Source organism: Tachysurus vachellii, chromosome 2 (assembly GCF_030014155.1).
Source record: "Tachysurus vachellii isolate PV-2020 chromosome 2, HZAU_Pvac_v1, whole genome shotgun sequence".
In the NCBI taxonomy this organism is placed as follows: domain Eukaryota; kingdom Metazoa; phylum Chordata; class Actinopteri; order Siluriformes; family Bagridae; genus Tachysurus; species Tachysurus vachellii.
In genome coordinates this window covers 15,322,673-15,394,761 of record NC_083461.1, presented here as the reverse complement: position 1 = coordinate 15,394,761, position 72,089 = coordinate 15,322,673, and the positions used below count along the sequence as shown (strand labels likewise).

At 36.6% G+C, this 72,089-nt stretch overlaps 2 protein-coding genes across 12 annotated transcripts in view; both read left to right on the top strand.

Moving 5' to 3' along the window:
* The window catches only part of cacna1g (calcium channel, voltage-dependent, T type, alpha 1G subunit), a 179,507-nt gene extending 172,738 nt beyond the window's left edge, over positions 1–6,769 (top strand). For 7 of the 8 annotated variants that reach the window (XM_060858841.1, XM_060858827.1, XM_060858813.1 and 4 more), the window contains 3 exons: positions 2,458–2,650; positions 3,003–3,172; positions 5,258–6,769. In XM_060858841.1, the coding sequence (XP_060714824.1) occupies positions 2,458–2,650; positions 3,003–3,172; positions 5,258–6,145 (1,251 nt within the window). In that variant the 3' untranslated portion in view covers positions 6,146–6,769. Of the gene's footprint in view, positions 1–2,457; positions 2,651–3,002; positions 3,173–3,501; positions 3,581–5,257 lie in introns of all 8 variants that reach the window. The other variant, XM_060858851.1, reaches the window with a different exon arrangement.
* A 27,447-nt stretch (positions 6,770–34,216) lies between these two features.
* Positions 34,217–56,688, top strand: LOC132838454 (urotensin-2 receptor). Of its 4 annotated transcripts, none has more exons than XM_060858797.1 (3): positions 34,217–34,729; positions 35,135–36,226; positions 55,325–56,688. In XM_060858797.1, exons 1-2 carry the CDS (start codon positions 34,678–34,680, stop codon positions 36,223–36,225), a joined length of 1,143 nt encoding a protein of 380 aa, XP_060714780.1. In that variant the 5' UTR covers positions 34,217–34,677; the 3' UTR covers position 36,226; positions 55,325–56,688. The 4 variants fall into 4 exon arrangements, with proteins under 4 accessions (XP_060714780.1, XP_060714760.1, XP_060714774.1 ...); XM_060858777.1 differs by having other exon boundaries at positions 35,124–36,226; positions 55,325–56,687; XM_060858791.1 differs by lacking the exon at positions 55,325–56,688 and adding an exon at positions 36,745–36,808 and having other exon boundaries at positions 35,124–36,226.
* The last annotated feature ends 15,401 nt before the right edge of the window (positions 56,689–72,089 follow it).

Here is a 72,089-nt window from a genome sequence, read left to right as displayed (position 1 = left end):
ACCCATTCCACTTGGCATATTGTCTACATTCCTAAATGTTACAAGGTTTATTTTGGCTGTAGGTTCGGGGACATTGTCTTGCTGAAATGCCAGTCTTCTCCTTTGATTGTTTCTTAGCCGAAAAGATAAAATTCTCCTTTAAGATTGTAAAATTCTCCTTTATTCTCCAGCAAGATTGGATTCTTCCAATCATGTTTCTTTCAGTTTTAAGAGAAGCAGCCCTACAGTATATCCTGATGCTCCCACATCTGTACTTCACTATGGTGTTCTTGTGAACATATGCACAATTGTTTTTTCTCTGAACATGAGAAGCTAAATGCTTTGAGATGTCCATTGAGTGTATGAGGTGTAAGAACAGAGATATCTATGTAAGACATCTGTCTACTTTATTATCAAACCAAGAGATATTTAAGGTGTTTGCTCTGGTTCTGTAGCTTTTGGTTTAATAAACTATAAGAAGTTCCTTCACCTTCACAATAATTGCTACCTGTCATATAAAATCTTTCCAAGCAATAGCATCATTTTTATACTGTGTAATATAGTGACCGAGCCCCCTTTTCCTTGTCAGTATGTTTATTTAAACCTATATTTGCTTATACTTATGAATACATACTTTTTAGTTTGAAAATTTAAGCACAAACCCAAAAGACATTATAGATATACACATGCTGTGTAAACTCTAGAGAAAATCCCAGGAGATCTGCAGTTGAAATACTCAAACCAACTCATCTGACACCACCAATCATACAACGGTTTAAGTCACAGAGATCACACTTTTTCTTTATTCTGATGTTTGATGTGAATCTGCAGGATTATTTACATTTTGCTGTTCACACGTGTTCGGCACGTGTACAGGTGTTCCTGTTAAAGTGGACAGTTTGTGTATGCACTGGAAGGATATAAAATAACAAAAATAATAGTGTCTAAATACGTATTTCTCTTCTCTGTGTGTAATTACTATCAAACATTTTCAGATTCAATAAGATAAGTCTATGCAGGTGTTTAATTTGTATTCAGATCATTAAAACTATGTAATTGTACATCCCTCGAGATTTAGGTATCTAGACTGCTACCATTAAAGACAAGCATAATCCTGGAAATAAATGGAGGACAGAAAATCTGAACTTTAGACCCTTTAATAATGTCAAATTCAATATGATTTATGATCAACAGAGAGGGAGTTTAGACAAATAGGATAATAAATAATAAAAAGAAATAAAAATAAAAGAATAATAAAAAGAAGGCAAAATTAGAAATAGTAATCTGGCTAGTAAGTGGTTCTTAATGTGGGCTCTATGGGATGCCTAGAGATCTGAGGTCTGACATTCAGATATTGTTATTATATTTATAATATTGCACAAATCAGTGTGCTGAATAAAATTAGGTCTTTTAGATAAGTAAAATCATCTCTGATTAAAATGTCAGATCTTGGGACACGGAACAGTTCTTGTTATTTAATAATGAACATATTGTAATCTCTACTGAATTTAATATGACTTGTGAATGCTGTTTAACTTTATGGACATATTTACAGCCCAAAACATGTTGCAGGGTAAAATATTGTGGTAACATATAAGGATATTAGTAATCGTGGCTACAAGTTAAGTTAATCTTCTTTTAAAGAAGAAATGGTACTTCTATTAGTGTAGAATATCAGTTGAATTAGTCTTGAATGGAATTGATTAATTTTGCCCTGGTTGGGTCTAAAGGACAAGTTTGACTGGAAGTTCTTGGGTTTCCTAAACACCCGCATCTCTCTCTCTCTCTCTCTCTCTCTCTCTCTCTCTCTCTCTTTCTCTCATGTCCCACATGTCCCATGACTGGCTGTGTCCAATCCAGTAGAGTAGTCCTGTTCCCTGCTACTTTCCCGTCTGGTTTTTTCACCTCTGTCTCTGTCCTTTATCACTTGTGGACTTCTCTACCCTGTCTTTCTCTGAGTGGTTCTGCCTTATCATCTTTATGTGTCAGTATATGTGTATGGTTATGTTCAAGCTCCATGATATTTATCAGCTTTGTCACTGTCTTGACTGGTATTTTGTAATCATGTTTCCTCATAATACCATGTCCAAAATGTCTTTTTAAAAACATTCGGGTTGGCTTCTCATGTCTGCTAGCTGCAGTAGTGAAGGTTCTAGATATGGCTTTGGAAGGGAGGAGCCTGGTAGGAGTTACTTTCCAATAATAAATGTCTGATATTTTGGAGAGGAAAAAACAAAGCTATGGCTCTTTGCCATTGTCAGAGAGGACAGTTACTAAAGAGCATAAAGCTAATGTTGACCACAACAGGTCACGAAGCTCAGTCTCCTCCCTGTAGCCAGTGTGCCTTTCATTTCAGTGTGCTAACCCGTCCTGTAGGTACTGTGTATATGTTTTGTAAGGGAGGTGCACCGGTTCTCATACCCCCTGGCTCAAGCTCACTTTACAGCTCTGCTCACGATGCTTTCCTTTGCCCTTCAGAATACAGATCCTCCTGAACCAACAACTGAGTCTGTGCAACCACAGGAACGTCTGGAAGAGCACCTGCTGTGTGTGAAGAAGACTTCAGTGGGGCGTGCACACTCCTTACCCAACGACAGCTACATGTTCCTGCCCCACCAGCCCATCCCATCCTCAACAACCCTCATGACCTCAGCTCAGCAGACTCAGTCAGGTGCAGCACAAACACACCTATCCCTGTAGCTATTAGCATAGAGCACTAGCGCATGATAGCAAGAATATAAAAGCTAAATACTGTATCCTGAATGTGTGAGCACTACATATAAATATATATATATATATATATATATATATATATATATATATATATATATATATATATATATATATATATAAAATAAAAATTAGACTTTAGTCAGGACTTTGAGGCTGTCTGTTGCTATATCAGTACTGTATATATTCAATATGCTCTAATAAAAACCATGTACCTTAAATGATTTCTTGCTAAACATCATGAGAGTTCCTGAATATTTGTCACATTAAATAAGCTTAATCTCCATTTATAGGCTCCATTAGCTCTGTACAGTCTCAGACAGAGGAGACCACACAGCAGCTCACTGTACCTACAGAGCTCTTCCGGCCCATCAGTCCCCACAGCCTGTCTGACTCAGAGTGTATCCCCAGAATTCCTCCCCCTCGACGTGGACACACACTCTCCCGTACCCTGCGCAGACAGGTGAGCTCTACCCACACGCTTGGCACATTTACAGCTTTCTCTCCAACACTCAACACTGACTGTGATTCATCAACATCTTTGTGAGTTTCTTCTCCGCACCTGCTACTTAGTCGTTGCTTAGTCATTGTCTCTCTTTGTATTCAATGTACTGTATCTTCTGTCTGTTTTATGTAGTATATTTGGAGACCTCTGCATGACAGACCTGTCCTCTGGTCTAGTCCATTGCCCATTGCTCATAATTCTTCCTGAATTCTCTTCTTCCTCTTCTTTTTTCTTCTCCTTTTCTTCTTGTGCCCTGTGTATCCACTAATGTGACTAATCCTGATCAGATCAGCATGGTACAGCACACACCGGACCCCAGCCTGCTCCTGAGACACAGATACTCCTGCTGCTGAGAGAGCTGGAGTGGTAGCCTCCAGCATCTTTCACATTTGTTCCCACACCCCTCGATCCTGACTCCTTTCATAACACCTTTTCTCCTTTTTTAAAATCTTACCATAATCTCCATGCTCCACTGCATTTCACCAGTGCTACTCTAAGGGACAAACTTTAGAAGAAGGGTTAAGATCAGGTACAGTGTTTATTGTCCTGAGCAGAGGACAGAGCGATGTCACCAACATTTCTCTGTCCAACAAGAAAGAGATGTCCAATGGTCTAGTGTCCAATTTCATCATTTCACACTTTCAGAGTCTCCAGTTCGATCCTGAGTTTTGGTTACTGTCTTTCTAGAGTTTCACATGTTCTCCTAAAGATTCTCCAGTTTTCTTCCATGTCCTAGAAACAGAAATATCAGCTGTAGGTTGATCGTCTGTGGTAAATTGCCCAGAGATAAACGTGTGTGGGAATGGGGGTGTGCATGGTTCTCTATGATGGACTGGCACCCCATCCAGAGTGTTTACCTGCCACACACTAAGTGTTACAGGAATAGGCTCCATATTCTCTGTAACAGTAGCCAGGATAAAGCACTTCTTTAAGATAAATGCATGAGTAAGCTTTAGTAAGTTCATGTTGTATTATATATTGCTGCAGTTTAAATTACTAATTTTAATTGTCATTTAACATCATTAGACATTTTTATTCATTTGCCATTTCAGTCAGGAAGTGTACTTAAGTACTGTAAGTGTATTTAGCCTTCACCAAGTGCCTACAGAAATGAATATGTTAATTCATTGTTCAGTAATATCTAGTGACCACTAGGTGGCAGTGATGTCTTTATTATGCACACCTGCTTAGGTAAACAGGAAGGTGGTAGTACACACACACACACACACACACACACACACACACACACCATTTAGTTCATTTCTGCCCTTCAGCTGTCCAAATTCATACATGAATCTGCTTGATCTTTAGCCCTTCTTTGAAGTACACTACCACCACATTTCTCCTACTGGACATATGAGCAGAAGGTAACTTTATAGTCGACTGATTCAAAGTGTTACTTCTGGCATGTATCCTACCTGGAGAAAAGAGGTTGTTTGCGGTCTCTTACAGTATAGCCCAGTGGCTCAGAGTGCAGTCTGCTAAACAGGATAAATAGGATCATGGCAAAAGGTCCTCGGCCCTAGTTCAGAAGTGCTATTCATATCATTACATTTTTTTTTTTTTTTGCCTTTAATGATGGCTAAATCCTATGTATTTCAATTTACTTAAATTAAAGGAACAAATCACCAGAAATGTAATGAATTGAGAGAAAAGGGTGAAATAAGAGGAAAGGGTAGATACTGATGTTGCAACCTCTGCCTTGCCCTGAACAACATTTTGATGTAGTTGAAAGTGCACATACCAGTTCATGGCATTATTTACAAGGCATTATTTTGTGAACAGAAAGGAGAATCAAAACCAACAACAACAATTAATATTATTATTATTATTATTAACTTCAGTACTTGGCAGAGCACAGCATGCTGACTTACAGTACAAATGGTGAACTCTACTCTAAACCCACTGCTCATCATTCCCAGCTCTTGTAATCCCTTTCAGCCTCATTTTAACAACCTCACTTTTTCATCTTATCATGCCTTAAACACTCTCCCCCGTACCCTTCCTTCTCACTTCCACCTCTCCCACCCCTGCTTTCCTCAGGTGGCAGTGAGCACTGACTCTCAGGAGGCCTTGTACATTAAAGGAGAGGAGAATGAGAGCCCCATGGGGCTTGGTGAACTCTCTACTCCTCACACTACATTCCCAGCACTGCAGCAGTTTCCCCAACCATCACTTTTCCTCGTTCCTGCAACACCAGGTGCTTCTCCCAAACCAATGCGTGGCAGTGTGCACACACAGCACAACCCCCATGATCAATACAACATCTGCTCCAGGCACCATTGCTCTCCCTCTGCCAATGACAAATCTTCTGAGGAGGACCCGGTGGATCAGGAGGTGTCTCAAATAATCCGATCAGGCTTTGAAGATAATAGGGGTCAGGACTGCATTAGAGGAGGTGGATTTGGGGGAGGGCTGTGTGAAGGCCGCGTCCCATCTCTGAGGCAATTCAAGAAGTATCACAGTGCGGACGTGCAGAGTAGGCGGGCACCACTACTACTGCCACGGCCATCTTCCTGGCTTGATGACCCACGACGCCACTCCATTGAGGTTTGTCCATCGACGGAAAGCAGCCCCCAGAGGAGCTCAGTTTCCTCTGGCTTTGTGTCACGCGCAGACAGCTTACAACAGCCCTCGCCCCGAACACGCAAGAAGAAGAAAATGAGCCCTCCTTGCATCTCTGTGGATCCTCCTGAGGGACTGGTGCTTCCGAGGGACTTCCAGATAGTGTTGGACACTGGGATGGGTACAATGCCACCCTCTCTGCCCAGCAGGGACACCTGCCTGAGAAGGAGAGCCCCCTCCAGTGAATCCAAGGACTCATTTGATCTGGGTGGAGGAGGAGATGGGTTGCCCCAAGAAGGGGTTTCTAACCCCAAGCTATTAACTCTGCCCAACTTCTCCTTTGAGAAATCAAGCTCTGAGCACTGAACATGTACACACAAATGCACAAAAGTGCATACGAATGCATATATGCACATGAGTTAACAAGACAATGCACTTTGTGTGTCCATGACAGTGATAATAGTAATAATAGCATAGAGAGTAATAGTGTTAAACACAACAATGGTGAATAACCAGTGATCATGATGAGTAGTGACCATTTCTTGTCTTGTTCTGTACTGCCAAAAAAGAAAAACAAAACGACACTGTAATGAGGACAAACCAAGCTAATAACAGAACAGTTTCTCTTCCATCATGCCAGCAGGCGTATGCTGGCAATCCTATGACCTCCTATTAAATGTTGTTATTGGGGCCCCCACAGGGCTCCTTCTGGCTGTTTTGGAGACTTTTTAGCACAGCTCTTCTTCCACAAGAGCAGTGGTGAAGGTACAAAGCAATATGAACGTTTTAGAGACACTATTTTCTTAAATTATTGGGCCATAGTATTTGTACAGGATGTAGATTTTTTTAATTTCAATATATTTTTATTTGTGTCCCTTTGTGACTTTTCAATGTTGAAATTATTTGTTGTTTTGCTTTATTTTTTCACCATAGGATATTTTTAGCTTTAGGGAGGATTAAAAAAAAAGGAAATGTTCTTTTTTGTTTAAGATCCATGTATTTGTAGTAATTATATATATATATTTATATATATATATATATATATATATATATATATATATATATATATATATATATATATATACTCACACAGTATATATAACTCATTAAACTGCTCTTTGATTTTTAAACACAAGCAAATGATCTTAGTGAGTTGAATAATTAGCATTATTTGTGTTTGCTGCTCTGAGATATGCCCTGTGATCAACAACGCACAGTCTCATTACTGGCCTATTCATCAAAAAGCAAACACTACGTGCGGCCATTCGTTTCTTTTATGTTTATGAACCCTGTGACATTGACCTGTGATATTGGCATAACATGCATTGAGTTCTGTAGACTCTTTTTTAAGGAATTAATGTAAAATTCACATTTATTAGGCAAAATACATTTCAGTATCAAAATAATATCCAAACCAGCTGTCTTATTTTTCCATTTCTTTAGCAATTTCAGCTGATTTTCAATGTAACATGATCAAAATACATGTGTGTGTTAAACCTGTTTCCAGCACATCCTTCCAACTTACAGGCTGATATTAATCTTCTGATTTCTTTTTTTCTCAGTTCTCCTCAGAATGTTTGGCTTTCTTATATAATGCTTTGCTTTATGTATTTATCTCCTTTAAGCCCTGGGGACGTTTTGCAGTTTGATACCTACTGAACACTGATTAGTGGTTAGCACTATATCAGTAAGTTTAGTTTATAGCATCGGTGTAGACAGTGCAGGATTGTGTTGTTACTAAACATGCCAAGAATCAGACTTTACCCTGATTTGTGTGTGTGTGTGTGTGTGTGTGTGTGTGTGTGTGTTGGGAGGCATTTGCAATAAGCTAATTGTTCCCTCAGTTGTGTTTTTATTTCATGTGAAAAACATTTTTCATTGTTGTTTTAAGTGCCTTGGCCAAGTGGCTGACATCAGAGACACTTCAGTAGCTCATTGTGATTCAGTAGCTCATCCCAGCTCCACGTTTCCCACCTTTCAGAAATAGATAAATAGAAATTTATCTCTTGAACCTATAGCTATTGAAAAAAAATTTGATTTTGATTTAGGATGCTGAAAAAAGCATCTGTTTCCGAATACTGTATGTACTGTAGGTAGATTTGGTTTGAATTTGGTAGAAATTTAAATTTATCTTCTGTTTGTTTAACAAGCTGGATTTCATGTAGCACAGCAGAATCTGTATAATATATTAGTGTGTGGTGGACTGGGAAAACGTCATTGTTCCTCGATTCTATCAAACAACCAAAATCTTTTTTTCTTTTGTATGGGAAGCCATAACTATACACTATATGGCCAAATGTTTGTGGATTGCCCATATGTGCTTGCTGAATATCCAAGCACAGCTTTCATCCCCATTTGCTTCTGTGATAACCTCCACTCTTCTGAGAAGGCTTCTGCTCAAATTTGTAGTACTGTAGGACTGACGGGATTTGCTCATTCAACCACAAGAGAATCATTGAGTCTGATCTAGTGCGAGTAGGACTGGGGTGATGTTGGGGTTCCAATTGAAACCAAAGGTGTTCAGTGGGGCTGAAGCCAGGGCTCGGTGCAGGCCACTCAAATTTACCAATGCAAACGTGATAAAACTAGTTTTTGGAGCTTGCTTTTTTATTGAATTTTTTTTTGTGTGTGTTCTTGTCATGCTTTTGTCATGTTGGTTCAGGTTTGGGCCTCTTAGTTCCAGTGAAGGGAAATCTTAATACTACAGCATACAAAGATGTTGCAGACAAGTGTGGCAACAGTTTGGGGAAGATCCACATATGCCAGTGAGGGTCAGGTGTCCATATAATTTTGGCCATATATATTGTATTTCACCAAAACAACATGGAAATATTTTTATTTAATCTTTATTCTTGCCTGAGATATTTTCCTGCACATGTTGGGTAAGGAATCAGTTTAACTAAAACTGCTAAACAGCTGAAGCTGATCAAATACCACATAAAAAAAATGTCCCTGATGCTCCTGTACCACAGACTGTGCAATTTTCTCCTTTAAAAATTTTGGGATTAACCAGACTAATATATTTAATAGAAATATTTAATTTAGTTCAGGAAACCAATAGTTTTTAGTTTATAGAAGAACGTGTCAGCATGTGAAGGGCTTTGATGCACCCCTATGCATATATCTGCGTTTTCTTTAGCTCTATATGATAGTTTAGCTCTCAGTATTTTAGGGCTTAGAGCACAGATCAGCTTTTTTCCCCAAAACACTTATATTTTATTTATATAGTTTTTCTAATACTCTGTAGTTGAATGTAAGATAGAATTTGGTGATAGTAGTCATTTCATGGAAATCTCCCTGCTTATAATATCATTTGCTTAAAAATATTTGCATATTTCTTGCAGTGCATCCAAATTTTAATGAGTAAACAATCAAAGTGGATTTCCTTCATTTATTTAACCAGGGACATGCCATATTGACTTCATATTCCATGTTTATTTTACAATTATTTAATACATTAGAAAGGAATGAAAGGAAATACATTCTATGTTTAAGAAAATGTTCTTCTATCAGATCTTTAGCATGCATAAGGAAAATCTTATTAAATAAGAATAAGAATCTAATATCTGCCAATATTTAGAGACATAGTCTCACTTCACTGATGGTCTTTTCTTTTACTAAGTAGAGTAGCACAACATTTCTACAATATGCTACACATCCTAAGCTTTTTTGGACTTTTTCAATTTTCCAGTATGAAATAAAACCACAGAATAAGGTGTATTCAATTCAGTATAATTTTATTTATATATGTCACACACACATTGGGCTGGAGGATAAGGAGAAAATGGCAGACTTTGGACAGCTTAAAAGAGCTATTTATTTTCCATGAGTGCTTTTCTGTGCTTTGTGACTGAAGGTCTCACACAGACACAACACAAGCACACACCACTCAGCTCTCATAGCTCACTTCCTTGTGACTCCCTCCATTTATCTGCTTGCCATCTTTCACTGAAATACACAACCGTTATTTGTAAACTACACACAGACATGCATTCATCCCTAACACATATTCCAAGACTTGGCCCCCATCTCTACCCCATCCACTGACACCCCACCACCACCCTCCCCCCTGCTGCTTGGCCATGCCGTTCAATACAAGACATTGTCACAAAGTGGTTTTACACAAATCTGGATGCGGATTTAAATCTGCGACAAACAGGGATGACTGCGGCATGGCATGGGAAATCTCATGAAAAAGAAACTCCAAAGGAATCCTATCCTCTTCTGGGTGACACCAGATTATTATTATTATATTATGTCTCATTACTGTACTCCCAAACAGCTGTACACTGGAAAGTCACACAGTACTAAGTGTGTTGAAAAAATCCTTCAGTACATGCATGACAGTGTTTAATGATTACAGTACTTTGAGCTTCAAGTATTGATGTTGTATGATTACAAAAGTGTTCAGCTGTAAATACTAAACTTCTGGGATCACAGGAGAATTTTATACTTTCTCTGTTTTCCAAAGAAAGCTTGTCTTACAAAAGCAGACACTATCGAAAAGCTCGACATAGTCTCATCATAATCACCATTCTATCCTCAGAATTGTGTTTTTGTGATTTATATCATAGAGAATGACGCTAGTCTTGATTCATATTAAACCTATTCAAGTCTTTCTTTTAAAAGAAAATACTACGTCAGTAGAACATCAATAGGACATTGTTTTTAGAGCATTTAACATCAACGATGAGTGAGTTTATTGACTAAGCATGGAAGTTGGTTTAGAAGAATAAAGTTGTGTAATTATCTTCAAAAAACATGACTATTAAATGCCATAAACCCATTCAACCCGAGAGAGTCGTGAGGAAATCTATAAAGACAGTTTTGTGTGCACTTTTTTCACTTAATAAAGGTACACTCAGGTTTTTCCTCCAATTTCAGAAAATAGCAGGAGTAAAACTACCTAAATGTCTATTTTATTGACTTATTAAACATCCACAAAGTAAATGGTCTTTGGCCTCCTAGGACTAGCTTTGTTTCAGTGACAGTACTGTAGGTAACATTACGTGCTCAGACTTTCCACTTTTCACAGCTTTCTACTTCAGGTTGCAGAATCTTAACAAGCTTCAGTTGTTGCCTCACGATAACCTTTTGGAGGATGGAGACAGCACTTTTGGATACAGCACTGTTGTCTGTAAGGTTTGTGAAGAGACAACAACAAAATAGAGGTGAAAAAAGGTGCAAAGATGAAAAAAAAAGCTTCCAAAGGTGAAAACTAAAATCCCCTGTTTACCTTCTTTCCAGGGAGTTATTTACCTGGAACCGGACTCTTTAGGAGGTCTGTGCCTTTTGTCCAGCTCACAGAAGACACAGCATTTTCATCAGAAATGTAGTGTTAGCACACCACAAGACACTGTGACAGTTGATCTCTGCATACTAGACTGATAAGTAGAACTGCACGCTCCAAAGCATCATATAATTAAAGTACTGAAAAGCAGAGCCACAGAGGTTAAAAACATGTTACAAGCACTCAGCATTCTGCAGGCTGAATAATAAACTGTTTGGCACAAATCAATGCAGTCAACAAGAAATAATTTTCCTTCAATCAGTCTTGATTTTGTTCAACAATGAACATGAAAACTACTTGGCAACAAGCGGATTCCACTTACAACAACTAAGTAATAATAATAATATAATTTACTTCAAAATTTATTATGATATAATAAAATTTTCAATGTCACAAATAAATAAATGAATGAAAAATCTCGTCATAAGTGAGAGACTGGATAAATAAGAAACTTCCCCTCATCTCATTCATCACAATTCATAAGAGGATTCATTAAGACATAAATAAACTTCAGATCTGATCTGAGTAAATACAGTAACATTAGCAAACTTCGCAAACTTTCAATTACACTGAATTATATTGGGGGAAAAAACATGCTTTAACTATACTGTGTTTTATTAGGCTAATAATAATATCGACTATGTTTGCTAGAACGATAACTGATGACAAACTGCCAGGCATTACGCTCGAGACAAATCCCAATAAATCCTGAATTTCCGATGAGTCAAAGCACAGAAAGGCTTCAGTAAGCTTGTGATGGTAAAGTGCATTTCTGAAATGAGCTGGCATTACAATGGAACGGGGAATAAAAGCTTGGGAAATGATTGCATTTGTATTTTTGTTTTGGAAACTTTCATTAATATCACACTGAGCAAATAGGAATAATTGGGAATTCAACATCTTTAGTTTTTTTTTATGGAGGATCATTAAATGTAATATTAACAGACCTAACTTAGACCTAAAACTAATAAAATGACAAAAATATGACTAAAGCTGTCTGAATCTACATCCAAAACCAGAGTAGGAATGTTATTCTGGATCTATTGAGATTGTTTTTACTACAGTTATCACATCAGAAAGAAAAATAATCTATAATGTTTTTCATATGCACCTGAGGTGATAAAAGGAAAATCACCAGTAAAAGTGATATTGTGCAAGTGTATTAATACAAGCATTTTCTAGAAATTTAATAACTCAGTTTGTCTTGTCTAATAAGTGTAAATGTAAAAAATAAATAAATTAGTAATTAAAGGGATGCTGCTTATATGGGTTGTAATTTGCATGCTTGTAATTTAACACACAAATTAAAATTAAAAATTTAATTAAAAAAAGGATTAATATCAAAACATATTTAAAAACAAAACAAAATGATCATTTCAGGAATCGTGCATCTCGTCATCTTCTACAGACAACAGAAGAAAGTTCTGGAAGGATAATTTCTGCTTCCTGAGCTATTAGATGCCACTTGGATCCTCTGCCTACTCCTATGTTTAAAACATGGCTTTTCGCTCTCTTTACCCACATAAAACCAAATTTCTATGCATGTCTTTCGTTCAACATGAAACTGAAGTCAATTACTTTTGCCTACAGTCAGTAAGAAAAAGACGTGATTTCTAGCCTCCCTTTTCTGCGCAAACTACTGAGCATAGAAGCTCAGATCAGAGACCATCTGATAGTCTAGTGATCCATCAGATGTTTCAGGTTATAGTTTTTACACTGTATTGTTAGTGTTACAAATTACATTTTTGGATGATGGTGTGACAATAAACACAGACGTCAAACACACACACACACACACATAAACACAAGTCCTGCTCGACTTAAATCCAGCTTTATCCCATGGCACCAAATAAATACATAAATTAATAAGTCAATCTACTGCAATTATCTTTTTTCGATCTCATCTCACAGAGTTTAGGATCTCTTACTATACTGTTCTCTGAGGTTCAGCTGTCAGCATGTTGCTATTCATCAAAGCCATGTTTTCCCTAGGCAATGTGATGAGACAGCATGATTTGCACTACCACAACTATGCTGTTAATACAGAAAGGTTTATACACACTGACCTCTCTCTCTAATGTTTCCTCCCACTCGGGTTGATTGTATTACTGCAGGTGAGAGGTTCTAAACTGACCACTGACTGCATTCCTATCCCCGCTGAAGAAAATCAAACATCTCTGACTGATTATTCCTGACTTTTTTTTTCACATTCTTCTCCAGATTTGAAAGCTTGCCATCCTTTTAGACTCATTACTGCCATTTATTATTGTTCTGTAGCTGAAACACTTGTTTTTCTTACCCACATACTATCACGTTCTTCAGTGTAAATACAGAACCTGCAGTAGCTGCTAGATTTCTTTTAAACTCACAAAACTGACACACAACAATCACACAATTTAACAACTCCTGTACACTGGCTCTAATGTGTGTGTGTGTGTGTGTGTGTGTGTGTGTGTGTGTGTAGACAACATGCTGTTAATTAGCCAGAGAACAAGCAGCTAACAATTCGAGGGTGATACATAATCATAAACAATCAAAAACATGGCTCTAAACCAGGAGGTCCGATTAGAAAGACAAAGCTGAGGAACAAAAGAAAGCAGAAAAACGAGGTGACGGAATGAACAATAACTTCAGTCAGACCTTACCAAAACTCTTAGACACAAAACTGTGTAAATGGGCAAACTGATAAAGAGCTAAAAACAAAACATCTGGACACAATCATGTAAAAAAAAAAAAAGCATGCAGGAAAAGGGGTGGAGACACGACTAAAAGACAAACAAAAACAAAAATAAACATTAGCATATGGTGCTTGTTGCCATGGGAATTGTGAAACAAAGTAGGATCTTCGCATACAGTTTCAAATATGTTTTTGTTTGTTTGTTTGATTAAAGTTTGACCCATTACAATATTGTAATTTTCTTCCATATTCTTAGCATTCTCTTTGTTCTTCCGTCATCCATATTCGTACTTCCTCTCCAATTTCTCTCCTTCTCTGTGTTTCTTCCTCTCTTTCTTCATTTAAAACAAAATTTTTTCCCACTGTTTTTTCCACTGACCTAAAAATGTAATGTACAAATATACCCATGTGATGTGCAATATTCATGTTTTTATTTATTTTATTTTTTTTGTGTGTATTATCTACAATTTACGTGTTATCTCTATATACTGATAGAGGGCTGTATTCATGTGTAGTGCACTTATTCTGTCCCTTATTACACTTGACTTGCCATTGCTTTCTCACCTGAAGTGAAGTGTGTGGTTAATAAATTCTAGCGCCCAGAAACACCTGGGAAATGATCAGTTATATTTGACTGCAGTTATCAATAATTAAAAAAGCCAAAAAGTGTCTCATGCTTTTCTAGTTTAAAGTAGTCCTGTGCTGTCTGTTGTCGCTTTAAGTTTGTTTATTTTCTCCAGTCTCGGCCGTTTTAGCACTTCTACAAACTAGCATTAATATGTAGTCCTTAAGGTTATAAATTCGAGTTTGTTGTTTTGTACTTATTTAATTTTGGTCATGCTCTCTAAACTCAGTCTGTAATAAATAACTTAATCTACAGTAATTTGTCCATTACAAACATGGTTACAGGATTACATGGTTACACAATATTCAGCATGGTCAGTCCTTCGATCTTAGACGTGTCTCTGGTCCGCAGTCAGTTTCTTTAGCTTTGGGAGAAAATGTTACACTGAAGCCAATAAAAATATTGCATGCAAGATGTACTGTATTTGTCTAAGGCCGGATGTCATGTAGTGGATTAAATGAGCAACTTTGATTGCCTCCAGCTGTCTGTTGCAATAAACGGACAGAGTTTTAAGATATGGGATCTGAAGGATCTGAGGCTTCAAAGGCAAACGAGCCTGATGGTGGAGAATAATTGCATGCTTTACAGCTCAGGCAAAAAAAACAATCCATAGCAATTAGAAACCTTTAGCCTGTTGTTGGTATAATCAATAGGACCAAGTGAAGGACAAAAAGATGAAGGAGGTTCTTGTAGCTCTGCTCATCTTCTGCCTGTCTCTTTCATGACACTTGACCCGGTCATAAACAGGAAATTGGTAGATTATTTTGTTTTTGTAATAGATATTATGAAAGGAACACAACTAAGGTTGAACTGTTTAGACTTTTACACCATCCAGAGCAACTTACATTTATACAGCTGAGCATTTTGAGGATTAAGAGCATTGCTCCAGCAGTGGCAGCTTGGTGGACCTGGGATTCAAACTCAGAACCTTCTTATTGGTAGTCCAACCTTAACCACTAGGTTACCACATCCCCACAACCTTATATGTTCTTTCAGCTCCGGCCACCCCTGCAAGGTAGAACATTTTTGTTCATAATTATAAAACATGTTTATTAGAAAAATAAAACAGCATCATAAGAACACCGACACGAAGCATGAGATATAAGCATGAGTGCAATAAGGCTGCTTCTTTTAGCTCCACAAAGCCACAAAGCACATAGTTCTCTGTTAGAGAGCTGAGGATGAAGATACATTTCACCATCCAACAAAATAATGATCCAAAGCACAAATCCAGGTCAGTATAGGAATGGATTCAGAAGATGATTAATGACATGAATGGGCCAGTAAGAGTCCAGACCTGAATCCAATCAAAAACCCTTTGAAATGACTTGAGAGGTCTGTACACAGTGGAATTGCTTTGCCAAATCATGATGCATTAAGATGATGCATTAAGTTAGTAGACTCTTACCCAAAGACTGAGTGCTGGATTACAGGCAAAAAAGGATTTAATTATTATATAAAGGGTGTGTACACTTGTGCAGGTTATGGCAGGATTTTTTTTTTTCTTTTAAAATATTCCCTAATAAATCTCTTCTATTTGATTTTCACTTGAATTTTTTTGCAAAATCTGTTGCAAAAAAACAACAACAAAAAAACATTTTTTATTTTAACAACAGTGTGTGGACTATATAAACAATGGATTACTAAATTAAATATTTTTAATGTAAATACATTAATACAAATGATTATTGCTTCCTTATGTCATGGGAATCATTTAAAACAATAATTCGGCAATGTCTCAAAACAAATTTTGTTTTGACAATTTGTGAAAATGACACTCACACTCGTTTTCTACCCACATTTTACAGTATCTCCTAAATTACATAAAATCTGTTTTATAGTGTTCACTGTAATGGCCTTTTATACACAGTGTTAGGTAGTTAGTTCACATCTAGTATAATCAATATTTTCCTCATTATTTTATAATGTACTTATTTGTAATTCCCCTTTAGTTGTATGAAATTTTGGTTAGTTTATAATGACATTATAGTGGTTAAGCCCTGCTCGGGGAAATAAGAGCTCAATAACGTCACCTTCTTTCCACTGAATCAATTCAGACTCGCAGGAAAGCTGGAGGACACATTAACACTGTCAGCCTGAGCATTTATGCAGAGAGCTACTCTGGAGTTATCAAATCAATAAAAACTTTATTAAATGTCATGTCAAACACTTCTCAATTTCAGAAAATTGTTTCTATAAAGATCTCAAGATGCACTGTTACTTGTGCCATATGAACAGTTAATGTGAGAGCTACATTTAATATAACATCTTCACCAAATGTCTATTTTTAGCATAATATTCAGCTTACAGCTATTTAAACAGCCACACTTGCAGTTATGTTGCATGAACGCCAACTCATTAACAGTTCGATTGTCAGGAAATCAGTGACACCTCACTATTACAGGTGCACCTGTGTTTGACTTTCCCAATGAAATGTACTGTACAGACAATAAAGCTGCTTTTCATATAATCACCACCTGTGTCAGGATTCTCTCAGCGGGAGATTTACACTGTCACGATTACACATGTTCCCTAAAGTGCATTTTAAGAATAATGCACAAAGGACAGGGACTAGCAGAACTGAGTCATTTAAATATGTCCTGACAGAGAACCTAGACCTTCAAGCATTGAGGTTAATCTCTGCTGACATTAAAGATTTTAACTCCACTCCTTTTTACCACTGCAGTAAAAACTCATTAAAATCTCTCGTCTGTTCATATCGTGTCTCTGCCTTACTTTGTGTATTTTGTTCAAAAGTACATCCTTCCAGCAACACAGGACTGAATCACGAAGGAGCTGAATCATAAAGGAGCTCGAGATCTAAGCATACTTGTAAGATGAGTTCTTGTTGGTTATATGAGCTGATGTTTTGGTGCTGGAATAAACCCCCTACAGGCTCAGTTTTTCCATTGCTTTTACTTAAGGCTGAAGAAATAAATCTCCACACAGTAACTAGGATAGAACATCTGCCTTTCCTGTCTGAGGCTTTGGAGTTCACAATCAGTTCCCATTTAGCTCCTGTTAAATGGAAAAATGTTCATTTAAATGCAAGTGTGTAGACAGCAAACAGCTGTACAGTAGAAATCATAGAACGATGCATATAAATGACAAACCTGTTTTAAACAATTCAAGAGAAATAAAGCTGATGTGAGGTTTTGTGGTACCGAGCGAAGCACAGGATTTTCTACTAGTAGTGGAGTAGCCCAATAAGAATATATAAGTTCTGTGCTCTGAATCATCATTTCTAAACGTAGTTATAAATTCACAGCTCCTGGTGTAAGCATCACTAGCTTTTTTCAGAGCTTTGGACATTCCAGTTGTGAAAGCTTTTGGCATTCAGATTTTCCTTCTTGGAAGTGCAAAACTGGCATTCAACAACTTCACAATAAATCTTATTACACTTTGAACTGTGGTTCTAACTAAAGATGGTTCTGCCATTTAGAACAGATCAAAGTGACTGACTTGGCAAGACAAATCAATTCTTCACCTTTAAGGTGTCTTCTGCAGCAAGAGTAAAAGCAGAGAGGGAAGAAGACTCCAGTGCCCTCATTGTGCTAATAAGTGAAATATCCCATGATAAATTATTGAACATATTTATGTAAAAGTTTAGGTAAAACATTGACTTAAAGCTGATTGGCGTGACTTTACTAAGCAAAATAGAAATAAGTTGTAAAGTTTTATAGAACACTGTACTGTATATGGGACTTATTAACATAAACTGTAAGCGTAAACTCAGTAATAAGGTTGAGTAGTATAATAGCAGTTGAAATAATTTAAACATATATGTAGACAATGTTCAAAAACAAATTAATATCCACAAATGTAAAAATTCACGTTTCATGGGAAAACATCTGGAAAACCCCTAAATTTTAAATTAAACAAAAATAAAACAGGGATGTGGTAGCCTAGTGGTTAAGGTGCTGGATTAACAATCGGAAGGTTGTGAGTTTGATTCCCATGTCTACCAGGCTGCCACCCCTGAGAAAGGCCCTTAACACTCAGTTGTATAAATTGTACCAGCTCCGATCGATTGTACCAGCTCTGATCGTCTTCCGTGCGATGAAGATCGCGGACCTCCAGAGATGAGGCAGACTCTGTGAGAATCCTGAGACATCTACAGATCTACCAGCTCCAGTTGGACTCTGTGATACTAAGAGGAGATCTGAACTCCATGTGATCCTTACACCAATACAGCATTTGTTTGACTGTATATTTGTAATCACACCCTCTAGTGTCACCCATATGAGGATGGGCTCCCCTTTGAGTCTGGTTCCTCTCAAGGTTTCTTCCTTACCAATTTAAGGGAGTTTTTCCTTGCCACTGCTGCCTGAGTCACCTCAGACTTGCTCATTGGGGATAAACACATATACATACATACATACTGTGAACTATATATATATATATATATATATATATATATATATATATATATATATATATATATATATATATATATATATATATATATATATATATATCTTTAATTTTTATTATATTCATTCTTTATACTTCTCCTTATGTTTACCTTCTGCTCTATGTTTATGTTCATGTTTAGCTGCTTTGAGACAATGTCCATTGTAAAAAGCACTATAACAAATAAACTTGAATTGAATTGAATTGAATATAAAATGAGGTAAAAATGTAAGTCACTCTGGATAGGGGCGTCTGCTTAATGCTGTAAAAGTAAACTTACTTCATTATCATGGTGATAAACACTACATGGCAACCTGAAATGGGGCAACAAACTTGCAAAACAAAACCTATATGTGAAAATAACTCTCAATGAAGAATAAATGCCAATTAAAAGAAGCAAAACATTTAAACTTCATACCGTATGTTTGACTACAGTCCAGTATTTCCAGTCGCACTGATGCGTTCCGTCTGCTCTAGCTGGGAGTTTGAACACATCTGAACCCTTGATCCCATCTGAAATTCAATGAGTCTGTGCTCCAGTGTGACTCTCGATTAAACATGAATGACTTTCTGACCCAAAGTTTACTGTTAGAAAGAATACATGCCATGCACAGAAATAATAGCACTGTAATATCACTGCGCAAAAAAAGGTATTGAATCTAGAAACAAAAAATTTATCCAGTTACTGATTCTGGAAGCAGACAAGGCGTATTAAATCATCCTGTAATTTTCATCACAGGAAATCACAGCGAGTAATTCATTGACAAGAACAGGTCATGTTGCAAAACAATGTACAGACCAAATATGAAGGTTTTCTTTTTTCTGAGCTCAAAGCAAGAGTGTTACCCATCACACAAAAATAATGAAATACTGAGACATGCTTAAGAAGGTTTTGGGAAGACACTCATGCTTTATAGGACAGGTCAGTGCTTGAAGAGCACAGTGATAAATCACAAGCAGTTAAATGTACAGAAAATGTTTCATGAGATGTAAATGTGTGAATTTTCATGAGAAGAAAGTCTGGAAGGGTGAAGTGGATGTGCAGAGTGCAATAAGTTTCTTTTTCTTCCTATCAGATACAAGCCTTATAATGACGGTCTGATTTATACCACTTCCTGGGGTAATAATACACAGCTGAGGACTAAAAGGCCCTTTACTTTTCTAAATAAGTAGATGACAAATACACTCAGTGTGAACCTGAAACCTGAACCTGAACTATGGAATCCTTGAACATATTTTAGTGAGATCTTTCCAAGATATCAAGTCACCCTAAAAGACATAGTACTAAAAATTCCCTTCACAGACACCACACACTCAGCAGGAAAAAGTAGATTGCTTCCACTGTTACATTAACAGAGTGCTGTCTGAAGTGATCATACTCTCCTGAACCTCCTGTGTGATGAGGTGTTCAATCCAATGACATATAATGACAACTTAAACAGGAGAAAACAGCACCACTAACCTTTAAACGAAATGCTTTGTGGCAAAAAAGCAGCAAAGTACAACCTGTAACAAATTATGGTGTCTGCCTGAAAAGTGGGGTTCGATCTGCTATAATGTGGTACTTGAAAGGTGCACACCTCTGTGCCATGTCCACACCAAAAGAAGGAAAGGAAATGTTAACACTTCTGACATCACATTTGCAGCACATACAGTAGCACATTATTTGTTGTATTTTTTCACCATGCTATTGCCTTTAACTGGTCATGAGCTTGAGCAGTTGAATTTTTTTTTTTAACGTGAATTTTTGCTTTTGTATACCAGTGCATAAATGGTTTAATATACAAAAAAAAAAACCTGTAAATAATTTGTCTTGTGTCTCCTCAGCCACCTTAAAAAGTACCAGTGTGACTCTCCAGTTAATAATAATATATCAGTCTCTGTTTCCACATTGTTCAGTGTTACAACCTGTAACTGAAATGGACTTCATTCTGATGAACTGTAATACAAAATGATTTGCCAAGATCATAAAACCTACCATTAAATTAGTTCTGGCGTTCTCAAAATTCACATAATTATATAAATAGAGTGAGGGGCACGGTGGCTTAGTCGTTAGCACGTTCGCCTCACACCTCCAGGGTTGGGGGTTCGATTCCCGCCTTCCCGCCTTGTGTGTGTGGAGTTTGCATGTTCTCCCCGTGCCTCCGGGGTTTCCTCCGGGTACTCCGGTTTCCTCCCCCGGTCCAAAGACATGCATGGTAGGTTGATTGGCATCTCTGGAAAAATTGTCCGTAGTGTGTGATTGAGTGAGTGAATGAGAGTGTGTGTGCCCTGTGATGGGTTGGCACTCCGTCCAGTGTGTATCCTGCCTTGATACCCGATGACGCCTGAAATAGGCACAGGCTCCCCGTGACCCGAGGTAGTTCGGATAAGCGGTAGAAAATGAATGAGTGAATGAATACAAATAGAGTTCCTCTGCATGCATTTACAGTGTCTCCTGATCTTAATATTAATACACCTGTTCCTGTAAAGCCTCAGAGTTTGTTAAAGAACATCGCTAAAAAATCAGGATCCTAATAACTAAGAAGTCCTGGGATAATATCCACCATGTGTTGGTTACAAAAATATCCTCAAACGATGAATTAGTCAGACTTAATTACTGTTACTGAAAGAAGTGGACTGATGATGGTGATATTTCTCTCTTCTCAGATTTTTGTGGGCTGTGTTCTCTTTCAGGCAGAACACATCATCAAAGACAGAGCTCACAGATTTACATGCAGGGCAGCGTACAATAAAAAAAACCTGACATTTATTTTCATCCACACTGTTTTGTTTGGAAGGTCTGGCATGTCCATGATTTAAAGAGATATACGAGACTTTCTCACTCAGAAATAAATGGTTCTATATTTTCGAATACATACATTTCATTTCAATTCCCTGTTTTTTTCTCTTATTAAGTTTCTTTTTTAAGTTATTTTATTATTCTGGGAGATAAAAATAGAACAGAGTTCTGGTGGATATTTTATTAAATGGCATTATCTGCATCTGCTCTCTGTACGATGTCGCTATAAAATGAATTTCTTGTCCCATCTTATAAAGGTTGCATCCTCTTTGAGTTTTGATTCACAGTGATGAAACAGCTGTCTGCGAGTCTGTCTACAGGAAAACAATTTGCCTGTCTATTGAACGGTAAGACTGTTATTCTTCTCTTTTGATCATGGTTACATATATTAATGCATATATGTGATTTTTCTCTGTAAAAGACAACAAAATCTAGTTAATTTGTGATCTGTAGATATAACGTGATGATGGAGACCTTAGTAGCAACATTGGTGCATTGACTATGCTTAATTTTCCCTAGGTGCAGGTGTTTTTGTATGGACTGGCAACCCATCTTGAGTGAATTGCACCCAGTGATACTGGGACTAACTCTGACCAGGATAAAGCAGCTACTGTAGATTAACCTCTAAACTACATTATTCTATACATCTCATAGATCCATAGAATATTTTATTTAGAATATTCACTCGTATTTGTTTTGAACAACAAATTTCTCCATAATTTCCATTTCTTATCACCAAGCATAATCACATATGTGCATAACACTCACAGAACTCAGCAACCAATTTTAGATACTTGAACAGGTTGATTTAATATGAATGAACACCATAATCATTGCATTTTAACACTATGATCACAGAATGTTTCACTTCAGACCCAGTATGATGGAGTGCACATCAAACTGGAAAGGTTCTCACTGTTGTTATTTGAAGACTGTTACACTGTGTTAGAAGCAAAGAAACAATTGTCTTCTTATGATCCTTGAAACTCCTAGACCGTCTGAGAATCGATGTCTGACAGCCTCTAAAGATCTAAGAAAAGCTGATGAAGTTCAGTTCAAATCTTCCATGACTGAAAAAAATCTGGTGTGTATTAAGGGAAGAATATTGCTCTTGGACACAATGTGTGCCGCATTCACTGCTGCATGAAACCTGAGTGCTTTGTGGACTTACTGGATTTGAGAATGAGACCTGACTTCTGATATTGGGCTGTTTGTTTGTACAAAATGTTTTGACAATAATATATGCACAAGATTTAAGGAATATAAATGTATGACTATATGTCATAAGTGTGTTGTATTATCTACTGATTAAACTAAGAAGGAATCTGAACAAGCATTAAAATCTGACTCTTCTTCTTCTTCTTATATTATGACGGTTCCAATTCCCTCTTCAAGAGAGTTGAACGTATTTCTCTTATTTTTTTTCTTTTCTATTATACTTTTATTTTTCAGTAAACTAGAACAGCAAACTAGAACACTGAGTAAAATGCAAGCAGCCTGTCAACAGTAATGAATAACAGTAGGAATGGCCACAATCCTTTTAAGCTATGGGTAGATGTTCTGAGGGCAACAAACAAACAAACTCATTCTACCACTACTATCAGTACTACTATATACTACTACTACTACTACTACTACTACTACTAATAATAATAATAATAATAATAATAATAATAATAATAATAATAATAATAATAATAATAATAATAATGAAAGCAATGCAGGAAATGATATAAAATATTGAGTATCGGTGGCTTAGTGGTTAGCACGTTCGCCTCGCACCTCCAGGGTTGGGGGTTCGATTCCCGCCTCCGCCTTGTGTGTGTGGAGTTTGCATGTTCTCCCCGTGCCTCGGGGGTTTCCTCCGGGTACTCCGGTTTCCTCCCCCGGTCCAAAGACATGCATGGTAGGTTGATTGGCATCTCTGGAAAATTGTCCGTGGTGTGTGATTGTGTGAGTGAATGAGACTGTGTGTGTGCCCTGCGATGGGTTGGCACTCCGTCTAGGGTGTATCCTGCCTTGATGCCCGATGACGCCTGAGATAGGCACAGGCTCCCCGTGACCCGAGGTAGTTCGGATAAGCGGTTGAAAATGAGTGAGTGAGTGAGAGGGAGTGAGGGAGTGAGTATTACACTGAATTATATTTTGAATATTTAGCCTTGAGGAATCGCTCAAACATTCATTCATGTTTTCATGAATGATTTACAAGATATATGAGTCTGAATTCATACAGATTTCAGATATATATTCACTCGGTTTATATATGTCTATTTATTAAAGTACAAGTACACTGCTGTTACCTCCATTCAAAACTGTTTCTATATTGCACTTACTGCTGATAGTCTTAAACAAAGATTCTATATTGGATTGACAACATGAACCCTTGGTAAGAGAGAAGAGAAAAAGTACTTCGATTCCACCGTATGTCTGCACATATGGTGGCATTGACAATAAAAAACCTTGATCTATCGATCTATCTATCAGTGAGAAATGGAAGTATTGTCCTGTCATTGGACAATAAGGTGCACACTGTAGGAGGACTTTAGCCTCTTTGTTTTGTGGTCTCAGGTTCTTTATTCATTTCATTCCAACTGAGATCTTTGTTCTGCTATGTCATTAATTTGTGTAGAAAGTGATTCAGTTGTTTATCATTTGTTATTAGAAATGATCAGTTATGATTAGCAATGTGTGTAGGCTGCCATGTTTGGGTAGGATTTAGATTTAACTCTGAATCATAGTTTCCATCTGTCAGGTGAGTGGACACTGTGTACACTGGCAGTGCAGGGGATACCCAGACCAGACACTGCTTCCTTATGATCGAGGCAGTCAATGTCAAGGCAGTAAGTGTCGAGGGTCCTGACTTTGGGTTCCTACGGATTTGGATCCTGACTTCATGAGTGCTAGTCTTATAGCATGCATCGGTATAGAAAGTGTATTGTGAAAGATATGTATATGGTGCAAAGAAAAAATGGTAACTGTCTGCATGACAGCGGTAATTCTTGCTAATATTATTTCACATCATGGCTTTGTTAAAAGGCATGCATACACATATGTATACAAATGTATTTGGTAGATTCTCACTGCTTCTGGAGGTTAGGAAGGGTTAAATACCACAAAATATTTTCAACTGATAGGCAGGCAGTCCGCATGATTCTCTGATAAATGTCACTGGGAAATGAATACAGTTACAGTATGAATACAGAATACAGTAAACCTCAACAGTTTATTCCTGTAGTTTCTATACCATGACCTATCATGTGCTTACATTTGGAGATCATGCTTAAAAAAGGATCATATACTCCTCAGTGTGATAAAAATATTTCTGTTGGAAAGCATTAGAAATGAATAGGCTAATTTCCAGCACATGTGGAATTGAAAGCACTATAAAAGAAGCTTTATTGTCCTCCATTGAAAGTGTTCTACATTTCAGTTTAGAATAAATACTGACTTCTTACACCCAATAATGAAGCAGGACTTCTGAATTCTCAGTATTCAAAAACAATGCCCCAGGATCCAGTACACACTGTGCAATCCCATAAGACAACAGGACTGCAAGAGCTGTCAAAATCAAAAATAGCAGAAGACAGTGCAAGTGTAATTGCTTTAAAAAATGAAGTTTATCCTTATGGTGAAAAGATATTTGTTTAACAGATCCTGAGTAAACTTTTAACTTTCTGAAAGTTTAAACAAGAAGAACTGGTGACAATTTTTGAAAATGTCAATCACAGATCATGTGATATACTATGCCAACATGACAGATGTAGTAGGTCCGGATTATCATTAAACTACACACATCTACTGATCAGTATGTACTTTATCAACAGGTAAGCAGCAGGTACTGATTCAAATGCAGTAGGTACTGTCACAGTACACGATTCATGACATGATGTCTCTGTGCTAACAAACACAGGCTACAATGCACTCAGAAACCATTGGTCCTCTTTTAATGGTTCTTTACATGATCTCTCTAGAGAAACCATAAAAGGTATTATGTAAAAACTCATCAGCAGGGGTTTTCTTTTTAAAGGAGCTCCCAGTAGAAATTCTTTTAGAAATTGATAGCTGTCAAACATCCAAAGAAGCCTTTCATTTACAGCGTTTGGCAGATGTCCAATGGGAGTAACCCTTAAAGACTGTTACAACAGAGGATATCAGACACGGATCCAAGAACAAAGCCTTTAAAAGAACTAGAACTACTGTATTAACAATCCAAAGAACCCTTGAGGAACCTTTTTTGATAGAAGAGTACTTGTTGTATCACATAATCCAAACACATGGTTAATCCTCCAATAATAATAATAATAACCTAAAGCTACAAGGAAATCCAGCATATTGCCTGTTGATGTTGAGATATTTACGTGCATCAGAAAATGTCATTTGCCCAATTATTTACTCAAGACTGATATTACAAAAGCTGCCTTGAAATGGTTAGCACAATAACGTGGCATATTATTCCAAATGTCATTCTGCAAAAAACACACCACTAAATCAATGGGCTTACAGCAATAAAATCCAACACTTAACACCCCAACATAATACCAGATCAGTCCACTGCCGTTATAACATGCTCACCTAGCCACCTTGTGCTTTAGTGTATCTGTCTACACATTCACACTGTGTGTGGCATGATTTTATGAGCTGTAGGGGCACCAGTGACTAAACAGCTGCTGATGAAATCTCTGTAACACATCCTGTTGTTACGGTCCATTCCATGTTATTCTCCACACCCCTATCTTTGGACTCACTTATCAGAAAAATGATCACACAACTGTAAGCTCAGAACACGTAACATCAGATAATCATTCTGCTGTGCTAGCTAATATTATTTGACTTGTTACTTCTTTGTTATATATATGGTCTGTGCTGTTTATGATATAGAAGAATGACAAAGTTGGACCACAGCAGGTTGTACTGGAACAAATGCTTGATCAGGTTGTCACAGTAAGAACTAAATGTCTGACGTTAAGTTAAAAAAGCAATACAAGGTCTGGGACATTTTGTGGTTTGGACATGACTATGACTGTGACACAGTGGTGAAAAAAGCGCAGCATTTTCGTCTACAAGTAGGTTGCAAAGAGTTTAAGTAAGAGTGTGAAATTCACAAATCTTACTGTCACCTGTAGCTTCAAAAAATAACCATTATCCAAGAACCAGTAAAAAAAATTAAGCAGTATACATACTGTATGTTTTACATTCCACATTGTAGGAGAAAGACTTACTGAAAAGTAAATCTTTAGTCATTGTCAGATAGTCCTAAGTCACCCTGGTTATAGTATTATAACTTTATGTGCATATATTAAAGCTGCTCATCCTATTCTCTAGTCTTATATAATGTTAGATAAAAAGCTCCATTTAAACGGAGCTTTAATAGCTGTCTCTTGGCATACAGACAGAGTATAAAAGTCACAGTGTGTCCCTACTGAAACTATCCACATATTTCCAGGTACTGCAAATACACACAGATCTCCAGACTAAATGACACCATTGATAATTAATAGCTGATGGAAAAAGCCATTCAGCTTTAGAATTTCCACCAGACCTCTGATCTTAACTAGCATTTTGCTGACGAAAAAATGTTTTGCCTGACAATAATTTCAGTGTGATCAGCAGTCACAGTAATGAATGGAATGAATTCTTAGTTTAAGCTGCTGATTTTAATTTACATAATGAAATATTTGTGTCAGCAAACAAACCGGGTGTTTAAACAGATGATGAGAAGCTGTAATAAGAGAGCGACTAAAATATATTTTGGCATCTAAATAATGGGTGTACTAAACAAGCATGTGGTGGCTCCTGAGCTTCCTCCCCAAGCATGTTCATTTCAATGAGAAAGTTGTGCCAAGAATTATATTTTTGGTAAAGATGCGTTTCCTATCTTGCACCTGTTCCTTTCACTAGGGACATTTCCACCCATTGTTCATGGATGGGAGAAGGATATTTGATTTCATTCAACTGGTATAGCCCCATTGGCCAAATCGATGTTCAATCCTCGGTCCTGATCTTAGTACTGTTTGTTCTGTTCAAGGTGGGATCAGAAAATAATGGGGTCTATAATCCTTTATTCAAGCTCTGAGCCAAAGAAATGCCAGCTTCAGATTTCTGAGTCACTATGTGTGCTGCAGAGATTCTGTAAGGTCTCTAGATAGCACTGTAACACTATGACACAAACGTATTTCAATAAATCAAGACATTACCAGCCAATATTTTATTTGATGAATTAAACATTTGGTCTGCTTTTAGTCTAATCGTGAAGAGCTTACTAAGTCTCTGTGGTATTGTGTAAATGTCCACAATCCATTTGCAGCTTTAAATAATTGCAAGAACAATAAACAACAGTAAACATGAACTAGTTTTGTGTGGACTTACACTTCCTGTGGAGCTTTGTAAAAGAGGGGTCGTGACCTCTGGTCAGTAATAATGTTAAACTGACAACGAACACAAGGCATTATATCACAAGGTCTCACCGATTGTGTAATCCTTTATCATAACCCTGTGCTTTTGTATACTTGAACCTTGTGTGCTTAGACAATTCTTCTGTTCTTGCCAATTCACATAATTACAAAATAATTTTTCTTAAGACATTTATCAACAGCAAATAATCTGATATGGATGTCAGAACTGAAACCCTATGCAGATGCAGCCTTGCTGGCCCGTTTATTGCTCCATTCCTCTAAAGGTCTAAACAAAGTCTAAAGACTTACCCCTTCCAGACATACTTAAAAACTGACTTACTGTAAACAAACTAACTAAATAATAAAAAAATATTGCTTTTCTTGCAATATTATCTCCCAACAGAATTTTAGATTGATGGTATTCTTAGTCTGGACCTAGTGATTCAGTACTGATGTATTCATTGATAGAGACTTCTGTAAGTCGCTCTGGACAAGGACGTCTGCTGAATGCCATAAATGTGAATATAAATCAGCAAATACTCTGGACAGTTACACAATGACCCTGGATCTTCTTAAGGCAGTCATAAAAGGTTTACATTAACAGTAGCTAAGCTTGCAAACCAGACAAAAGCAGATGTTTTCTTTTTTCTTTTTAGTTTAGTCCAGTTGTGTTGACTTAAAGTGGGATCCAGGAACCCACAGGGGGACTTTATACCTTAGCTGGGGAAGGTCTGTGGTTTTTATTTATTATTTAAATACAGTATTGGAAATTACATCATTCTTAAATTTATAGCTGAGTTTTAAAGTTAATAATTATCCTATTTGGTTAATAGCTCTTTCAACTTTTCTTAACAACCAAAAGGAATGGCTTTAAATCAGTTAATGGAATAAACAAGCAATGTTGATGTAAAACTTAATGAACATACTTGTGTTCTTTAGTGAATAATAGAATTAATGCTGCATAATTATGTTGGCTTTGTAGAAGCCAACATTTTGTTTTCCTATTTAAGCTTAGACAAAAATTTATAAAATTTAATGCGGCCTAGGGCTTTCTAGCCACATGCACCAAATTCGGATATGTTGGTAGACCCTGGTCTGAAGTTTGTTGCTATGACTTTTCTAAGCGATCCGAGTCCCGGTACTTTCGGTACCGGGTCTCAAATAGGTCTTTTTTCCCCATAGACTCCCATTATAAACTTTGGAGGTTTAAAACTCAGCCAGCTCCTTTAGGGTGATACTCTGAACAAACTTTTAAATTGGTGTACCGACTGGCCTTCCGTTGTGCCGCAGCCCCGCCCCCAAAATATGCAAAATCAAAAAACTTTTTACAATATGGACATGTGACATATCAAAACACTCAGAACAATGAGGGGAACTTCACGTGATGTCACATAAAAATAAATAAATTTGCACAACATGGGCAAGTGATATATCAAAACACTCAGCACAATGAGGGGAACTGCCTCGTGGGTATTCTGATGACATCACATGCTTGTCTCTGCTTACCTCCAAATGTTTTGGCAACCTAGCTTTCTGTCCACTTGCCTCCAAAAGTAACACTGACCCTTATGTCCACTCGCCTCCAAAAAGCACCGGCCTTTGTGAATACTTGCCTCGTCAAAGCCAACATCAAAGTTTGTCGTGACGAATTTTACAAATCTAGTTGATATCTGTTGTCAGATTCTCAAAACACCCTGTGTCCATTACTACAGGAGCTCTCAGTTTTTATTGCTTGATTAATCCTCATTAAAGTTTCTCATTGTCAATTTATTGGGTTTAAACTTCACAGAAAGCAGACAACACTTAAACAATAGGGTCTCATTAAGTGCTCAAGTCAACGAGCTCAATGATAAGTGTTTTAACAGTGTTAGAATCAAAGTGTGAAGTTTTATTTCCTCTTTTCTGCTTTCAGTATCGTTTCTTGCTCTATGAATTATTCTCATGCAGGAAAAAAAAACATCTTGGTTCAGCTGGATATACTCATACATTTATGGGCTATGATTGTTATCCAACTGCCTATAATTTAATATAATAGTTAAAATGTTATGTATATTTATTTTGATTTCTATAATGTATCCAGCTTTGGCAGTAGTAGAATGTGAGATGTATGTTATTTCACTGTCTGGCATGTAAATACTTTATCGTCCACATCTGTATTTTGAATACATTTTCATCAAATTATTATAAATCAGCAATCAGGCACTGAAATCTGATGCTTTTAGTCACTTGGAAAGGGTCAGAAAAAAAGAAATCAGATTATTTGTCCAAACCTTTGATCTACTTCTGGTCATGAAATATGATTTCATCATTTTACACAAATAGTCTACAGTAAATAATATAAGAAGTTGGAAGTTGACTATTTGCTAGCATTTGAGGTTTAACAAGAGTAGCACATTATAATATTATCAGCTATGCTGTCAGGAACTGTTAGCCGGCAGCAGCAATTTTGAAAGCTCAGATTAATGGTGTCAGAAAAACGTGTGTCTTCAGGGATAAAAGGAGGCCCAAACGCAGGGATAACAGAAACACGATTTATTAACACGAAAAAAATCAGACAGGGGAAAAAAAACAAACAAAACCAGGAACATAAATGGGGTAAATAAATAAACCAGACCAATCCGCGACCTCCTTCACGGACAAGAAGAGAGGCGGCGTCTCTCCTCCCACGGAAACCCACAAAAGTGGATCAGTGTCCCCCACAGGAACAGGAACAGGAACGAGGCGAGGTCACGGGCACCAAATCAAAAACAAAAAATCAAAAACAGGGCAAAATAAACAGAAAATAACAAACTCAGCAAAACAAGAAAGTACAAGAACTCTGCAAAGTGGAGAAAATAAATAGGCAAATTAATAATAGTCAATTAGGAGCAGGAGAGTAGCGACGAGAACACGTGACATACACAAACCTGGTTTAACAAACGACTGACATTTTCTTATTATTATTCTGTTATTTAGATGCAAGTGTTATAACATGTATATGCACACTTTATGTTATTGGACTATATATAGTCTTAATGTTATTTTTTCTTGTGATTATTCAATGGTCTGAGTGAAATATACACTGATAATATTCACAATTCACATATAATGTGGGGATCAAGGTGGCTAATTAATTAATTAACTAATTAACTAATTAATTCACATTTAATGTGGGGACTTTCTGGATTAATATGTTCATTGACCATATAGAGTTTTATTGAGGAAATAAAAACAGGCATTTTGGCACATTTTGAGTGATGGCTTGTGCTAGTACTCCAATGTTATATCACGGAGCTAGTGCACGACACTAGATTGTAATGTTGATATGATTTACTTTCAGTAAAATCATATGCTAACCACAATGTCCTGTGTTCTTGAGTACCAAATATTAAGAGATTTTGTGGCATGTAGTCAAGTCAAAGATAATGTGTAAAATATTCATTAATCTGATGTGACAAAGCTAAATGCCTAATAAACCTAATTATTCTGTTACAATGTGCGAGAAAAAGTTTGGGCAGAAAGTCAGCATTTTGTAGATGTGGAATTATAGAAAAATAGTATAGTTCAGATTTCAATATAATAAGATATGTGTGTGTTGTGACAGTTTGTGTTCATCACTAATTAGGCAGCGATGACGCTTTCTGTCTCGTTACATCTTTGTGCAGTATCTGTTCATTTAAAAACAGTGCAGCAAATAATTAGCTGTCTCATTTCCTGGGACGTATTGAGTCTCTTTTGACCTTTAGGGTCATGACCATGTGTTCACCAGCAAAACAAATATGTAGTATTGTCCTGTCAGGACTCTCTCAGCTTGGTGAAATCCTCTTGAGAATCGTCACTGCGTGCCAAATCAAACACTCAGTTGTGCTCTGGGTCACTTAGCAGGAGTGTTTGCATGTGGGTTTTGAGCATTTTACTAGTATCTGTGACTTGGCCCAGAGCCTGGCACATGGAGTGCTGTGCTGCTTTGACCAGCATTTCGAGAGGCTGTTGCCAAGGTTGCTGTTGTATATCTGTTTGACCCCTTCATAACTACCCTAAAATAGACACCTTGTACAATAAGTGAAAGTGCACTTAGAGTAGCTTCCCTCTGGGATCTGTAGTGTCATGCTGACTGAGTCATTTTGTTAATGGATTTGAGAAATGGGTGTATTTTGTATGTTCATAGGTGATAGAGGTTTTTTTTGTATTTTGTACTTTGTAGTCAACGCTCTCCTCTGCGTTCTCAGAACCCTTGAGTATATATATATACTATATATATATATATATATATATATATATATATATATATATATATATATATATATACACACATATGAGAATATACTTTGTTTTTGTAAAACAGAACAAATTGATTAAAACTGATTATCCAGTTTTTGCTAATGTACGTGATGCTGATTGAGTTATTATATTATGTTTCGAGGCAGAGACAGCTCACTGTTGAGTACTGATATATTCTCCGGGGGAACACTGTGAATATTTTTTAAATCTATTTTAAGGAGAGGGAAGAGTCACGATTTACTGTACCTGCACTGCTCCTGAGCCAAATGCTAGAGGGCAGCATGGTGTTATATCATACATACTACAGACTCCATTTAAAAAAAAAAAATTAAATCATACCACTGATTAAAAAACCCTATAGTATTGTTCTTTACTATAAAAATGTTTAGCATGTCAGGGAATTTTAAAAGATGCTTGCAGAAATATTAACGTGCGGTAAAAAAGAACACAACATTAGTCAGTACAAGCAGGTATACAGTCCACATGGGAGAGCATTTTGGGGAATTTTGACATTGAAGTGGGAGTCATAAGTAGCACAGCAGCAGAGGGTGCAGGAATATGACACCATGACTCAAAGCAATTAGCATAAATGCTGCACAAGGGGAAGAACCTTGTGGAATGTCGTACCAAACCCAAAGTGTGTTAGCTAATTGGTACTAGTCCACAGTAATTAGATATCGGTGTAGATGTCCTGGAGAGGATTATAGGAGGATAGCAGGACTCGAGGTCAAAACTGTATGTGGACTCTCCTTGACATTCCATACACATCGGAACATTGTGTTCAGACGGCGTATCCATCCCTGTTGTCAGTCATGCCTGTGCTTCATTCAGCCTGACTGGAGTGTAGATGTTATCAGATGATTCTCCACACAGATGCATGTTGAATGGCTGTGTAGGTCCTCAGAAGTGAGAATTGAAAAGTTGGAACATTTTGTCTATGATCCAAATGGAACAGGCTGGTTCGGTTTATATACACGGTTTTCACTTCTGCAGATATAACTTTATTTAGTTGGCTTGTCAGCTTAAATTATAGGTATGATTGGGAGAGGGTTTAAATGATCTTTTCCAATGCTTTCACTTGGTTTCACTGTGGCATTAATGGCATCACATTAAAGGCTTGATTTTATAAATGAGCTTGTGTTCAGTGTGTGTTAGTATGTGTTAGTGGTCATTATGTGCTACTATTTCTATTAGAAAACAGATTTTCTTTCTGCTTCTTTCTACTAATACCTTCTCTATCCTCCTGTTCTGTTTGGACTGAACAGCATATACTATTTATCTTATGGACAATCTTAGGAGAGGCTATATTAGAGGATTTGATGTAAACATTTGCTCCCTGGAGAAGGGAAATGATGGAGTTAAACATAATGATCTGAAACAACACAGTATGCCCATTTTTGGAATAAATCCTTAAGCATATATGGGTGCTTGACTACTATCAGATTGCACATCATATTTGTGTTTCCTAAAAAAATCAGTGTAGAAAAATCCTGTACAATTTCTTAGTATTAGATTAGAAGCATGTTAAGTGATTCAGTATTAACTGATGGTCGGTAAGGTGGCACTGTGGTGCAGCAAATAGCACATGATTGTGCCTGACATGAACTGGTGTCCTGTCTAACTTCTGATCAATGTTCTTGGAATAGTTTCCAGGTCCACTACTACCCTGACAGGATAAAATCGTTACCACAAATCGATAAATGACTTTCTAAAGGATTAAAATGACTACTGTAGAGAAAGATTTCTCGAGATTCATCCTATCACAACGTGTGAATTTTGCAGAAATGATTGGGTCTCAAAATGTTTTCTTTTCTCTTGTTGGTCTGCATACAGATATAAATTCATAGACTAAAAGAACACATACATTAGCTCACAGCTCTTGTCCTCCTCCCCCCGATTCTGTCATGATTTTTTCTCTCCCTCTGCTCCTTCAAGCTTTGATTCCCAACCCCTCCCACTCTGTGTTAGTGTGTGAATGAGTCTCTCTCTCTCTCTCTCCTGCCTTCTCTCTCTACTCCACACAGACACGCATTCTGTCAGCAGAAAATCCAGCTGTAGCTCAAAGTATTCGCTTCTCTTGGAATGCTCAAGATTAATTTCCTTCATGTTTATTATTTCTTTTCAACCTCATAATGCTTAAGGAGATCTGCTGTGAAGACGCGTGAGAAAGTATGTGAAGTGATGAAGAAGAGCAGAGGAAGTTCTTCCACAGAGATGAAGCACCTGCCTATGACTTATTTAAACGTAGGCATTCAGGCTATACCTATAACCGTGATTACAACATCATCAGATTTTTAAATCTGCAGTCAATGTTTTTAATTGTCCAGCGTGAGTAAACTTGAATCTAGTATTCTGGAGATATGTCAAATGGAGTGACAGGATATGCAGAACACATGGGCTCTGAGTAAACTTCTTGGAGATATCATGAGTTAGACAAGTGTGTGCTATGCTTAATACAAATGCTAAACTACTCTCTGCTGGGAGGCAAACAGTCTGTGGGATTTAAACAAGGTAAGCCATTATCATCTTATTAAAATGATATCTCATTCGTACGGTTTGGGTCACAACTCTTGGTGCTGTGCTGGCTGATAAGGCATGAATTTTAATTAAAGGACAAAGAGTTTAGCACATACATTCCCTCATGCTAACGATGTAATTTTGAGCAATATAGTTCAGTGTTTTAAGAGCAGGATTATTATTATTATTATTATTATTATTATTATTATTATTATTATTATTATTATTATTATTATTATTTTATGATGCCTGGATAGAAAGGTGTCCTGCTCTTCCTGCATTTGGAATAATCTATCCAGATTAAATCTGTTGATTTCAGTCCTGTTTTTAGTTCTGAACTTTTCAACTTTTACCTCTCTGTGTCTTCACTGTGTCTCTATTTATCTAGTTGTTATGTAGACATGACCACTGTGTCAGCGGAGTCAATGGTGGTGATGGTCGATAAAGTGCCAAATGGAACTGAGACTCCAGTGGCATCATCTGCTGAAGATGTGGCTGCAACCTTCACTATTGGTACCATCCTGTCCCTCATGTGCCTTGTTGGAGTGTCAGGAAACATTTACACCCTGGTGGTTATGTGCCATTCAATGCGCTCTGCTGCCTCCATGTATATATACATTGTTAACTTGGCAATGGCTGATCTCCTCTACCTGCTCACTATTCCCTTTGTAGTGTGCACTCACTTTTTAAAGGGTTGGTATTTTGGTGATGTTGGATGCCGGACTCTCATCAGTATGGACTTCCTCACCATGCATGCGAGCATTTTCACCCTGACTGTCATGAGTACAGAGCGCTATTTTGCTGTTCTTAAGCCTCTGGATACAGTCAAACGCTCTAAAAGCTACCGTAAGGCCATTGCTATTCTGGTGTGGACAGCTTCGCTGATTCTAACACTTCCCATGATCATTGATGTAGAGCTAAGGACAGAAAATTCCAAGTCAATGTGTCAGACCACACTAAGTCCTCTTTCTTACAAGATCTATATCACTTTCCTTTTCTGCACCAGCATTGTGGCACCGGGTGTCATAATCGGCTACCTCTACATCTGCCTGGCTCGTACTTACTGGATCTCACAGACGGAGAACTTTAAGCAGACTCAGAAGCTGCCAAACCACAAAGTGCTATATCTTATTTTTACAATTGTGCTTCTCTTTTGGGCCTGCTTCCTTCCCTTCTGGATCTGGCAGCTACTGGGCCACTTCAAGCCAGAAATGGTTCTTTCGACCAAGGCCAGGCGTAACATAAACTATCTTACCACCTGCCTGACCTACAGCAACAGCTGCATTAATCCCTTCCTCTACACTCTTCTGACCAAGAACTACAAGGAGTATCTTCGTAAGAGGCAAAGAACCTGGACGTCTGGGAGCTATTTCAACAGAAGAAATCGCTTCCAACGATCTCCTCGCCGCTCCCTGTCATCCAGCAGCCAGCAGTGTACAGAGAGTTTCGTGCTCACAAACATACCACGTACTACCAACAGCAGTCTGTGAGGTAGGTCCCTGTCTTCTTCTCTGTGAACATACTGTCAATGACGTACTTTCTGCCAAACAGAGTGTTCTGCCTCTAAATTCTCTTCTGTTCTTTCTCTCTCTCTCTCTCTCTCTCTCTCTCTCTCTCTCTCTCTCTCTCTCTTTTTATTTAAATATAAAGCAGTGATCAGACAAAAAAAAAAAAGGATTACGATTCCAGTACCTTCAGTACCAGGACCCATGATTAGCCCTTCAGAATATCTAATTCAGTGAAAAGGATTAGCTGTAACCTTTGAATTCATTTACCTCTGTCTTGGGAAGAAAGTAGAACGTAAGAAGGTGAATGATGCCTTTGTTAAATTATTATTATTATTATTATTATTATTATTATTATTATTATGTTAACATCATATTTTTGCAGAATTAATGCTGTGAAGTATCAGTGTTTTGTTCGCATATTGTTCTATTCCAGCTAGGATTTTGTGATAAACTTCAGGTATTCAGGATTTTTTCTCTTTTCCTGATACTTTTTCTTTCCAGTGTTTACTTTCTACAAGAATGAGTTGTGGCTGTGATCGAACAATCATGTGTGACTGCAGCAACTTTTTTCTCCCTGAAAATAAAAGATCATTTAAGCTTAAGTCTCAGAGTTACTAAGTTACTATTGCTTCAGTGTCTCAAAGAAACCTTCCCAAAATGATCACAATTTGTGTAATATGAAATATATTTGTGTAACATTTAATCCTTGATGATGATATGTGAGTATGAGAAACACATTTAGCCATTTTTGCTTTCTCGGTTTGACTGCAGAGTCGGTGCTCATCCAGACAAAGTGCATTTATGAAACGCAAAACGTTTAGTAAAATACTTCATTCCAGATGGTGGAACAGGTCATAAAAAATTCATTTGCTTTTATATGGTTGCAAATTGACCATGCAAAGAAGAGAATACAATATTATTAATGTGTGTTCAATTGCCAATAGAGTACATTTAATTATAACTAGTTCCTTAGACCAATTTAAACAATTATTAACCTAAAATAATCATTTAGATCATTTAAACAAAAGCTGATGTGGTAGAAGTAAACAGAACTGGGTGGTTGATATTACACTTGCCCCTATCAGAGTGACACTAGCCAATCACAGACGACTCATGAGCTCATGGAAAACAGCACGGGGAAATGCCCTCAGTGTGTTCAGATGGATTCGTGTCCCTCAAAAACAGCATACAGTAAGTTAATTCTCACCTAGCTGTTATGTGATCATGTCAAAATAGAAATCACTAATGTTAATAAAAATATAAATAATAATCAATAATGGGGAAAAAAACTGTTTTTTTTATAATATTATAACGACTATTATTGCATTCATTTATAAACAGTTATGTGCCACCATAGATTTGTGCCACCATTTGATATTTTGATAAATCATATACTGTAGTTTAAATAAACATATAATTTGTGTCACATTTTTTGCTATCCCAGTTTGAGAGTTTTTTTTTCGGTATCCTATCATTTTATTTCATAATACATTTAAAATTCAGCTTTCAAATAGTCCCCCAAACATTCAACCTGAATGTAGTTTAGCCTACAAAGCACTGTGAAATGAAATTCTCTAAATAAATCCTGTTTCTTCCTGTAGAGCTGGGAAAGGAAATCAGTCAGCAGAATCACTGATAAAATTGTGCAGTACTGTATACCCACATGGCTGCACAGGTGAAGCCACAGAGCCATCATTTAGAGAACATGAGGAACCAAGAGAACTCTGCCTCTGCTAATTGAAATATAATGAGCTCTATGTAACAGGCATTCCGACATGTATTTTGTATCTAAATCCTTCTTATGTGCAATGCATCAAAATGACCACAACAAAAAAAAAAATCTTTAAGCCCTTAAAAAGCAGGATATTGATCATTTCTGAATCGGAGCCTAATCACACTTGTTAGCACAGATAATATGATTAGGATTATTACAAAGATTTAAGCATTGAATTCATGTGTATGCTTAAATACAAAAATGGGCACATATATAATTTAGCACATTTCTTATTTAATGAGTGGTGGCTCAGCCAGCCACTTAAAATGTCAGTCTCCATAAAGTCCTCATTCCCTACTGCATACATTTTAAATACCATTGAAATACTAATTACATCTTTTGAGTGACCATTTGACAGATGTGAGATGATGTGTCATCCTTCTAGATTTTGTGCAATCAATCATAGCATGCTCTATTCCCTATTTAGCTCCATAGAGTTCTTAGTGCACCCAATGCGCAAAGATAGGGACTGTAAGACCGCTAATAGAGGCACACTGGGGAAGGAACTCTACTGTCCCTGAGCTCTGGAGAGAAACAGAGGACTGGACAGTTATTTACATTGTTTTTTTACACACAAGGAAAAAGTGTATAATTTACGGAATTATTCCTGTATTAGGTGGAGGGGGATAATGACATGACATGATATCTGTACATCCGACATGTTTGTACACCAAGCAAAAGCCAAGAAGAAATAACACAAATATATCTGCCTTTTTTTTCAGATTTTCTGGAGGCTAATTTTATGTCTTTCATGTGGTTTTTGAAATGTGGTAGGGCTGTGAATCTTGCTGAAGCCTGACATACTATATCAAACACAATTGAAATAAGGTACATCTAAAACAACTCACAGCAAACTGCTGGAATACTGCCTTTATTATGGGGTAATGGATAAATTCACTAGTTACTTGCCAATAGCATTAGCAAAGGTGACAACTTTTCAACTACTCTACGGTCACGATCTGTGCCGATCTTAATGCTTAAATTATTGCTTTAGATAAACGACATAACTGATAAAAGTTCAAGATTAAATTATGATATGTAATGGTTGCAAATTCTCATGCAGATTAATGATTATATCTTAAATTGGATAGATATTAGCCCTTATCTTCAGTAAAACATCCTTATTTCCTTGTTACAGTATTTGACTGCAAATTGCTCTATGTCAAGCTTAATATATTCTTCTCTGAACTTCCTGTTTCATTTATACTGGAACCTGCAACAGCTCCTGTTAGTTATTTCACTTTCAGATATTTTGCATGCATAATATTTTAAGAGTCTTGGGGCAGCCCATTTGTGAGTTAGAGAACATTGGTGATGCTTTAGCACAGATGATTCCTCTCCTCACACCGTGCTGCATGATGGCCCTCAATAAGCCATGTTAGGCTCTAATGCTCTGAGGGCAAGTCCTTCACCCGGAGATATCACTGAATAAAAGGAAATGTCTGAAAGTTAAATTTAAACACACATTTAAAATGCTGCTTTCTTTTCTGTTATCAAATATGAGATATGAAAGCCCTTCCTTATGCCTGCCATCAAATCTTTATTGATCACAGACTACATTTATTAGACAATAATCACTCATATCTCTGAGGATTTGGCAATGATCATGCAGATCAATGTGTTTCATAAGGGCTGTGAATCCTTTTAGGTCCAGATTAATAAGACTTATAGCCTTCATGATCTATCCCTGTTGGCCTTTAACCCAGTTTCTGAAACCTTTGCGAGTGCAATTCACAGGATGTGTAAATGTTGTCAAGTTTTTGCAATCCTAAAATACGATACGTTCACATGCCGCATATTTCCATAACACTTCCAAATGAATAGGTACAATTTAATAACGTTGGTGTCTTATGATCGTTGGTATGTTGAAATATATGTCTAATTTATAATTATAATTCAGGTAGATAACTGAGACAAGTTTATCTAAAATACTAAGAAATATTAATGAAATAACAGGATTTTCATGTAACTGGAAAAGCCGACTATGTTGTGAAATAGAAATTGAGAGCAGGGATCAACACAGAATAAATAACGAGAGTCAGCAGTCAAACAACACTGGGAAGAGGATGTGGAAATGGGTGAAATTCAAAAGCTGACATTGTAAATATGCGTCCGGGTTCATTACTGTTTGCCAAAGGAATTATGCATTATTCATACAACACAGCGTATATATCTGTATGAAGAATGTCGATTAAATTTAAACTGAAATCTTTTTTATATTCTTTTTAATAATTAAAAATCATTTTGGTGCTTTGTAGATCTTATATAAAGTGCATTAAAGTATTATATGTTGTCTGTCGGTGGGTGAAGGCTTTGTGGAAATGAAGCCTACTGACTGAACCGGGACAGCTGTCTATGTTTATGGGTCTCTGTTCCTCACCTGTGTACACTAGTAAATAGTTTTCCGGTGAACGTGGACAGATGCGTCTAACCTCTGTATCCTGCCCGTCTGTTTCTAAATATGTGTTATCCTTAAGTATATTTTTGTCCTTTAATAAGTGCTAAATGTACTTTCTTTTCATAGCGGTAGGTGAGAACGTGACCCTTACACACACTCAGCATGCTTGTATTGCATTCCTCCATGCAGAGAAACACTGCAACCACTCAAGGTCAGGCTATTACAGGGAGTTGACACACTCATCACTCATATAACACCCAGTTTAATGCACTTCTCACATGACCTAATGGCACTATAAACTAATCGTTATAGCACAGCTTCTCCTCATACCACACTCATTGTATTCAATAAATGCTCCTTGGACAAAATAAGCCTTATCTCATCAAACATAAAGTTAGACATTGCTCAGTTGCTGGAATATTTTTATTATGCACCTGGGGAATTGTGCAATGGACTTGGATCAAATCTCTACCTCATTCCCACTGTTGCCAGGATAGGTTCTGGATCCATCACAATCAGGATTAAGCAAAAGAAGAATGGATGAATCTGAAGAATCTGAAGAATCTTTTCTCACTCTAGGTCCAAATCCCAAGCAAGAATGATACATCATTATAATCTGTAGGTAAAATGACTACTGGAGTCTACTCTTTGCTTGTATTTTGTCATGAAATGAAGGCTTGACACACCCACAGAGGAGACACTGTAGACCACATCATCTCAAATTTGAGGATAAATCAAGGAATGTAATGCATCAAAATTAATGACTGACTGAAAGTAATGTTCCATAAGGATATAGAGTTGGCGCGCTTTCAATAGATCGTGCTAAAGGAGCTTTGCGATACATTTTCACTTCAAAGATGTTTTTTAGACCATAACTAAAGTTTTACATGCTTTAGGAAAGGAAGAGTAATTGAGGAACACCGACAGTGCTTGAGGAGCATTGATCAGGTTCAAATCAAAGCAAGATGTTTGCCTCCAGATTTCACACGCCAAGTACAAAACATACACATCACAGAAGCATGCTTCAGTACACATTAGAGCATTCGCACTGCTTTAAATAAATTAAAAATACTGCACACAAGAACACAATAGTAAAACATTGTGCAGAAAGACAAATATGCACCTTTGGCAGTCAAAAAACAACACACCGTCATTATGTTTAATTAGAGAGTCGAGGGTGATGAGGTTGTTGAGTAGTGGATGTTTTTATTTATTTATTTATTTATTTAAATAGCACATTAGGACTGAGACAGGAAGCCCATTAAACAGAGCCTATCCGGTGTAGGGCCTCTGAATTTGGTTTAAATAACAGTATGAATTTAGATAAGTCTCAGAGGAAAGAAATGCAGACTTTTGGCTACACAATGTTTCCAACAGTTTTGCCTGTACAGATGTGTGTTTAGTGAGTAAGACAGGTAAACACTATCTGTAATTAATCACTAGCATATGGCTGCATACTGATGTGGTGAGATTATCAATAAATAAACAACAACGGATACTCACGATTTTATTTCAGTTGCCAAACGCCCCAGATTACACAAGAATTTTCCTTTTAAATCTTCTTGCTCAACCTACACTTGTTGAAATGTTTAGCATTGGTTTGTGGTTTGTGTGACATTGTTGTGTGACAGTATTTACAACATTTACTCCTCATTGAAACACTGTGATAATAAGCATCCCTTTCATTCCAGTCAATGCAACTTTACTCATTATTTCATTATTACTAACAGCCAGTGGTGGCCCATAGGTCTGGAGGAGCTCATGCCCATAGACTCCCAACACACAAACATACACTAAACCACTGAATAACTTCTCTTATTATCACAGAAATAAAAGATTACACATCACACAAAGTATTACAAATGCTGCATGTATTACACATATATCTGAACTTGTTATGGACAGAATGTAAAAAAATTACTTAACTGTTAACCAACAAAATAAACATGACACACATTAACATTACACTGGTTAATATATTGGCTTCAGAATCCGGTAAAATAACGTCTTAAAATGAATAAATGCTAATACACTCGGTAGCAATTGTGTGTATGTGACACTGCTTTTATACTGTAGAGCAGTTCGAGACTGAGTGAGTATAATTTCAGGCACAATATAAACAAATTTTTAAATTTTGTCTATTTTTTTACCTGAAGATGTCACTGCATAGTACAGGTACACAGCAATGAAATGCAGTTTGTCATTTACCAGAAGTGCAAAGAGTAGCAATTGCGCAAATAGACAAGTGCAGATGTATATGTAGTATGTGTACATAATATGTAGCATATGCACAGTGAATAAATATAAAGACTATAGCAGTGCAGAGATGTGTGGACATTGTTGAAAAGTACAAGTAATGGTTGTATTAAAGGTGCCTCTGTTGACTTCGACGTCCCTTTTTCTGTCTCAATTTCAAGAGCTTTCATATTTTATACCAAAAGCTACATTCCTGAAAAATATTATTTGACAAATCTGTTAATGTCATCATTAGCGGTACTGTAGTAACAGTTTTAAACTAGGAAGAGGTATTTTGACACAGAAAAGTGAAGTGATACACACAGTGAAATGTCAGAGTGCTGCCATATTAAACACAATATAAGCAATCTTGAAACGTCGCTCTACTAATCAGATTAGTGAACGGAACGGTTTATATGTATGCATATTTTTTTCTGATGTCTCAATGCAGTTTTCGTTTGTTGTGCTGTACTCTGAGTTAGAGCTTAATTCCATCGATCCTGTTTAACACCACACAGTAACAGTCATAACCTAAATGCATGATTTTATTTTTGCTTCCCTTCTGCCCAGACAGATAACTAACTCTGCTTCCTCAATCCCAAAATTTTATCTGAGGTATATGCAAACTTTGAGATTGTTCTGCTGTGACATTTCCTTTTCCCAGAAGAGGTGCACAGAAATAGGTAATTGTAATCTTACAAATAATGGCATATTTTCCACCCAAAATCTGTCAACAGGAGACTAAAATTGGTGGAAACGAATTTTACGAACGAAAAAAGAATGATGATTTAATTCAACAAAGTTCAATCAATAAAAATGAACAGAATAATTATTATTTAATAACTATTATTATTATTATTATTATTATTGTTGTTGCTGTTGTATTTTATTTTATTTTATTTTATTTATATATTTATAAAATTATTTATTTATTTTCCCAATGATTAACTAATGAACCCTAGTCTGTTTTGGCTGAAGGACAAGCCCTTGAAGGTGCTTGAGCTCGGTAGCTCAGTTCAGCAGATCAACAGTGTAATTAGAGCTCTGTGAAGTGTGCAGGAAGTGCACGGAAGGAAATTCTGAGCAGCACTGAATGCAGCACAGAGAGCTCAGCATGAGACAAGGGTTTCTAAGGAGAGACAGAATTCCAAGCCATCAAAGTTACTGCATGTTTATGTAAGTGAGGGGAAAGGCGGCAGATCGCTCAGTTTCACATGCTGACGGCAAATGGAAAGTGATAGATTGTTTAAATCAATTAAACATGTAGCCTAAATAATGTCTATAGAGCCAGTAGTTGCCTTGGGTCTATAAAGCCTGTAGTTGCCTTGGGTCTTTTTTTGACATTACCAGAGACTATGATTGGGTCAGAGTTCAACCAGTGTAATGGTGGTGGAAATCGCATGGTACGCAATTGTTCACAATGTAAATGTGTACCAAATGTAGCAGTTCATTCCTTATAAAATTACAACTCAGAACAAATTCCTCCTTGAATTTCTCTAGATGTCTCATTTAGGTTCATTAGGACATTCATCATTATTAATCTCAGTTGGGTGCAAATGAATTGTCTCATACTTGTATTTATTTCTAATTAATGTGAGGAGGGATGCTACGATCTATTTATCATTATTCCCGAGCTGGTACCATGCCAGTGATGGGAGGGGGTTAAGGGTGAATGGGTATACATTTATCACCATCATCCCTGGAACTGAAACAGGAAATGTAACACATGTTTACACATAAATAATAAAATGGCAGGTTATACAGCTTCTATAATGCTCTTTTACATAAAGAGACTGTAATTCTTGATGACATTGAAGTCGGAATGTTCACTGTGTCAGAAATGGAGCCTGTCTTCACAGGTTTTATGAGATAATTGAGCCAATTCCAAAAACCTTAGTGTTTTTATAAATGTTCAGTGTCCAAAGAGGACTGTTTATGTCCTGTGCACTAGTACAGGAACGGTTGATAATCTGATTTCATGTTATGTACATGACATTTTCCCCCAGAGGCTGTGAAAGTGGCAGGGTTAGTAACTTAATCTGTTAAGCTTATAATAAGTTGTGATGCTTGTTTTATTCAGTGCATGTTTTTAGCACGACAAATAATATTATACTTACTAAACAGAAGACCTCATACTCATGACCTAATCTGGTTGACTTATTGAGTGATCTATTAAAAGGAATTAAATAGCTCACTTACACATTACACTTTTCAAGTCTTCCAGCTCAACATTTTCTAAGTTTGTGCCATTTTCCAGACCCATGTGTGAACACTTCACAAAGGACTGTTTGCTTCCACTGGCATGTAACCAGGGTGCTGTAATAATTACTTCTCCTGAATAAAAGGTAACACAAAAGCCCCATAGCCTGGCTGAACACCTGCACACTTGGTCACATCTGTGCTGATTATTTTCGTGCAAACTCTCACAGATGCACGGATGATGCTTTTTTGTGATTTTTATAACAAAGGAAAAAACTTGGACCTCATTTCCAGCTCACCTTTTTAAGAAGATATACAGTATATATATATATTAAATGAACCTCCCTAAATTCCTTACGATAATGATGCAAGTAATTTATTACAAACCTAGTGCTATATAAATAATACTGATATACAAATATATTAATGTGTAACCAGTTTTTATTTGGGAACATCTTGGAACTTTTAAAAACATCTGGATTTGGGTAAAACCCTAAGGTCAAGAAATGATCTAGGATCCAATCTTTTTCCATTGACCTGGAGCAAGTTGACTGTCTCAGTCCTTATTAATACAAGATCTACCCAAGAAGCTGGAATGTACTGTATGTAAGAAATGTCCATTTTAACACCAAAATCTTGAAATAAAAATATTTTTTCTACATATAAACACTGACATTCACCCACAAAGAGACCTTTTAATGATTTAAAAAAATGATGTTGCGTTCACTGTCTGACTGGCAGATGAAGTGCTTATTGAAATAACTGCACTGGGGATCTCTGGAGATGAAACTTTAACTGGAGCCAAAAATGTCTAATTAAATCTTCTGAAGAATTTGTGCAGAGAGAGCGATCAGCCAAAGTACCTTCCGTAGAAGTAAAAGAAAAGAGTAAAAAAGAAAAAAATTTCCTCTTCTCCACATCCAGAATGTATACATACACCACCTTTTTTTTACACATCAGTGACTCGTATACTATAGCTAGAGAATCACTGCTAGCACAATAAGCCTAGGTTTCAAGACAGACAGACAGGTACTGTAGGCACATGATAGATGAACATCAGCACATGCTCATCAATTTTCATCATCTCATCAGATTATTTAACATAATTCATATCAGCCAGATCTTTTCCATATTTAACTCACTAGATAGTGTTTTAAAATGTTCCTTCAATTGACTACACTGGGTTATAGCATGCAATTAAGATACTTTCCATCGTCTCAACAGCTAATCTTCAGCCTTTTTGTCCTTGTATCAATTGTTTCATTTCATTTGGAGTGGAAGACACATCATTATTGAAAGAGGATCATTACCAGCCACATAAAACACCCCGAGTGTCTTTCCTTCCCACTATGTCATTATTAGATCATTTTCTGACATCAGTAAGGCACTTCTTTGTGTAAACAGCTTTGACACCTAGTACATAAGTGCTCTCTCTCTCTCTCTCTCTCTCTCTCTCTCTCTCTCTCTCACACACACACACACACACACACACACACACACACACACACAGACACACACATATTCAAACAACAAAACTTTATTTACATCTATTTACCATCTGGGAAAACAACAAATTCAAATTTATCCACACCCAGTGAAGTTTTAGTAAATATATATAATATACACAAAGTCCCCAGAAGATATAAACGAAATCGGAAGGAAATGGCAGGAATAGCAGGAAAACCTTTACTCCAATGCCGTGGAAACTCTCTGTTCTTTTGATGTTGAGAATAACTGAAATACATCAAAAAGTTCTGACAGTGACGTTTATTTATCTTAAGACAAGACAATATGATCTGTTCTATATCTCTGTGCTTTAGATAAGGAATATCCTTTTCTATTTGTGGATAGTGTTAGAGCAGTGAATACCGTGCCTATTTCTAGCAGGTAAAGCACTTGAGCATGCAAGGCTAACAATAATTGTCCTTCGTTATGCTATATGCACAACTGTGGAATAAAACACAGGGGGGATTAATTAGAATGATAACCGTAAAGCTGATGCAAGATTATAACTATTTGCCCTCTAGTTCCAACCAAACCACTAAAGACCTGGACAAAAGACAAATAGTACTTAATTACACGAGTCACTCTTTTGCTTTTTCCTAATAAAGAGTTTACTACTTACCCCTAAGTATTAACCCTGGCTCTTTCATTCAGTTATTTATTTTTCTTTTCTCTTGCTTTTCTGAACCCTATCTTTGTTTTGTCAGGTCTAATAATGTGTAGTGGTATTGCTTATAATATGACATCTTGTAGGTAATTAATGAATGGCACATTCTTTCCTTTGCTACTGCTTCCTGTGGTGCCTGTAGTTCAAATAACAGTAAATGCACACATGGCACGCTAGCTGCCATGAACTCAGATGCCTTTCTGTTTGCATTGCGCTAGTGGAGTACCAGGGCATTATATTCTTGCCCTTTTCTCATATTTTTAAAAAAAGGATAAAACACTTTATCCGACGCTAAGCTCAAGTGACTAGCAACGTTATTTAAATTAAAAAGTTACTTATCATCCTTAATGTTATTAGTGTCTGGCTGGAACTCAGTCTCAATGGTACATCTCTGTTTTCTCAGGGAAGCAAGCCAGACAACGCACATTTTCCTCTCAGTCATGCGTATCTTGAAGCAGTGCGGTGAAACAGCCATGAATGAAAAAGAAAATTGACTAAACAAGGGGAAACAAGTCAGACATGTTAGAGTAATATGAGAATCCCTCCTGGTTTATTATTGTGGATTATTTTTCACTTTTGTGAGTTTTGGAAAACAATTTAGCATTGCGTTAACCAGGAACCGAATGTGGGTTTCTAAATTCAACATCAGTTTCTCTGTTGCTGTATAATCAAATGCTCGTTAGTGTTCTCATCAGATGGGGCATAGTAGAGTCTAATCTCAGCCTAATTGAATGCCCAAGTGGCTGTAAGCAAGCATAATATCAGGGAAATTAGCCAGATACACATAGCCTGGGAAACATGGCCCAAGAAGACTTTGACAAACATGCTTGTCATTTTAATACCAAGATGAAACATAATGATAGATAGAGTAGCATGTTCTTCTGGCTATGTTTATACACTACTAAAACACTTAACTCACACAGTGGATCTCGTGGTGAAATATTCCAAATAAAAATCTTTACTTTATGTACAAATACATTATGTTATTTGTTGAGAAGTAAATGATGTGGCCATGGTTAAAGGAAACCAACATAATCAACCCAATATCACACAGGCTGATCAAACTTGCATGAATTTGTGTATAGCCTCCATGTGCATGTATGCACTCATGACATCCGGATGATGTTGCAGGCAGAATAACATACCCCTACGGCATCTCCAGACTTTTTCACGTCTGTCACATGTGCTCCGTGTGACCCTTCTCTCATCCTTGAAGAGAGCAGGGTGCCAATGGGGGACCTGCCAATTCTGGTGTTCAGAAAAACCTGCACACCACTAGCTTGCTGGAGGCCATTTTGGAGCAGATACCGGTCCTGCCAGTAAGTTTTTGTCCTACTACAGCATTGTCCAGCTCTCCTCGTGTAATAGCCCCGGTATCCCGGTATCTTCTCTATACTCTTCTTTCTGTGCTGGAAGACACATCAAACCTCTTTGTGATGACAAGTACGGATGTGTCATGCTGTAGGAGCTGGGATACCTGTGCTACCTGATTGCTACATGTAGAGATAATGACCATAACAAAACAATGCTAGAGACAAATCAGTCAGGAACAATAAGGAGAGAGCAATTGTTTTTGCCACCACCTGCAAAGCCGTTGCCTTTTTGGTGGGTGTCTTGCTGTTGCCTCTCCGGTGCACCTGTTGTCACTTTCATTTGCCCCAAAGCAGGTAAAACTAATTCACAATTGCATATACTTCCTAAATTGACAGATTGAAATCACTAGTCTATTTAACTGACTTGGTGTTATCTTGTGATTCTGTGACTTTGTTTGAGCAGTTTGAACTTTAGTTACTGAGTTGACATTTGATGTAGTATTACATATTTTATGTAAGAAAGTGAGCATTAGACTTGTGATGATTATGCTGAAAGTGTGTTGAGTGAAGGCTGATCAGACAACCAGAGAAGACTCTAGATCTGATTTAATCCCCTTTAAGCCTACATCAAAATGAAATCTTGGCTATCTGCATAAAAATAAAACCTTCAATAGCTGGCAATCTTCCTGAATGTCACCTGCACAGCCATGGTCAATTACCTGCTAAATCCTGTGCTAACAGGCACAGATCAATATGCATGTAACACTCTGCTTCACTGGCTCTCGTTAAATGCATAGCAACATAGAAACCTGCAGTGCCCCTCAAACCCTTCCTGTGTCTGTAAGAAATAGACTTAAGCACCCATGTCCAGTGCTTATGTTCATAATCTACCTCCATCATGCTTTGAACACCTGCCATCCATCTCCACATATCAGGTGTTGTTTATGTTATTTATGCTTCTGTGAAGAATATTTAAAAACTGCATTAAAGGTGCTTTCCATCATTACTTTCATGATGATTTTATTGAATACATGCAAAACTTTTTAATTAAAGCTGCCAGACACACAAAAAGAACATCCAGTTTATGATGTGAATTGTGCTCCACCACAGCATATATATTTATTAATAGTTGTTTAATAGTATAATCGTGCAGCTGGAGTTAACTGAAGGAATAAACCATTTAGGAAAGTAACTGGATTTACTGTAGATATGAGAGCCTCCAGCCTTAATCACACATCAGTAGATCTTTCTGCATTTGATTAATTTACAGCATTTAAATAATTTTTTTATCTTGCACAATTAATTATTTTAAGAATGTCATATTAAGAATACGTTTTTTTTTTCTTTTTTTGTCCTTTCCATTATAACTACACATTAGGTGGGAGAACAAGAATCTCTGCAACAGTTAAGCAGTGGCAACACACACACACACACACACACACACACACACACACACATTTATCCTGTTATCTTGTCTTGCCTTTTCATCAGCTCCAACTTCATCTTAAACTCTGGCCTGGTCATGAACTAAATGCATGCTTTTCATTATCTGTCAGCTTTCTCAACAGTGGTCCAATTTTCTCCAGTTCACACAGGGGAAGAAGAATGCAGCTTGTTGATATTATTACATTTAATAATATTGTGTACTCCGCCTTGACGCCTGAGATAGGCACAGGCTCCCCGTGACCCAAGGTAGTTCGGATAAGCGGTAGAAAATGAATGAATGAATGAATGAATGAATGAATGAACGAATGAAAAATATTAATGTCAAATGTCAAAACTCACTTAAATTAAAGAGCAGAGTAAATATACAGACACTATTGTATGTTGTTGCTGTAAATTTTCAGGAAAAACAGTCCTCTATTTCTATAGTGTAATTATGTGTCACTTTTAAATACTTCAGTACATTTTTAATAGTGTTATAAACTAGGTCTTCAAGTCAGTCTTATTTCAGAAGACACTGTAGAGCATCTTTTACATTCTCATTTGGGATTCAAAATGGCATCAATTGAATAAGTCACACTATTATCTTTATATTAACTAGCTACTTTGCTACTTATTCAGTTGCCAGTTAGTACTGACTTTTTTTTTGACTCATTTGTCATTCCATTCTAATGTATATCAGCCTGCAGAGCATCATAACACAACTCAATGTCAAGAATGATAATACTTGCCATCAAAATTGATAAATGTAATATTTGTGAGACCTGACAGCTTTTGGAATAAGCAATATTCATGTAGATATACAGTGTGTCAGTTGTCATGAATGGCTTATGTATGTGTCAGTTAGCTCTGTGAACAAAACCGTAAAAAGACTATATAACTCTATAACTCTGACATGTCCATGTCGCAGAGCATAATGGGAGGATAATAACCAAATAATCATTGTTTATTTTTAACCCTGGAAGAATAATAGGAATTCTCAGTGTTACCATCATGCCATGGCAACAAACCACTGTATGGTTTCTGTAGGATGCACATAATGAAATGCAAAAAAGACAGACTAGACATTGAGAAGGATGCAAAGTGAGTACTGACATGTGAATGGATGTGGCCTTCAAAGATAGCCATGTTTAGAATAATGCATTAGAATGTGTTTTATTATAAATATTGTAATATTGTCAATATTCAGTTTAATATGTGTGTTAGTAGGAGCAGTCAGTAGGAGAAGGTTCAGTGTCAGTAGGAGCAGTCAGTAGGAGAAGGTTCAGTGTCACTAGGAGGGGTCAGTAGGAGATGTGTCAGTGTCAGTAGGAGCAGTCAGTAGGAGAAGGTTCAGTGTCACTAGGAGAAGTCAGTAGGAGAAGGTTCAGTGTCAGTAGGAGCAGTCAGTAGGAGAAGGTTCAGTGTCACTAGGAGGAGTCAGTAGGAGATGTGTCAGTGTCAGTAGGAGCAGTCAGTAGGAGAAGGTTCAGTGTCAATAGGAGCAGTCAGTAGGAGAAGGTTCAGTGTCACTAGGAGGAGTCAGTAGGAGATGTGTCAGTGTCAGTAGGAGCAGTCAGTAGGAGAAGGTTCAGTGTCAGTAGGAGCAGTCAGTAGGAGAAGGTTCAGTGTCACTAGGAGGAGTCAGTAGGAGATGTGTCAGTGTCAGTAGGAGCAGTCAGTAGGAGAAGGTTCAGTGTCACTAGGAGAAGTCAGTAGGAGAAGGTTCAGTGTCAGTAGGAGCAGTCAGTAGGAGAAGGTTCAGTGTCACTAGGAGGAGTCAGTAGGAGATGTGTCAGTGTCAGTAGGAGCAGTCAGTAGGAGAAGGTTCAGTGTCAGTAGGAGCAGTCAGTAGGAGATGTGTCAGTGTCAGTAGGAGCAGTCAGTAGCAGAAGGTTCAGTGTCAGTAGGAGCAATCAGTAGGAGAAGGTTCAGTGTCAGTAGGAGCAGTCAGTAGGAGAAGGCTCAGTGTCACTAGGAGAAGTCAATAGGAGAAGGTTTAATGTCAGTAGGAGCAGTCAGTAGGAGAAGGTTCAGTGTCAGTAGGAGCAGTCAGTAGGAGAAGGTTCAGTGTCAGTAGGAGCAGTCAGTAGGAGAAGGTTCAGTGTCAGTAGGAGCAGTCAGTAGGAGAAGGTTCAGTGTCACTAGGAGAAGTCAATAGGAGAAGGTTTAATGTCAGTAGGAGCAGTCAGTAGGAGAAGGTTCAGTGTCAGTAGGAGCAGTCAGTAGGAGAAGGTTCAGTGTCACTAGGAGAAGTCAATAGGAGAAGGTTTAATGTCAGTAGGAGCAGTCAGTAGGAGAAGGTTCAGTGTCACTAGGAGAAGTCAATAGGAGAAGGTTTAATGTCAGTAGGAGCAGTCAGTAGGAGATGTGTCAGTGTCAGTAGGAGCAGTCAGCAACAGGGGAAGAGGGTGAAACTGAGCAGAGGGGAAAAACTCATGAGGTATTTACTCTAAACAGTTGATGGTCAGCACAAGATTTTCTTTCTTTTTGTCCTTAAGTTTAACTCTAAGCACAAAGCCATGTACTGCTCACAGTACTCTGTGCTCTGCCATAATTCTGCCAAGCTTAGTTAATAAATAGGCTAAAGGAGAATATAGAGTAACACTGCAATGCATCATGAACCAAAAAGAGCACTTTGATTTAACCTGAATCTCAATCAAGAACACAACAGCTTCATCACATGTGGAATAAAGTGTCTAGTTGGACATGGTCTTAAAAGTTCAGTCAGAAATGATAAAGTCTTAATTCAGTTACAATTAATAGAGTGTATTCTGGAAATCAGGAGTGAAACTGGGAAAGCATTATTATTATTTTAATTATATGTACTGCATGGATTGTAAAATGCTTATAAGTTTAAATACTTATTAAGTAAATGAGTAATAAACTGACTCTGACTGCAGCCTATTTAAGATTCAGTGATGCTCCTATGTATAGCGAAGCAGAGGATGTTAATGGGCCAGGCAACTGGCTTTAATACTTTGCTATAAATCTAATTTTGTGCACTTTCTCCTTTTTACCTCCCGGTCATGACAATCGTGCTCTATTTCCGGTTAAACATAGCAAGAAGATTATGGCTCTGGCTCACTGCCCCTGGTCCTTTTGCCCTTTCACTAAGCTAGTCTCTGCATCAACACCCTGCTGATAACACACTCCTGCCATCTGATTTGCCTGGACTTCATTTCAAATGAATACAGGCAAAATTAAGGGCCCTAAATTACCATTTTATGAATATTTTAATCCACAAATTGCTGTTCTGGACACTGCTGTTTTTAAATCTATGTGGATTCATGTAAATGGGATGAAATTGTAAGAGCAGGGTAAAACTAAAGTTGCTGAAAATTGAAATGAACAGCTTGCCGTTTTTGAAGACAGCTGTATTTCTTGCGAATGCTGACACACTTTAAATAATTCTGTGGACATCTTGTACATTTATACCAATGAAGCCCTGACAATCCAATTTTACACTTTACATAATCGTTTTTTAAATGAGTAGTGTAGCACAAAAGAGCAGATGTAACCTGCTAAACTGGCTACCATCATATAATGTATATAATTCAGTTGGACTTTACAATCTATAAGGTCTTCTTACATTGTATGTCTACAGTTGATTATGCTTATGACTTGTCATAGAGCATCACACTGCGATCTCTGTAAATTCATTGGTTGTTTCCTCTTGATGAATGTGTTCACTTCTAATATGCTTCAGTCACCTATCTGTCAGTTCTTTATAGAATTTGAAGTATGCAGTGTGTAGGGCTTATAACACATAAGTAGTAGTGAACAGTATTCATTTAACACCAGGAATCAAGCTATAAAATGTGTATAAAAATGTACAAATGGCCAGGGAGAAGTTATAAAGCTATATAACTGTATAACCATCTTATAATTTCCAACAGTTTCATTGAAACTGAGCAAACTTCATTTAAGTTACATGAGCTAATAAAGAATTATGAAGCAAAGCTTTGAATATGGAGTGTAACTGAAGGTCAAATCCTACTTGATCGTATTTACTTAGATTTTTGGAAACAGTAGCTGTTCCTTTTGTGTCACGAAGCCAAGGTATGAGCATCTGAGATGTTTAGGTGTGTTAACAGAAGACAGAATGTCTGGTCGAATGCCGTTGTGGGATCAGTGTTTTTGCGGCAGCACTGGTGTATGGTGTAAGCTAATTTTTTTTGCACCAATGTGGTGGAATTTCTCTACTTATTTTGGTCCAGAAATGGGCATTCGTACTGAGGTACAGGTTGAGTGGAGAGGATTTGCACATGAACAAACTCCACAGAAATCCAAAGCCATGCTTTTATTAAAACAATACATTTCTCCACATATTATTCAACAGTATCAATGCTGTTATAACACAAACTGCAGTCTCAGTTAAATCCGGTATTACAATTTCACTTTCTTTCCTTTTACTCCTTTTATCTTTCCCAATGATGCTTTATGTCTCGGCATAGACTCAAAAAGATTTAAAGAAAGATCTTGTGAAATTCTGCACCATGTTAGAAGAAAGATACCAGAAATATAAGTCCTTGTTTCTGTGCATGTGCTACAATATCGGTATGAAAATAGTCCCTTCAAAGAGGCAAAAGAGAGGCATTATAATAAGAGCTGAAGGAATATTATACTGTTTGATTTGTGATCTTTTGAAATTCTGCTTATATTATTAGCTTTATGTATGTCTTACTACAGTACACAAGTCACCTTTATAGCCTAACAAATGTTTTTTTCCAGCAACTCATCATGTCATGCTCAGAGTTACTCAGAGGTCTCACCTGTTACAACGTGTCAACGCCTCTCCCAAAGTATATATCGCAAACCTGCTGTCCAGTGGCTTACAAGCATTAATAATTTTGCCAAGATCTCAAAGAAGGCCAGGCTGTTTCAGTTAATTAACCTGTTTCTCTTATTTTATATGATAACTGGAAATACTCAATGCTCCATGGCATTTATAACCAAAAGCCACAAACAGCACTTAGATATCTGATCTTGATATGTAATTCTAATAATTTATTTTTCCTTCCATTTGGATTCCCACATCCTACGTAGTTGGATTTCATCTGTCTGTAGGAAAAAATCCATAAAACTCACACCAACATCCAGACTTTTAATAAATTGCAGATTAGAATATAAAATGATTGCAACAATTGGAAAACGTATAAAATGTATAAGTCTAAAAGTGCCAAATTGTTATATAATTACACATAAAATACTGTAAGAGGATGTGAGTAATACACACAATCCCTCAGCACACAGTGAAACAGTCCAAATGTGTAAACCTACTGATTTTTATAGTGTCACTGCCTGCAGGCATTTCATTCTAGGTAAGACATTACCGTAATAGGAAATACTGCAAAAGGCAAGAAAGATAAAGGCTTGGACATTGTGCATGACTTAATTAGTTCCACACTGAGGCAACAGTCTGCTCAACAAGCACCACTCACGCTCTAAAACCTGGCCGTATTGGAGAACGGTCTGGGTCAGAATGAACCAACAGTCCAAGAGGAAGTCTGCTAAGTCAACAGCCTAAGGTTTTAACTGGTGACTGTTTCTTTATTTTACTATTACAGGGAGAGAGGAAGAGCCAGGAGCAGGCCAAAGCGACAGGAATCTCCGCACTCAATCGGGAGGAAGCAAGGAAGAAGAAAAGGAGTAACAGAAGTTATTGCCTAAAACAATTTTATCCCCTATTCCTTGCATTTCACGATAAAACCTAATAGTCAGGTTTGTCTACCAAATTCCAGCTTTAATAAATAATTTATTTTCATCTTTTGTTTCTTTCCAAAGAATTTTGCATTTGTTGATTCAGCATTGTATGACCACAAATTATATTGCAGCTGACATTCAAAGGACTAGATTAAAATAAATGTATTCTATATTGAAGCTGATCCCACTCCTGTGAATTTGGCAAGGAAAATTAAAGCCATGAAAATTTGTCCAGCACCTCAACCTCACAAAAAAAGCATCAAACTGATGAAAGGTTCACTCTTTAAAGCAAGAGACAATTACTGAGTCTTGAGCTATATCTAAAAGCTGCAGTCTGATATGAAGAAGAGTGCAGCACTTTCTTCTTCCTCACGTTTCCCTGACACCCTGATGCTGAGGCTGACAGCAGCTCAATATCTGTCCTGTGAACTGACCTGAGATCATTATTCTTCTGCACACACTTTAGCTGAAACTCTTCTGAGAGGATGTCATGATGACTGCTTACTTTTTTAAAACTTTTCAAATGGTCGAATCAGGGTCCAGATCAAGTTTGTGCAATGACCTTTAGCCAGCTATGAATTATACACCTACTAGGAAGAAAGATTTCTTATCAATGCACAGCAAAAAAAGACTCCTTTTAAACATTTATATTAAATAGTGTAAAAACGTGTTCATACTTCATTTTCTTGTGTTCAATGTGTTGAGATGTAGGTTTAAATAAATGAGCATGCACCCTTTGATTTAGTGGATTTGTCATATTTGTAAATGTTGTGTTTGGTGCAAACTGATTGTTTACACAAAAGCAAGTAGCTTACCAACGTCACATCAGAAGTAATAAAAAGACACTACAAAAAAGTTGGATGAATTCATCTAAACATTTCAAATATTTTTCTTGTATATAAAGCACATTGTTGTCCACTGAGCAAAAAGATTCCTCACGCAAAAAGATAAAGTTCTTTCCCCGAGCATACATGCATTATTTTTACCCTTCTTATGAAAACATACACCCTTTTGCCTACAGGTCCAGAATACACACCTGCTTTAGGCTAATGAGAATCTGCCTGTGTAACATAAAGACTGTAAATACTTTTTTTCATTACAGCTTTTACAGTTCACATGTTTATTTTAAAGTGTGTCTTGTTCTCATTGTGTTGTAATGAAAGGATTTTGTCTTTATTTAAGAGAACCGCTGTGGCTAATGTAAAGAATGAGCATTCAATAAAAATATAATTTAATCAGCTCTACTGAAATCATAACCATGTGTCTTGTGTAATCATATGCAACACCGTGTGCACTATGTCAACATGGATTTAAGGTACGATTATTAAAAACAGTGTCTATTTTGTGATTCAAATTTACACTCAAATGTTCAATCCTTGTTAAATTACATATATTCAGGTTTAGATCAACTACTCTTCTAGAGTTTACGAACCGCATGTTGATATCCATCAAATTTACACATGGAATGCTGAGTATTTCAGGTTTGTCTATTAGAGGCACAGAGCTATGATTTCCTTATCGAAGATGAAATTTGCCTAATTGGAAAGCATGTTTAATCAGCCGTTATGTAACTGCAAATTGTCTGGATTGAGCGGTGTGACAAGCTGTGATCTGCAGCTGTGCCGAAAGTCATAAAGCTGCTTTTATCATTTATTTGGTTGTATATAAGCCAGTTTAAAATTCCTCACATCAACAATGCAATTATTAGGTAATGCTATTCTCTAGCCTACAGCATATTACAGGGATCAAAGATACTACATAAGATACAACGGTCCTTTAAGATGTCCTTTGACATTTTCTAAAAAAAATAATAATAATTTATTTTTAAAAAAAACAGGATGGATTTATGTTTTCAAGGAAGCTTAAAAAACTTAAGACTGAATAAGAAAGGTGATTGTCTTGAACCTTATGACTTAGGAGTACTGAAGATAAAAATATCTTTAGAATTCAATGGTTGTTCAGTTGCTTTCAATATGGCTTCTTTTTTGGCAGTGTTTTCAGAATGACATCAATAAATATTAATCTTAATATTTTATCTTTCTCAGAAAAATTTGGGGAAAAATGATACTGGTTTCCTTTCCCTTTCCAGAGATTGAATTCTGATTAGCATCTCTAAATTGTCTGTAGTGTGTGAATGACTGTGTATGTGTGTGCTATTGTGCCTTGTGATTGTTTGGTTTGCCTTTTGACACCCTGTCCAGGGTGTACTGTGCCTTTTGCAACAAGTCCCCTGAGACAGACTCCAGGCACTACATTACACTGTGTAGGATAAGAGATTCAGAAAATGGATGGATGTAAGGATGGACTGATGGCTGAATAGTTGGTTTGATGGTTGTATAGATGGATGAAGGTACAAATGGGTGGGAGGGTTGTTTAGATGGATGGATGGATGGATGGATGGGTGGGTGGATAAATGGATGAATGGATGGATGGATGGATGGGTGGGTGGGTGGATGGATGAAGGGATGGATGGATGGATGAATGGATGGATGGATTGATGGATGGATGGATAGATGGAAAGATTTGGGTAGATTAGTGTTTGCAAGGTTGGGTGGATGGTTTTCTGGATGGATGGATGGATGGATGGATGGATAGATGGATGGATGGATGGATGGATTTGGGTAGATTAGTGTTTGCAAGGTTGGGTGGGTGGTTTTCTTGATGGATGGATGGATGGATGGATGGATGGATTTAGGTAGATTAGAGTTTGCAATGTTGGGTGGGTGGTTGTCTGGATGGATGGATGGATTGATGGATGGATAGATGGATGGATTTGGGTAGATTAGTGTTTGCAAGGTTGGGTGGGTGGTTGTCTAGATGGATGGATGGATTTGGGTAGATTAGTGTTTGCAAGGTTGGGTGGGTGGTTGTCTGGATGGATGGATGGATGGATGGATGGATGGATGGATAGATGAATGGATTTGGGTAGATTAGTGTTTGCAAGGTTGGGTGGATGGTTTTCTGGATGGATGGATGGATGGATGGATGGATTTGGGTAGATTAGTGTTTGCAAGGTTGTTTGGGTGCTTGTCTGGATGGATGGATGGATTTAGGTAGATTAGAGTTTGCAAGGTTGGGTGGGTGGTTGTCTGGATGGATGGATTGATTGATGGATGGATGGATGGATGGATGGATGGATGGATGGATGGATGGATTTGGGTAGATTAGTGTTTGCAAGGTTGGGTGGGTGGTTGTCTGGATGGATGGGTGGATGGATGGATGGGTGGATGGATGGATGAATGGATGCTGTTGATTAAAGTTTCTATAGACATCTTGGTTTAGATGGTGAAAACATTTCAAGACACAGTGAAAGCTGTGTATAAATACATTACAAATCTTGGTGCACAGAAGAAATTATAAATTAAAATGAATCATTGCAACTTTAATGTGTCCTTTGGCTATTTGTCTATTTGTGGGTTCATTTACAGTAAAAGTTTTCCCTAATGTATGATGCCAGTGTATAATTAACGAACAATGCTGTCTTTAATTTTGATGCCAGCAGGTTGCTTTCTGCACCATGCGTCCTTCAGCTGTCTGCACACTGATGTTCTTTGATTGTAAAGAAATCTCATATAATGTTTTTTTTACTTGCACATTGTATTCACTCAGTGGCTATTGCACTCACTGTATTCATTTAAAGTAAGATTAACAAAAAATATCACTGACACCACAACTTTTGGCACAATGAAAAAAAACAAACAAAATGAATAAATAATTGAATATTGAAAGAATCAAAAACTGTATGTGAAGTAAAGTAATAATGTGGGCAATATCTTCAAGAGATATCTCTAAGGGATATCAATTTCATTTCCTAAATTAAATTACTAACTGTAATCTCACACACGGAATCTAAATCCCCCTAACCTTTAAATACAGCTGCTATTTTTTTTTTTTATCAGTTTATTCTAAATGATTGCAGAACAACTGAGCATTTTCCACATGTAGCCACAGGACAGTCTAGATTATATTAAGCATTTGCAGAAACCAAAGGCAATAGATGAATTCAGCATGTTAACACAAATATTATTATTATTATTATTATTATTATTATTATTATTATTATTATTATTATTATTATTGTTATTATTATTATTATTATTCCATCCATCCATCCATCCATCTTCTACCGCTTATTATTATTATTATTATTATTGTATGTTTAGGTTTTCAGACTACTTATATTATACTTATATTATATTCCACTCATGCACTTTAACCCATGTGTGTGTGTGTGTGTGTGTGTGTGTGTGTGTGTGTGTGTGTGTGTGTGTGTGTGTGTGTGTGTGTGTTGCATTTTTGAGTCAAGGGCCTTGCTGACATAACTTTAATGGCAGAATCATAAGAACAGCTTCTTTAATAAGAGAGCTACACAAATACTGAGAGGGAGACAATCATCTGGTGAAGTGTGAGTGGATATATTTAAGATGTTAATGTTACGATTAAGTTGGAGTTGAATGAATGCTGATTAATTCCTGTCACACATTTGTACGTGGTCATTACACTATCACTTTTAACGTCAAGCTAGGAGGCTTTTCATAAGCCATGATTTAGTCACTCTTTTAATGTAGATTAAATGTAAGAATCCGAAGTCATCCACATTTGCACTGCCTTGGATTATCAGGTTAGCCTCAAGTTTAGGTCTTAAATAAAGTCGTATAGTGATGATAGTGATGGGGATGATCATTTGGTGGCTGCATTCATTTTTTACATTAAAGAAAAAGAAGGAAAAGAATTTACTGTACTAAGACTTGGGGGACTTTTGATCTCTAAAGTCTAGCAAATATATAATTGATATTTTTCAAATGAAGATATTTTTATTCAAATTAAGGGTTATGGGTCAGCACTAATTTACATATTATATATTATAATCATGTTTTTATGTTGCTTGCTATCCAAAAAATCTTAACTCAATAAATCCAAGTTTCTGAATATTTTAGGAATGTTGATCCTTTCTGGTCTGCAGTTTTTTACTTGAGATACCACATGAGATTGAAGAAAAGTTTTAGTTTTAAAAAGTTTTAGAAATTTGTAATGAAGAGTTAATAATTCTTTATATTTTTGTTATTTATAATATTCACTGTTTGTATTAACTATTTTCCATACTGTAGTACATACTAACATTTTTAGTCCTTAAATATATGTATATATAAGAACCCAATGTCCCGAAAAATGCATTTGTGCTTATAGGCTCTTATAAAAAAAGTACTTCTGTCCAGTTGACTCTTAAGATGAAGTGTTGTTGTACCTGATCTCCTGGATAAACAAATGCAAAGAATTAGGGGCAATGGTTTTTCATTTGATTTATATTAATGAAGTAAACAGAAGTACAAATGCCATGGCTAAGCTAAACATTAACCTTCAAAGCTTTTCAGACAAATCAAGCTGTGCAGTGTTATGAGCCACTCTTTTGGTGCATTATTATTTTGTGTTGTAAAGAACAATTCTGTTTACAGGTCTGGTTATTTTAACTTTAACTTCCATAATTTTTTTTCTGTACCTTTTCTACTATAGTACCACAGGACTGAGTATTAAAGATTCCCCATTTGGATATTAAGCAATGGTATGACTTTATTTTATGCAAGGTCACCAGGAAGCAAGCATACTTTTTAAATATTCTCCTCATAGCGTGAGTGCTAATATCTTTCGTTCCTTTAGAGTTTATGATGCACGCAAGTGCATGAGCTAGCAGAACCAGGACCAAGCTTGGCCTTGACACTAAAGCAACACCATCTGCCAAGCTCTAAATCATTCTGGCTTTATGAGAAGTTATAGCAATTAACAATCCCCTGTGATGCAACCCCAAAACACTGCAATGACTGCTATTCAGAAGACATTTTTCAACTATTTGGTCCCAAAGTGAAAAAATCTGTTATAGGTAGGGAATTTATATACATTGCAATTAAAGTGCAAAATACAGCAACAAATAACCTATTTAGAGATATACTGATTGATTATATTAAAGCTAGCTTTGTAAGGAAGTAGAACTTTACAGCTAGATGAGTAGTGTCAACTAGTAATACACTATATGGCCAGATGTATAAGGACACTTAACTCTGACCCTCACATGTGGGCCTTCCCTAAAGACAGCCACAAAGTTTGAGGCAGATGATTACATGGAATTTCTTTGTATGCTGTAGCATTATGATTTCTCTTCAGTAGCACTAAGAAGATTGAACCTGTTCCAGCATGACAACACCTCTGTGCACAAAGCAAGATCTCTAAAAACATGGCTTGCAAAAAAAAAGTTTAGAAGCACTCAAGTGTCCTGCAGGGAGCCCTGACCTCAATGTCACAACACCATTGTGTTAAATTGGAACAGGATACATCACAGTTAGGTGTCCACATGCATTTGACCACAGAGATAATGTTCAAGCTATCAATAAATTAAAGCTTCAATGTGCTTAAAGCTTCTGAGTTTACTAAAAAAAAAAAACAGGTTACAAATGTGAGAAGTTATTTGTTATTAGCCAGACAGTATCAAAGCTAACATGAAAGGTAGCTAGGTACAAAGACAAAAGAACAAAATAACCTTCATGGAAGATAAGCCAAATTCAAGTCAAGAAGCTTTTATTGTCATTTCAACCATATATACTGTAGCTGAAACAGTATTTCTCCAGGACTATGGTGCTAATAAAACAACACAGAGCTAAGGACTAAAAAGTAGTTTGCCTAGACCGGGGACGGCAACCCGCGCCTTTGGAGCCGCAAGTGGCACTTTCATCCCTCTGCTGCGGCTCCCTGTAGATTTGCATTTTTAGAATATTTAATTTAAATTTATTTTAGTTAGTTAGTTTTTTAAAAAAATGAAATTATAAGATTATAATGCTCTTGTAACATTAAAATAAACCGTGTTTAATTTTTTTGTCGCTCAAAATATGTGTCATAACTGCCGACTTGCGAAATCCGACACACAGAAGCAGACGCATTTTTGGTTTGCTGCGGCCAGCAAGTTAAAATTTTGATGTCATGAATATGAAGAGGACTCAATTAGACATTGAACATTTTATTTGAAAGTAACCTTACTCAAACTGTTCAAAATATTTTTGTTTGCTTGCAGAAATAAAATTTCATTTACTCTGTAGCAGTTCAATGATTTCATAAATGCAACAGTATTTTCTACACTTTCCATAAAGGTAAAAAACGATATATGCAGTGTTATCTTCATTTTAGATGTCAAAAGGGTTTTGTGGCTCCCTGTGTTTTTTTTTCTGTGGGAAACGGGTCCAAATGGCTCTTTGAGTGTTTAAGGTTGCCGACCCCTGGCCTAGACACAAAAGTGCACAGAGTTCATGCTAACTGGCTACATAAGCCAACAGGTATAGTTAATAACAGATGAATACAAGAATAATAGACCACATGGCATGAATAGTAGGCTATATATCTAAGCCTGACCCTTTATATACAAACAATGTTTACATTTGAATTGGTGAAAAAGTAAAAAAAAATTAAAAAAAAAAAATAAAGTAAAAATATACATAAAATAAAAAATACTGTGTTAATGTCTTATAAAAGTACAGAGCCAAATTTTTTGAAAGTTGACATTTAAACATGCAATAAATGTGAAGAGTTATACTAGAGCTCATGTGTCTTTTTTATTCTACACTCACTGTGCATGCACATATCACATTCATCATTCAAGTGTTGGCATTGGATAACATCAAAGAAAAATGAGAGAGCAATCAGCCGACCCCCAGATCAAATAACCTTTGCGGTGATGGTTATGCTGCCAGTTTTCTTTCGTTTATCACTATGGCAATTATATGTCTTGCAAACATCCTTTTTTGTTGATCAGAACATAGGTGGATTATGTATGTGACAGTAATTTCAAAAACATGTGCAGGCAGCTTTTTTCAGCTGCAGATCTATTTAAAAGTAATAGATCACATACAGACACGAATGCAAACAGGATTGGAGATCTTGTAATGTAGGCAAGTATCCAGGCATCCAGTCCAGCACAGTAAAAGCCATTAGCAAGTGGAAGGCATATGGTAGGGCCCAGATTTTGCTTTTCTTAGGCAGTTGTTCCAGACTCTACAATAAAAATAAGAGGCTTATCAAAAAGGCTACGAAGAGTCCAGTGGCAAGTAGGAAAGCATAGCAGGTATTTTGACAAATACAGATTATTGTGTGTACAACACAGCACAATTGAAACACTGGTGACAAAAAAGCAGCACATGAATTTGATTAAAAAGTCTTAAAATTTTTTGATAAGTGCTGGGCTTGAATTATGCCAAAACCTTTGTGACTTGGAGACAAAATAGTATGCTTGGCAAAAACATTCATCTCCATCCATGTCCTGAACTGATTTTCCAAAACAGGGTTGTGGGGGACCTGGAGTCTATACCAGGGGCCTTGGGAACAGGGCGTATTATCCTTGGATGGTTTCCAACCTATTGCAAGAAACAACTGCACACACACTCACATACTTACACACTCGAAACTAATTAGAGATGCCAGTCAGCCTACAATGCTTGTCTTTGAACTGAGGAAAGAAACAGGACTATTCTGAGGAAACCCCCATAGCATGAACATGCAAACTCTGCACACATAGAAATCAGACCCCCCCACCCCTGGAGGTGTGTTAAACACTAAGTCACACTTGACCCCGTGGCAAAACCATGAAAAATCTTATAACAAAAAACATATTAGTAAAGCAAATTAGTAAAGTAAATGCATTATAGTAAAGCATGGTGGTGGCAGTATCCTGTTTCTCTTTTTAACATGAACTAAAGATGAGGAAAAGAAGAAAGGGAATGTGGTAAAAAATATTGTCAGCAGAGCTTTATTAATAAAAGATTTTATAGGTTTTTATAGATTTTTTTGTTAGGGTCAATTTTGCCTTTACAGATATAAATGTATCTTTTATCATCTGTATATTTTCTGACATTTTTGTGATTTTTTTTTTGTTCTCTAAAAGTTATATAAAGGTATTTTTCTGGTGTTCTGTTCTAATGCTACATAACCATCAGAAGTCTCAAGTGGTGGGTCAATTTTTAACTTTAATCCAATGAATTGCTTAGATCTAAAAAGATCATAGCAGTTCTTGCATTCTGTGTTTTTCCAGACTGTTAGCTAATGAAAAAATATGATGACTAATAAAATGACATTAGCAGTTATGTCAATTCTTTTAAAAATCCAGTAACAGGAAATGGTTTTTGCAGCCTTCTGGATAATAATGAGCGGTCAACACATTTACCTCTCCATTTCCTCCGTAATGACTCCAGGTATTTGGAAGCTGCTGCTCTGTACATTAGCTGATCACAAACAGAAGGTGCCTTTGGTAAGTCTTGGTGATGGCAGCTTTTTAACAGCTCTGGTACGAGTACCAATCTGCAGGGCTACCAAACTTGCATGGGCATAACTTTGCATGGTCACCACATAAAGTTAAAAAAATAAATAATAAATTTTAAAAATTCATAAAATGCAGAAAGAGATGTGTTTGATGCAAATTTGTTCTCATACCATACGCATTTACTGAGATCACCTAATCCTAACGACAAAATATCCTGTAATCTCTATTACTGTGTAGTATATTAGTAATACGGTGCATGCATCAGAAATACTGTTGAGATGATGAGCAAAACAAAAAAAACAATTATCTTGAAAGATCTTGATTATCTATAGTGAACTGTAGAAAGAGTGGCACATTACACTGTATACAGTGGTCTAAAATTCTTACACAAAAAGTCCTACACGCTACACAAAGGCCTTCAAAAAGCGACTTGTGTGTTTTAAGTACAGCTTATTACAGTGTTAATATGTTAACAAACCATCAAGGCAATAAGGTAGGCAACAGAAACCAAAACAGCAAGACAAATGAACAATAATGAAAATCTTTAATAACGTCTGTGGATGGAACAAGAAGTGCAGGAACAAAACTTTGCAATGACTATGGCTCTGGGTTATTTCAAGGGCTGGGTAAATTACGAACATTGATTGGAGATAGATGTTCTTTTGAATGTCACAAAATATAAAATATAAAAATATTTTCACTGTGTGAAAACAAACACACAGAAATTGTAATGAAGCACAAACCGTATATATATGACTTTAACATTGCCAAACCACTTTAGCAATATTTAGGCTTAGGCGTGCTAAACAGGGGAACAAAACTGCAGGATCTGTGTACTGTTATAATATAAAAAGGAAATAAAATAAAAAGTGCACTCATGTTGTGTGACCTTGAGGAATGTCTGTGCTGATTGACAGGCATCATAACGTAGGTCCCTCTGTCACTCTTACTGTCTGTTGCTTGTCAAAAAAACATTAGTGACAACATTTTGGTTTGTGCTAAACAGGGGAACAAAACTGCAGGATCTGTGTACTGTTATAATATAAAAAGGAAATAAAATAAAAAGTGCACTCATGTTGTGTGACCTTGAGGAATGTCTGTGCTGATTGACAGGCATCATAACGTGGGTCCCTCTGTCACTCTTACTGTCTGTTGCTTGTCAAAAAAACATTAGTGACAACATTTTGGTGTACAAACATTTTGAGTGCACTTTTTATTTTATTTCCTTTTTATATTATAACAGTACACAGATCCTGCAGTTTTGTTCCCCTGTTTAGCACAAAGGCTGTTGGGGATCTGAGCTGCAAATTTAAAGATGGAGAAAGCAGCCCCTTTATTCCCTGTCTGCCAGGTAAGTCACTACTGTGTTAAGGACACACTGAATCAACAGCATCAGTTCAGATGATGAGCTCTGGGAAGACCTAAAGTCTGGGAGCACACTGTGTTCTAGACTGTCTTTACCACAGGACGTGAAAATCGAATTTCTCATCCATCCCATAAAAATATGCAGTAACCCATCATTAGTTAAAACAATGAATATGCATATAATCGATTTTTGTGTATTAAGCCAAGCCATAATTGGCGAATGAGTTTAGCTTGCCAGCTAAAGAGTGCAAACAATAGACAACATCAAGCAGCAGGATGTTGGAGGCTTCCTTCCACAAATCATGTACACTGAAGACTCCAACTGACTTCCTCTTAAATATGAAAACAATGCTCAGCAATATCATTTCAATAAGGATTTGCACCATACAGAAGACTTTTTATTGAACCAGGGACAATAAAACATTAAAATCGTCTGTTTTGTTTTTACTCTGTAATATTCTTCTAGAAATACCACTTGGATAAGAGATTCTCTAGGAAAATACTTCTCCTCTCATTCCTGCTAACCATCAGTTGACAGTGAGTGAGTTCATTGATCACACTTAAGAGCACATATTGAATCACATGCCGTTTTTTTGGAAAATTATTCAGAAATTAACAATATATTAAATAACAATAACAGTTTTTGTTATTTAATATACTTCCAGTGAAAATACACACTTTATGTGTGTAGACATAATTTCTTTTGACTTTGTATTTATAGATAAGAACACACAGTATATATTCATATGAATTAATAGAATATGTTTAGAAAGTTAAATATGATGGGTAAAAAAGTATTCAGACACCAAATATTACCAATATTAGTACGTTATTTAAAATGTGTTGTAAGCAGTTACAGCTTTGAGACATCTACAGAACATGCCTTTTCAAAACATTTTCATTTCCCAGTGTAATAAGAGAACTGATGGCTTCATCATTTTAAAATCCTCATCAATTTTAAGATGCAAGTCTGGTGTTGAGGATACCAGGCAAGCCCTTCAAAAGTCATGTTGGCTGTATGTTTTATGTAGTTGTCTTAATGCCCATTTTCACTCCAGACCATCTGAGCCACTTCATTGTCCCACTCAGGTGGCATTTGCAGGGAAGCAGCGTCTATCATATGCGTAGAATTTCTTCTTCAAACATGATGAGTAAAATCCATTTTAAAACGAATTTCTTCAATTTTTGCAGAGAAGCTTTCTCTGGATTGTAGAAACAGAGATTATTGTGGTGCAGATCATTGATACTTATTTTCTGTGTAACTGTGGTTCCTATTGCTTTCAATCCATACTTAAAATCTTTCTAAGCAACTGCAGGCTTCCTTCTTACCTCCCTTATTATTAGTCTGTGAGAACTTCAGTTCCTTCAGGTTCACTATAACTGCTACTATCTTGTTTACAGTCTTAAATTAGTTTTTGCTCATAACTACAAGTACAAAATACAAGAAATATGGAATATATTAAATATAAAATACAAAATTCTCTGAATGCTTATTTCCCTTTGCTGTATAATGGAGCCGAGTAAATAAATACGTAGCTGCTAGAAAATCAAGAAACATAGCAAACAAATGGCCATGAATACGTGGATTAACAAAAGATAATAAAATACACAATTAAAGCCGGATGTAGAAGGCATGAAGAGAAAACATAAAGAGTTCAAACACAAACAAACGTCCAATGTGACAAAACAGGTCTAAGCCTTTTAGCCTAGCTAATATGTCACTGGCCTTGTAATAATGTCCTACAGCTGTAAAGATGTATTGCTGAATAGTAATCCCAGAAGAAATGACAACGATTAATAAGAGATTATAATGGTAATGCTAATATAATTTGGTGTTGCTTATCAGCAGAGAGTTAGTAATTAGTAGCTCTAAAATGATTATCCAAACTCAGTCAAAACCATTGCCCTAAGCAAAAAGCATTTATGTTAACATTTATCTTATTTATCTGTCAGTGTCAGTAACAAAATGTAATTGATATAAAAAAATTAAAAAATGTCAAATATATATATAGCCCCAATTTCAAAATGTATTTTAATTAACCAGTTGTTCAGAAGGATGTCTGTACTGCTTTAAAATGATTAATCTGACCTATGTGTGTGTGTGTTTTTATTTTAAATACTAAAAAATACATCAGCGTTCTCTTGAATAAAGAATACAATAGAGAAATTCTCTCACCAGTTGCTACCAAAATCCTTCTCAAACTGTTGCATGCTCACAGTCTACACCTGCCAGCTGGTAACTGCTCTAATTCTCCATTGAACACGTTATTTAAGAACAAGAACACAAGAGTAAGCCAATAAGAAAATCTTAAAGTTATTAACAAATTTAGAAAAAATACAGAAGCTGGAAAGTAACCTACAAGCTGGTAGTGATAGTGTACCAGTTTGGCCATTTTCAAAATTGCTAAATATAGTTAAGCTCTGAACACTGTACGGTTTTATTACATTTTTCCTATCGACACACAGAGGGGGAAAAAGGAAGAGAGTGGCATATGGCAAAGTCATTCGGAAGGTATTCTGACACCTTGACTTTTTCCTTATTTTTTTATTTTTTTATTTTTATAGGCGTAATTAATTTTTTTTTTCCAGCAGTGAAGGCAGCAGCATCATGCTGTGGAGATGTTTTTCAGAGGCAGGGATTGGAAGGCTTGTCAGGATCAACGAATCAAATACAGGGACTTCCTGAAGAAAAAACCTGTTCAGACATGCTCTAAAACTAAGATTGGAGTAGATCTTCACCTTAAAATATAGCACTGACCCGAAACATAAAGATATTATTATTGTTGTATAAATATAGCGATATTAATCATCATCAAAATCCTGTTGTAAGTTTGACTTGATGCCATTGCTTTTTAATTAATGTTGCTTGCAAAGCAACATTCTTATTTTAGTATTTTATTATCCTAATATTAAAATTATTTCTATCACTTCAGTTTATCGAGCTTCCTAGCTATGAACTAATACTAGCTTAATTATCTATTCGTTTATTTGTTTTAGATTACATTACATTGTATCTCATTTGATTCTTTTCACATATTTTCATTTTTTAAAAGTCATGACACATTAAAGTCTCTCAAGCAATATGAGGTTTTCTTTTCTCTTTTATTGCTGTTCTGGGTCAGATTTGACAGAAGACAGCACAAAATACAACTTGATACAGCCACAAATTACTGTTTAGTTTACTAACACTGTAGCTCATTTACAGCATTTGGCAGGTGCTCTTATCCAGAGCGACTTACATTTTGATCTCATTTTAAACAGCTAATTTCCCTCTATCTATCTATCTATCTATCTATCTATCTAATTAAAAATATTGTATAATTATTATAAAATGGTTGTTTCATTGAAATAAATTACACAGAGCATAATAACAGTCCAAATGAACGCACACTGGAACTGATTAAACTTGTACAGATAATTTATCGTGAGACTTGAACACTTGCAGTGAATTGAACATCTGTAAACATTTTTCTATAAGCTTAATATATAGATAAAATGTTAGCTATTCAATATATTAGCTATTTGAGGATGCACACACTGGCCGTGATTCAGTCAGAGCTTCACATCAACTCAGAAAGTTCAGAAATTAAACAACAGAGTAATATAAAAAAAACCAAGCCTTCTTTCTACAGAAGACAGCGTGACAACCTTGTTATTGTTAATTACAGAATTAGAATTTAGCTAACACAAGACTATTTTTGCTGATATACTGATGGATATGGCTAAGTTGAAGTTACTTGGCTAGCTAGCTACAATATATGTAGAGTGCCATTAGCTAGATTGCAACACATTATGCTAAAATAATAATTACAATCAGTTCCAATCAGCAATAATGTTACAAAAATACATTTATTTTACATATGTTTCAGTTGAAGATTGTATAAATATTAAGGTTTCTGTCTTGTTTTGAAAATTCTCTTACATTTCTTTAGTTGAGAATATTCCATTTGCTTTGAGGTGCCACAATTGACAACTGGCAAGTAGTATTAAAATATGAAAGATCCTACAATAATTCTTTCAGAAAGTTTCTATTATTATAGGTGTATAATACATGTTATACATATAAATCTACAAGAATAAGCCATGAATGAGTACAACTGATGACACTTGTACTCCAAACAATAAAGGGTTTGGGAAGTAAAAACTGTCTGCTTTTAATTGCCTCCATTTTTCATTTCCCCAACCTTTTTGCTCCTACCTGACACCATTTGCATGCTCCTTCCTCAAATGCATATGTATGAGAGAAATGTTTTGCAATTTGCATGTTCTGTACTTAAATTGAGTGTTTAGACTTGTGTGCTAGTTTCTACATATTACAAAAAGATTTCTCATGCAGAATGCAACCCAAATTACACCCAAAATCAGGTGCAAACAGCTACATCTGCCCCCTCAGTGTTTTTTCTTTCCACTTCATGACTCTGAAATCATTCACACTCTGAGCCAGACCTTCACTTTTAGATTTTCATGTGGTATCTTTGGAGATTTATGTTCCTTCAGAGGCTGTGCTAGGAGCAGAATGTGAAGAGGACTTTGAGCCTGCTTACAGAAGGAAAAAATCATGCTCTGAGATTCATGCATCAGTGCTTGTGCTTATTTTCCACTAATGCTATTTTTTCAGCACCACAGCTGCTGGGTTTCTTCATCATCTCCTGTCATTTCATTTCACAATTAAATCATTTTAAGTAAGGTTGTCATGCATGTCAGACAACAAAAACTGTATATAACACTATCGTATATTGTAAATATACTAGCTAGTACGTTTTAGTAGGGACATTTGTGTTAAGATTATTTTGTTTTTGTCTTGTTTATAATATCTTTATTTCTTTTTTGGTTTATTCCAAGACAATTTAAAACTGTGTACGGGCAACCTGATTACTCACATACATAAATTAAGGTAGGGTTTGATTTGATCTTCATAGACCTCCCAAGATGATACTGTGCCACCTTTCTAAGTGGAAAACATGTGGCCCTGGGGAAATATTATGAAAATCATTTTAAAATAGGTCTGAGCCCAACATCAATGTTCCCAAATCCTTTAAACCTTTACGGTAATGATGCACAACACTATCAGTTTAATTGCTTATGATTGTTTCTTTTTCTACTCCATGGATTTGGCCTGCCAGTAAAGGCTTTAGAGAAAGAAAATATATATACTGTGTTCAGATAGTGTGAGGCTTCACACTCCCGTTCTGACCAAGTGACTTCAAATAAATATGATTGGAGACACACGTAGACACACAAACACCTCACACACGTAACACAACCTCATGACAAGCCCTGGCCTTGTTCTTTCCTCACACAAAATTTCAGCTCATATGTCACCCGCAGCCACAGTCTGAGTGCAAGAGTCTGCAATTCATTGCCTATGACACCAAAGAGCTACATTTTATCAGAGGATGTCAGGGTGGCATGAGACCTTGCAGTTGTTGCTAAAGTAATGATGTCTTTATGTGAGAGTAAATGGGCCAAATGAGACCAGACACCATAAATGTCCTGTATATTAACTAACCATTTAAAATGCAAAAATTAGAATTAGGTTTTTTCCATCCACTGCTACTTACTTGGTAGATACTTGATGCTATTTTCAGAGCTTTGATTTGAAGTCATTCACATAATATTATGGGCTCAACTAGGTTCACAAAATTATAATCAGTTTTATTATACATAAATACAGTTCTTTGTTAATGAATCAAGCTGATCAAGCCATCCATAAATAAAATAAAAAACACTGGAAAAACAGAGATTCTAAGCTAAAATTAGGTTATAAAGTGGAATGAGGAGTTACAGGTATAAAGTTTTAGCTACATGTCAATAATCTAGCTGCTGAAACTACAGTTTAGCTTCTTAGCTACAATGGCTATTTAATGCCTATTTAAAATGCCATGTGCACCAGCACATATTTGCTAGCCAACTAATTCCTAACTGTGTGTTTTTTTCAGAGCTGGATTTATTCTCAATGAGTTGATTTAATG

Coding starts and splice junctions, on each gene's coding strand:
- LOC132838454 (XM_060858797.1), top strand. CDS start 34,678: ATGCTAAACTACTCTCTGCTGGGAGGCAAACAGTCTGTGGGATTTAAA. Junction 34,730..35,134: donor GTCTGTGGGATTTAAACAAG/GTAAGCCATTAT, acceptor GTTGTTATGTAG/ACATGACCACTGTGTCAGCG.